This window comes from Lactuca sativa, chromosome 4 (assembly GCF_002870075.4).
Source record: "Lactuca sativa cultivar Salinas chromosome 4, Lsat_Salinas_v11, whole genome shotgun sequence".
NCBI classification, from domain to species: Eukaryota; Viridiplantae; Streptophyta; class Magnoliopsida; order Asterales; family Asteraceae; genus Lactuca; species Lactuca sativa.
In genome coordinates, this window is record NC_056626.2 from 167,850,607 (window position 1) to 167,922,695 (window position 72,089).

Genomic DNA, 72,089 nt, shown 5'->3' on the forward strand with positions numbered 1-72,089 from the left:
GAAGGCTAACTAAGCTTGTAATCTTGCATATGCACTATTATTTAAAACCACTAGAATTAGTTTTGGTATCAACAACCATCAAGGTGGTCTAACAATAATCACTCGAAATTTAAAAAAAGAGTAATCTTATGTTCGAATCCCAAAAGATTTAACTTTGGACGGTATGTAGTTCAAATATAAAAATGAGCCATATTCATGACCATAACAATAGGAAATATTATTGTGTTGTGTTGGTGCATGTTGAAGGATTAGTTTGTCTTATACTCGTTTCCTAATGAATCATATTCTCCAGTCATGCTTTTACTTAATTATATGATCGGTTGAAGAAATCATCATTTGTGTGTGCCTTAATTTTCTCGAATCATATAAGTGTTTTAATTTTCTGATTATCTGATGACTATAACGATTTTCACAAAAAACATATTTCAATATTTACAACCAATGAAATTACAATTCAGATAAAGATCTCCCTCAAATACATCGATTTACATAGGTTCGATTACTAATTTGAGTATTTGGAGGGAATATAAAAATTTGCTTTTCAAAGGGAATCAATGATCTATGGAAGCATTAGCTAAAAAATATATATACCTTGCATGAAAATATAAAACTATTTTTATTCAAATAAGTATATCTCAAGTCTCAACACATTAAAATATATAAAAAATAAAAAATTAAAATCACAATCTCAACATCATGGGTTCATCGAAGCTAGTCCAACACTCTTGAGACCTGTCTTCACAAACGGACCCAGCTCAAATGTAGTTCTACTTCTAGCCCAACATCTTGGTGTCCAACTTTGCGAATCTCACTAAAGTCCACGCGCCATCAACTGCGCGTGAAACTCAACTCAATCCCCACCTCAAGACTATATAAACCCTAGAACTGTATTAGGTCACGATGCGAGACTACTAAACGCAGAACAAACCGCCCACTCGCCTCCCAAACCTCTCTTCAATCTCCCATCTATCTTTTCCATCTATCCCTATCTTTCACTTTCCCTCCCTTTCTCTTCAATTTCGTGTGTACTTTCTAGGGTTTTCAGTTTCAACCACACAATCGTCGGCCACAATCATGGGAAACAACAAGAAAGAACAGTTTGATGTGTCCGATCTCGGCGCCTCCTTACCGGCCGCCGCTGCAGGTACCGTCTTCATCTCTTATCCTAAAATCGTCAATCGTTGTTTATCCCAAATTAGTTTGAACTTTGTTGGTTTGATTCGGTCAATCTTTCTTGCAGCTCTTAGTGCGGAGGATCGTGCTGGGCTTGTAAACGCCTTAAAGGTTTTTTTTTTCTTCCTAATTTGTATTTTCTAATTGTTATGCAAAATCTTATTCAGGGTTGTTTTGTGTTATTTGTTCTGATTTTGTTGTTTGTTTGATGGTTTGTTTGCAGGATAAGCTTCAAAACCTTGCAGGGCAACACTCGGATATTCTCGAGAGTTTGAGTCCGACAGTTAGGAAGAGAGTCGAGGTTTTAAGAGAAATCCAGGTACAATTCGTTTTGTTGAAGTTATATATCTTATAACTGCAGTATGATTATGTGTAGTTTATCTGGTGTTTTTGATTATGGCATGTGTGGATGTCTATTGATTTTCTTCTCACCATGATACTAATTTCTATTTGATTATAGAGTCTGCCTATTTGGTAAAGTTGTATTCGTTTAGTGCAATGCTAAATACTATTTTCATATTCTTGATGTGCAGAGTGAACATGACGAGCTTGAGGCTAAGTTTTTTGAAGAAAGAGCTGCTCTTGAAGCAAAATATCAGAAACTATACGCACCATTATATTCAAAGGTCTTGAATGAGTTTATCCTTTTAATCATGTTGATATGTTTTTATTTGTACAATAAATGTGTTAATGCTTAACCTTGATCTGAAACTGCAGAGATACGATATAGTAAATGGTGTTGTTGAAGTTGATGGAGTTAACGATGAAGCTGCAATGGACGTGGCAGATGATAAAGCTAAAGAAGGTATCTTTTTTTTTCTTGTTTATGTCAACTAAAGTTTTAAAAGTATTTAAGAAAAAAACAATCACTTTAGAAAAAGGAAGGAAAAGTGAATGAGGCCAAGTTTGTAAAAAGAGAAAGACATTGCACTTTAAGTTCTTTTCTTACTAAATAAACAAGAAACATGCACATATAGCTCACTAGATTAAGTCTATTTCTAATTAATCTAAAAAGGTCAAAAAGAAACTACACTTAAATGACAAGTTTGTGCCAAATTCTATTTTGCAGAAAAGGGTGTGCCGAATTTTTGGTTAAATGCAATGAAGACCAATGAAATATTGGCTGAAGAGGTATATGTTCTGTTAATTACATATGTTTTTTTTCATTAGTTGTAAGAAAAATTGTTGCTTATTGTTGGAGTTACTGTTTTTTACCTCAGATTTCTGAACGAGATGAAGAAGCTCTTAAATATATTAAGGATATTAAATGGTGTCGCATTGATGATCCCAAGGGTTTTAAGCTCGAGTTCTTCTTTGACACCAATCCATTTTTCAAGAACTCTGTTTTGACCAAAATTTATCATATGATTGATGATGATGAACCTATTTTAGAGAAGGCAATAGGGTAAATCTTTTTACATCATCTCATTGTACACTTTTTCATTATCTTTTCCTCTTTGAGTTCAATTTATGTTTTTTTTTGCAGGACTGAAATTGAATGGTTACCTGGGAAATGTTTAACACAAAAGATCTTGAAGAAAAAGCCAAAAAAGGGTTCAAAGAATGCCAAACCAATAACCAAGACAGAAAATTGTGAAAGTTTTTTCAACTTTTTTAACCCTCCACAAGTCCCTGAGGATGAAGATGAAATTGATGAAGAGATGGTAAAGTTTTATAAATATTTAGTGTTTTTTTTTTTTAAGTTTAAATGCAAGAAATGATAACTTACTCTCATTGATTTGTTTATTATAGTATTCTACTTTCATTTCATCCTATTACAAAAATACCTAATTCTAGCAAGTTTCATTTAAATACAAAGTATTTTTTTTGCAAGTATAATGCCATAAATGGGTTAATTCTTTGATGTGTAATGTTTCCAGGCTGAAGAACTTCAGAATCAAATGGAACAAGACTATGACATTGGGTGAGTTTTTATTTACTTGCCTTTGATGTGCAAAAGATGTAAATACCCTTGTTTAAATTAACCCTAAAAAGTTTGTGCAGTTGTAGTCGACTTGCTTTGGCAATGTGTCTATTTATTTAAAATGACATGAATGCCCCTCCTCATACCATGTTTACTTTTTCAGATCAACCATTCGTGACAAAATTATCCCTCATGCGGTCTCTTGGTTTACGGGTGAAGCTGTACAAGAAGACGAGTTTGAAGGTATTGAAGATGATGATGACGAGGATGACGACGAGGATGAAATTGATGACGAGGATGATGAAGAGGACGAAGAAGATGATGAGGATGATGACGAGGATGAAGAAGACGAGCCTAAGGCCAAAAGCAAAAAGAAGGTAAAATTTTCATTTTTAATTTTTTTAGAATTTTCTTATAACAATATTCAATATGGATTTTACGCCAACATACTAATGAACTATTCTCTATTTTCTTTCATGTAATCTTGCAGTCTTCTGGAACGAAGGTGATCTAATTAACATGGTTTGGTTTAATATTTTATTGATTTGTTTTTGTGATTGTTAAATTAATATTGAGGGGTGTTTGCAGAAGGGTGGCATTGTGCATGCTGGTGGTGAACAGGGTGAGAGACCTCCTGAATGCAAGCAACAGTAGATTTTTCTGGTTGGCTGCTTGTGGTGTTGGTGTCTTGGATCATTTTTTTGTCAAGTTCGGTTGTGTATGATGAGAATTTTATTTGCTAAAATATATTTATGGTCTAGTTTTGTATGTTATTATGTTATGTCTATTGTCATGGCATTTGTTATTTGTTACCAAATTGGTGCGTCTTTTACCCTCTATGAATTGAATACTAGTGTAGCGTTTTATAATGTATTGAAAAAACTTGCTATTTTGTCCTCGGTTGATTCCAAATCTCTATGTACGTGATTGATTTTTGGAATTTAAGATTTTGTTGTCCTAATTTATGTTTTTCTTTTTGGTTGTAAAATTTGATGGAGAAACGTTAGGTAAATATGCCTAGTTTTTGTTTGTTTGTTTGTTTTGTTTTGTTTTTTTTTGATAAATCTTCTTAGAAGAAGAAAATCAGTGAGGGTAATAAAAAAGTTCATTTTTAAATTTGTATATATTCAAACTTGTAAACCAATGTACATTTAAAAGTTAAAACTAAAAGAATTGTCAAAGTAATAGAATCCAAGTCTATTTTGTTTTCTATCGAACTGAATATACTTCTTCAAATGTAGCATTAATTAATATTATTTTTCAATGATAGCTAAATCAAATTATTATTTTACAAAGAAATCAAATAAAAATCAGTTTGAATTTCATTGTTATAATGAAAACTAGAAAGGTTATCCCAAGCGGGGTCAGAAACTTTCAATATTGTTTTCGAATCGATAAATATGACAGACGTAGAAAGTGCAAGGGTGAAAAGCCCGGAGTTTGCCCTTGACTGTTTTTTTCAATACGAAAAAATGTAAAAGTTTTGACTGCAAGGATCAGAAGCTTCGGTTAAAGAATTAAAGGGGTAGAAATTAGCAAATTTTTAGAAAAGGGATCAAAGTTGTCAAACCGTTAAAGTTTTGTGGTCAAACTTTAAATATTAAAAGGTTTCTAAAAAGTGTAAAAATATTAATTGCAAGTACCAAAAATGTCAAACTAGTTAAATAATTAAAGGGGTAGGAATTAGCAAATTTTTAGAAAAGGGATCAAAGTTGTCAAACCATTAAAGTTTTGTGGTCAAACTTTAAATATTAAAAGATTTCTAAAAAGTGTAAAAATATTGATTGCAAGGACCAAAAATGTCAAAATGGGTAAAGAATGAGGAGCAAAGTTTAGGGACCATTTCTGCCAAAAAAATGTCCAGTTTACTATTCCTATGCTTCATATATATATATATATATATATATATATATATATATATATATATATATATATATATATATATATATATATATATATAATCATCTAAAGTAAATGATTATTTTCAAATATACTGTGATATGATTTCATAACTAGTTTGGTCGTGTAACATCCGGATATCCAGACATGAAAATTTGAGTATTTTATTATGGGATATGAAGAGACTTGGCGAGTTGATGCCTCAACTCGTCGAGTAGGATCGCGACTTGGTGACCTGTTTAATGAAGGGACTCGACGAGTCGGGTATATGGACTCGCCGAGTCAGTGCTGTTAAGGAAAACCCTAATTGTCCGGGTTTAAGACCTATTTAAAGGACCTTATAGCCCTCTTGTGCGGCTACCAGTCCAGAGAGAGGTACCCTAGAGAGCTGGAGCGAAGAGTGAGAGAGATAAAGCCATTTTAAGCATTCTTGGTGTGATTTTTGCAAGGGAGAAGTCATTTCCAGCAAAGGGAGGTCAAGGGAGTTGTTGATTCAGAGTTCCTGAGCTCGTATCTTCATTGTAGAGGTATCAAATCGAATTCCCTTTTCTGTTTTGGGTGAGATTGGTGATTTTAGGGTTTTTACACCTTCCTATGGCTTGTAGTGATGAGTATAGGGTCCCTTTGTGTGAGAGATCCCAGATCTGGACCCATAGAGGTCCATAGGGTCTTATTTTGTATGCTTTATGTTGGTTCATTGAGAGAATGAGACTTTGATGTCATTCTTGGAACCATTTCTCTAAGGAAAGCCTTGTGAGCTTTGCATGTATGTCAAGCCTCGACCTTTACGTGGTTATTGGTCGTAGGGAAGCCAGATCTATGGATTAGAGGAACAGATCTAACCTCAGAAGGTCAAATGAGTGTTGACATGGGAGCAACTCGCCGAGTCCATGGGGTGACTCGACGAGTCGAGTCGGGTTGCCTCGCGATACGAATCCAATGGAAATCCGTCGAGTGGAAGGTTCACTTGATGAGTCGAGTGAGGCTGTGGAAGAGTCAGAAGAAACGCATGGACTCGCCGAGTCTGGCCAGAGTTGACCATTGACTTGAGTTGACTTTTAGGGTTTGGTCAACAATTGGTCATGTGGACCATTTGAAGGGTAAAAATGGTCTTTTAGCCTTCTTAGAGGACATGGAAGGGATTAGTCTAGCCTGGAGATTCGTTATTGATTGGGATAATTGTTTATGTGTTTAGGCAGAGGCTAGATCAGTGTATACGCGTGCGAGATTACCAGAGACATCCGAGGTGAGTCTTCTCACTATACTTTACCTTGAGTAGGTAACCAGAGTTATGTGACAAAGTATCTTGTATGCTATGTATGTTATGGGTTGCACTGCATTATTTCTATGTGATTTATGTTGTGCATGTTCCTGAGTTTACAGAGTTAGGACTGGAAGGTCCACAGAGTTAGGACCAGAGGGTCCACAGAGTTAGGGCCAGAGGGCCCACCGAGTTATAGCCTCGAGTGGCTAATATGTGTTATATGTGGTATTTTGGGGAACTCACTAAGCTTCGTGCTTACTGTGTTATGTGTTATGTGTTTCAGGTTTTCTCAGGATCACGGGACGACACCGACTCGATTGTACACACTAGAGGAAGAGTTATGTTTTAGAGGATCCTGGATTATTATTTATTTGATTTTGGAGTTATGTTTTGTAATTTAAACAACATGAGATGTTTATGAAAAGTGTTTTAAGAATTAAGCGAATTTAAATGAAAATTTTAGTCTTAAAAAAATTATGGTGTTACAAGTTGGTATTAGAGCCTTGGTTTGCGAGATTCGGACGCACCTTCGGGTAAATCTGGACTCAAACTGAGGAATTGAGAAAATTTTTCAGAGAAATGATTTTTTCTAAAGCGAATAAGAGTTCAAAGAGAAAGCGAGAAAGAGCAGTGTGTATAATCAGCCAGAGCCCAAACGGTGATTTCCCAAAATACCCTTACTTTTGTTATGAGATATTTATGATACATTTTATGAGATATTGTGCATGCTAGAGACAGGATAGGTATTTCATATCTTAGGACTAGAGTGGCCTGATTTGTGATGCCTTAGCCTATGAGTTGTTGTTGTATGTGATGTGCTTTTGAGTATGAGATGAGTGAGAGTATTCAGCAGGAATCCTTTAGGGGATTTGAGTAGAGGAGTAATCTAGAAGAGGTATCTATATGAGCATATGAGGAGTCTGTCGAGAGGGTAGCCAGAGGCCATGTGGGGCGAAGATGTTAGAGTTTAGTGATATCCTTCGAGTATGAGGATAGCGAGTGGATAATAACCTAGGGAGGTTTTACGTGCTGAAGGAGATGCTTCGATGCCTGAATGCTGCTTGCTTTGTGCTTTGTGGAACTCTCGACGATGGGAGTTAGCTACTAAGTGAGTATGACGATATTCAGGAGGTAGACGGCTGACATCATCAGGAGTTCTTCAGCAGCTGATGGCGGAGAAGTGTGAGAACCTAGGAAGAGCCTAGGGAGTAGCCTTAGTCAGATGAGTACGCTGGTAGCGTAGAGCATTTCGCTGAGGAGCGAGCACGCGTGACGGGATTGGTGAACGAGAAGGTTGAGCTGCTACTTAGGAGCTCTGGGATGGTCCGTGTGGAAAGTATGGTGTAACGCCCGTAGATCCGGGCAAGTCAATTTAGAGACGATAGGGGTCGAAAACGACTTTTCAACAAAATATTATTTAGAATAAATAATTTGAACCAAGTTGTAGTATATGTCACAAGGTTTCCGTACATATAAAGAACGCCGAAATCCGAGTTATAACGAAGAAGTTATGACCCGTTGAAGTTTCGCGACGGAACCGTCACGGCACCGGGAAGCGTAAATAGCGAATTTACGATAGAGCGAGATTTAGCCTTAGCGATCTAAACGAAAGTCGTAGAATATGTTAAACTAAGAACATCGATAAAAAGAACGCTCAAATCTGACTTCGTATGAAAAAGTTATGATTTTTCGAAGTTTCGGACTAGCAGTGTACAACCCGAAATTCGAATATTAGATCGAGCGATTTTTAGCCGACACGACCTAAACGAGAATCGAAGATCTCGTTAAAAGTAGCGTAACGAGAAAAAGATGGGTGAAAATGGACGTCGGATGAAGAAGTTATGAGGATTTGACGGACCAATCCTGTCCCGGCCTGTTAATAATATAAAATTAAAAATCGAGTCAAAATTAGCCGACGAAGTCTAAACGAAAGTTGTAGAGTACGTTCCCGCCTTTGCGTGGATATAAAGAACGTCGAAAACGAAGCTCGTATGCGAAAGTTACGAATTTTTAAAGTTGAGTGTGCAAATTGCGAAATCTGATGCGAGATGGATGACGTGGCTGCATCTGGGACGTCGCTTGTTGACCAAGGCTTCGCTTCGGATTGTGACACGCCACCCTCGCAGTACGCCCCGCGTCCGAAGAGGTTACGCCCCGCGTAGGTCCGATATGATCCATCCGATGGGTGCAAGACAGCTGGGTCCGAGCTGGTGGTCTTATCCGAGGAGTACGCCCAGCGTACCCTCGGTACGCCCAGTGTAAATACGAACTTCGGTCCCTATATATTCCATGCGAATTCTTCCGGATTTTTCACACATTTTCACTTCTCTCTCTAAACTACTTTCTCTCTCTAACCCCTTTTGAGTCCCCTAAACCCTAGATAAACCCCTAGCTCCCGAGGGAAGCCCCGAGGCTCCCGGAGTCCCGAGAAAAAGAGCCTTTCGGTTTCGAAACGCTGCTCCAATTAAGTTCCGGTTTTCGATAAAATTCGCTGTAAGTATGCTACGCTTACGCAATTTTTAATATAGCATTCAAATAATTATAGGAATGTTATTAGGTCCTTAAAATAATTATTTGGGCTATTATTATGAGTTATATTGAGTGTTATTAACGCTTATATAATAATAATAATAATAGTCAGACTATTAATTTGTCGCGGTTATCGTTAGACTAAACCCTAGTGGTATTGATACTAGGTTTTATCGAAGGAAATTGTTTTGAGAGCAGCGAAGCGCTGTCCGAGTACTGAGTCACCACCTTTCAAATGAGTGCATTGTCCCCTTCAACTACACATAGTTATGAAGTATTTACTACGTGCTATGTGTGCATATTGTCTGTTTACTTGCTGTCTATGCTCGGTGAAAGATTTTATATATGTTTTAAATGATTTAAACTATATATGTATTTTATATCTACGAAAATGTTGGGATAAAACATGGGTAGATATAATGGATAAAATATGAGTTGGACGATGAGTTGAGAGGTGATATAGACTATGAGTATGGGTGAGAGGTGTACGATGTGAGAAGCCTTTTTCCCAAACGATGTCCCCGTCATTCAACAGAGTATGGATGACAACCACAAACTATTCTAGATAGTCCAGTGGAACTCTAGCAGGCTCGCAACCTGTAGGTGTTGTGAACGATGTGTTCACTCGGTGTACTCTAAACCTTGGTGATCATGCAGACTTGATACCTAGACCCTGGTGATCATGCAGACTTGGTGCCAAAACCCTGGCGACTATGCAGACTTAGTGCCTAAACCCCGGTGACGATGGACTTCGTGCCGATTCCTTAGGATGATCCTTAGGAATGTATGAACGAGGAATGGTTGATTCTTAGGGTAGATCTAAGAATAAAGAAGATAATGGGGATGGGTAATTGGGTTGATTGTTTGATTGTTTGAACATAATAATTATATTATTATGAGTTGAAAACCCTATGTACTCACCAGGTTTCCTAACCTGACCCACTTAGTTTATTTATATCACAAGTGTTGATATGAAGTCACATTACACTGAGAGATTTAAAGAGATGTAGATCACTAGTGTAAATAAATGTAAGTTCTGTTTATGCTTATGTTTCTGTATTAACGATGACATCCCAAACGTTTTAAAATGAATAAAATACGTTTCTTCGAAAATGTTTTAATAACGTATTTATCGTGTTTTTCTGGGAACAAATTCCGCAACATTTTTTAAAAGAAGAACTCTAATTTTTATAAAGCATAAAAAAATCGGTCTTTTCTGGCCGTGAAAATGGGGATGTCACATATGGGTAGATGTGGCAGGTAGTATGGGCCCGTACTACCGAAAGCAGAGGACCCATACTCGATACAGGGAGTATTCTGAAGGTTCTAAGTAGCAGATTGAGGAGTGATGTTATGGTTCGAGTACCATACATCGTAGCAGATTGAGGAGTGATGTTATGGTTCAAGTACCATACTTCGTAGCAGATTCAGGAGTGATGTTATGGTTCGAGTACCATACATCGTAGCAGATTGAGGAGTGATGTTATGGTTCGAGTACCATACATCGTAGCAGATTGAGGAGTGATGTTATGGTTCGAGTACCATACACCGTAGCAGATTGAGGAGTGATGTCATGGTTCGGATACCATGCATCATAGCGGATTGAGAAGTGACGCCATGGGCTGAGTACCATGGTTCGTAGCAAATGATGCTCGTGGTTCTCCGGTTCTCCGGTCATGATTGATTAGGTGGAGATTGGACGCAATAGGGTTTTAGGCCTGAGGGCCATGATTGAGTCCGAAGAGGCATCCCTTGAGAGGGAGGTCGAGAGCATTTCAAAGTATTCTTGGTAAGGTGTCATATGTAGTCGCAAGACTCAAGGATGAGTAGAGATGGCAGTTATGGAGGATCGTGGCATGAGTTGAGCACTCAGTCGATGATGGAGATGTCCTTTTCTATGACCTGAGTAGTGTTATTTCTGTTCCTGTGGGAAACAGGAGAGGTATTGAGATTTTTGGTTTCCAAGGATGGGGGTGAGCCCTGTGGGGTGGCTTTGGTTACAATCCTTCATTAGAGTATTTGGGCAGTATGTCTGCCGAGAGGTAGTGTTAGAGCCTGAGCAGGTTGTCAGCGGAGACTGAGATGGTTAAGGACAAGGATACACCCTATCTGAGCATAGTAGGGCATGTATTAGCTGCAGCGACAGACGATCAAGGAGAGGATATTGGGGCGGTGGCTCTTATTGTCTATGATGAGTATCGTGTGTGGTAACGAGGAATCCACTCTTATTACAACCCACGTGATGGAACGTTGGTTGAAGAGTCGAGGATGAGGAATATGTAGTTTGTTATTTTCAGACTGAGAGTCAGGGTTACGAATGGACAGTTGAGATGTCCGGTAGTGGGATGGTACGAGATTCTGAATGACTAGAGGTAGTCATGATGAGAAGTTTTTGAGGATTTCATCGGAGATTCGTAGAATTTGGAATTACTTGAGCTCCATCCGGGAGATCATCGAGCATTGCGTATCACCTTCCAAGAGTAGGTGTGATGTTATTGGTAAAAACAGTCTGTGGGTTAGATTGTTGGCGAACCAATTGGTGATGCATCAAACCCTAAGTGGGGGAGAACCGAGTACTTTTGAGAAGATCTGAGAATTGTTCAAGAGCGATTAGAGAACTGGATAGAGAGGCCTGCGGTGCGAATTCCTGAGACTAGAGTTATTGGTGGTCAAGGAGAGGTGCAGAGCGAGATAGTGCATGTGGTACGTGTTTGAGAAAGGATGAGTGTCTCCACGGCAAGTGGCTGTTGGTCGGGGACCTTGTGCTGATTAGAAATCCTTCAAGGTTAAAATGGTGAAATCGAGGTGGTCGGCTTGCGAGGTTAGACCGGTGGTTGCGAATTTCTAGTTCAGAGTATGGGCTATTATATGCAGTATGGGAAGGAAAGAAGTTGATTGGGCGACCAACCTCAGGGTCGGTCAGTGTATTCTTGCATGTGTTTTGAGCAATAAAGGAGGGAGTTTCGGATGGTTGTCATCATGTTTCGAGTCATTGTCGATTCATCAGTGTTTTGATTGAGAGTTGGGATACTACGATGTTGCGCGTTGTGTGAAATGAAGGATAGTTATGATATCCTGAGGGAATGCATGGAGGTATCCGTGTATGATGTCGTAAGTATGGGATTGGTGGTTAAAGCAGGACATTGCGATGTTTTGCGATGGTGTTCCGGGGTGTCCGAGTATGATGTCCTGAATTCCAAATTATATGAGAGTCGTGAATTTGAGGCGGCAAGTGGTGAATTGAGTATCTACGGTTCCAGTGGGAGCCCTTCGGGTATTGCCATCAAGAGGGATTATTTAAGAATATGGATCTCAGCAGGGGAAGGTATTTTGTTATGGCGGTCGCCATCAGAGTCTGTGATGCATATTTGGGTCAAGTGTGTGTAGCTATCTATAATAGTCTGCGGAGCATGAGTTAGTGGACATAGTGTGGTGTTGTAGTGAGAATGAGATTATGGGATGAAGAGAGAGGGATTTGTGATACTACGGGGAGTCGTAGTATTCACTAGTCATAGGGTGTTGTGATGCTACGGGGAGCCGTAGTACTCACAAGTCAGAGAGAGGGAGTTGTGATACTACGGGGAGCCGTAGTATTCACTAGTCAGAGGGTGTTGTGATGCTACGGGGAGCCGTAGTACTCATAAGTCAAAGGGAGGGAGTTCTGATACTACGAGGAGCCGTAGTATTCACTAATCATCGAGAGGTCATCATGATGCTGCAGGGAGCAATAGTACTCACTAGACGATAAGAGAGGGTGATGATGAAGTGATCTCCAATCAGAGTATGATGCAGAAGAGTTTTAGGCTTGAGTAGCCCTAGTGTTGAGTTTTTGGAGCCTAGTGGTTGTACCAGGGGAGAGACTGGGGTCTCCGTCTTGTCGGAAATCGCTATATTCCGAATTGAGTGGTGGTTTGCGTGCAGGTTGCGAGTCATGAGTTATGAGGTGAGTGTTTCATTGGGATGAGTAGTTCTAACTTTGGGGAAGACCAAACTCTCAAGTTGAGTTTGGCTCTGGTGATGCGTCAGGTAGGCGGGTTGAGATTCGGATTTAGAGATGGATTCCGTGTTAAGAGGGGGGTTATTGTTGTCACCAATATCTTAGACCTGAGCAGGGTCAGTTCGAGAGCACAGGAAATACCATGGGGTACATGAGACGAATCCAGTTGAGAGTAAAGTATCCGTTTGGGGTAAAGAGGAATTTGTGACTTGTGTGTCACTGGGCCGAGATAGTTGATGCTAGAAGGAACTTAGTGAGACATTTTGGATCATGTTATGGGTAACCATGGAGGTTCAACTATTGGGTTGAGGTCAGACCTCGTGTGATGTTAAAAGAGATATGGAATTTGGAGCTGAGGTTTATGAATGCGATGTTTGAGGACACTTCTGAGCGAGCATGGTTATGCTTTTGTGTCTAAGGGCAGAGTGTTGGGGATTCTTTGTTCGGATGGTTTCTGATAGCAGTCTAGTAGATGTGCCACGGTGGAGTGTGAACCCTTTTAGTCGTGGGGCGTAATTCGTATGATTTAGCATGATCGGTTTGGAGGAGCGATAGCCGGTTGTTGGATGTGGTCTTATGAGAATCAGAGAGCCAGTGAGTAAACATGGTTGATATTCGAGGAGCGAATATCATGGTGATCGCTCGAGTAGGCGGTTGGGCGGCGGGCCAAGCCACTAGAGTTTTTGGGTATTGGGAAAGAGTATCTTAGCGATGAAAAAGTTGGTTTAAATTTTGGGTTTTGGAAGTTTTATGTGGTTTCGTGTGTCCATAGAGAAAGATATCGGTGTAGTATGAAGATCATTTCAGTAGTGCCTTTCGGGTTGATAATTTCAATCTATAAGTGGTTAAAGAGTGATTTCAAGGGCGAAATCTAATTCAAGTGGAGGAGAATTGTAACATCCGGATATCCAGGCATGGAAATTTGAGTATTTTATTATGGGATATGAAGAGACTCGGTGAGTTGATGCCTCAACTCGTCGAGTAGGATCGCGACTTGGTGACCTGTTTAATGAAGGGACTCGACGAGTCGGGTATCCGGACTCGCTGAGTCAGCATTAGAAGAGAAAACACCGCGGATCAACACTGTTAAAATGGAGTATCCTTGGTGTAATTTAAATAGTGATGCGAAAGGACTGTAGGGATTATAATTCTCGACTTGTAACCTAATACAAATATAAACAGGTTTGGGTTGAGATTTTAGACCCGTCAACCTGCTTATTTCATAGGTTGGTTGTGTTATGTGTTTGAGTTCATGTGTCAACCCGTCAATATATATTATATTTAAAAAAAAGATTAATATTTATTTATGAATTATGACTTACGAATGCGGTTTGCCGTACTAAATCAAACCCAATCCTTGACTCATTGTTACTCAAAAGGCCGCATACTACTCCTCGCCCTTACCTTACTACCTTACCTCCTCCCACCCACCAGTACCGCCTTCCTTCGTCATCACAAACCACCTACCCACTAACACAAAGCCGCAAGCTACTGGTACACATAGTGCTCCACCGGCCCACCACCGCTCATCACTTTATCCCTAAACCACCACTGTTGGTGAAACCTAACCGCAAACTTGTATAATTAAACAAGTTATGTGGGTTGGGTTGGGTTGATGTATTTTGACCAACCAACCCGCCAACCTGAATCCGACCAAATTGTCACCCATATAAAGGAGAGCTTCAAGTGTTTGAGTTCTGTGATCCATAAGGGAAAGTATAGAGGTAGATGTCATCCATCACATTAAGGTTGGTTGGTGAAACTAAATTTGACTTACTTTCCTTTTGTTTGCCTCCTTACAAGTTATCGTTTGACACATGTCGGATGTCATCTATATAACATAGTCGCTCTGACCCTTATAGATGCATGGTTTTTAAACTCTATCCAATATCTCTCCCTATCCCATTTTAATGAGATTCTTTGTTGTTATTCTCTAGTAAATATAATATTTAATACTAAAGAGCTTGTAGCCCAATGATATTAAAGGCGTGTTTGGCAAAAATAGTTGTTAGCTGAAAGCGGGTAGCTGGTAGCGTGTAGCGGGTAGCTGTAACTTTTAATTGTTTAATGAGTGTTTGGTAAAAGTAGCTGGTAGCTTTTGAAATATATAAAATTACATAAAAGGACAATTGATTAAAAATAAATAAATATATAAATATATTTTTAAAGGTAATTATGAAAATTGATTTCAAAAACTCAGTAGCGTTTTGTTAAACGCTACATGAATTAACTTTTAGATTTGTAGCGTTTTGTTTAAACTAAAAGTTAAACGTTCGTACTGCCAAACGAAACTTTTTGTTTAAACTATAGCGTTTTGTCAAAAGTTAAAAGCTAGAAGCTCTCAAATGTTTTTAAAAGCTCCGGGCCAAACACACCCTAAGTGTTGCCTTTATTCTTGAGGTTGATGGTTCAAATCTTGTTTGAGACATACGTGGAATTCAAAATTAGTTGAAGATTAAATTAAATTTGCCGTTAAAAATAATAATAAAAAAATAAAACATTTAATAACTTTTCATTTAGCAAAACCAACGAAAAGTTTAAAAGTTAGTGATATCAACTATAAATATATATAGTTGAAGGACTATTTTATAACTTATCTCAACGGAATAATAAAGACCGCGTGTGAGCTTCTATATACATCGGCCTTCTTTGATACTCGCCGTCGCTTCTCGAGAGAAAAAGAAAGAGGGAGACAGAGATGTCGTACTTGCTACCGCACTTGCATTCCGGCTGGGCCGTCGATCAGGCGATCCTCGCCGAGGAAGAACGTCTCGTGGTTATTCGGTTCGGCCATGATTGGGACGAAACTTGTATGCAGGTAAAACCCTAGTTTCACCTATCTCTATCGCTAATTCAAATACTGTTTTCTCTGTTTATTACATCTTCCTATCATTCCATCGGATTACGATTCAATTCAATCGAAATTTTAACTGGTTACATATAAATTTCAATATCCCAAGTTCCAAATTTTGAAATTGGGGATATTTGTCACTTAGGTTAATATTTACTCAATCTGTATATAATACTGAATCATCTTGTTGTGGGATCTGTAGATGGATGAAGTGCTTGCTTCAGTTGCAGAGACAATAAAGAACTTTGCTGTGATCTACTTGGTGGACATCACTGAGGTACCTGACTTCAATACAATGTATGAGCTATACGATCCATCTACTGTGATGTTCTTCTTCAGGAACAAGCATATTATGATTGATCTTGGAACTGGTAACAACAATAAGATCAATTGGGCCATGAAAGACAAGCAAGAGTTCATAGACATTGTTGAAACTGTGTATCGTGGGGCTAGGAAGGGACGCGGTTTGGTGATTGCTCCTAAAGATTACTCCACCAAGTATCGTTACTAGAGTGGTGATGATTTTAACCATGTTTGTATGGATAACATTAAAGTTTAAACTGGTTGATTTCATGTGGTTGTGAACTTATTTGAAATTATGTTTGAAGTCTAATAAATTTGTATATCTAGTTGCTTAATTTATGTTGTTGGGATGATTATGATTTGTGTGGGTGATGGGTTATTTTCTTTTTTACAAAACGTTATTGGTTCTAAAAAAAATTACTATCAAAAGGTAACTTTGTGTTTATAAAATACTTTTATTTTAATGGTATTTTGTGTAAAATAGTATATTGTGAATGACAATAAATAGTTCAGTACTCAGTATTGATACTTGTAGAAAAACAAATTGTTTGCTTATTCATCTATAATCACGTCCCATTTAGAGGCGGATAAAAACCCAATCAAACGCTCTGTGAATCTGCTTGATTCAAAGCCAACTTTTTAATGGAACCATTAAGAGGTGAAACAAATACCCTTTAAATTGATGAAATGGAAAATTATTAGATAAAATTATTTTAGTAACAGTTTTTAAAATAATGTTTACTACACCAACATCCAATGCAATTTCTAAGGAAATCTTTCTTTATAGGATTTTAACGTGTTCAAAATTCAAATCATCCATCTCTGTTTCAAGTTTCAACACTAGTAGTATCCATAATAAGGCTTGGATTTGGAGCTTTTACATAAGCTCAGGGGTGAAACTGAAAATTTGCATAAACAGAAAATATCTTTGACCTTTTAGTAATAACCGAAGGTTTTTCTTGGGCAAAGGGTTCTACGATCTACAGAACAAGAGCGTTTTCGGGTCCCAATGATCTTAATGCAAGGAGCAGTTCGTCCTTCTCCTTCTTCTCTGACCCGTTTCGCTCGTTTGACCCGACATCTATCTTCCTCAAACACTAAACGTTCCTCAATTCCAGTTTACAGCTATGGGAGCTCTCGCTCTCGTCTTCAATCTAATCGCATTTATTCAGATGCTTCCCTGCAGTCGAATTCAAGTAAGATATTGATAAGCTTTCGTTTCCGTTGATTTCCATTTACTTGTAGTGATCCCCGAATTGGTTACATGTGTTTGATTTCTCGCTTTTCACCATTGGTTAGATTAAAAACTTGAAATGATTTCTACCAATATAATGTTTACGTGTATATATGTGTGAAATGTTATTATATCTATATATAGCGGATGACGATGGAATTGAGATGCCATAAATTCGAAAAGAATCATGGATGGGATGCTTTAGAACTTCAATTTTAATATCATTTGAACTTGTTTTCCAGTTTCATCTTGTAATTCATCTCTCTAAAACCTACGCTAGGGTTTTGTTTTGAGTAGTAGGACCTAAAACTATTCAAATTATTGCAGGTGTACAGAAAGGAGAGAAGATAACTCTTGAGCAACCAGAAATCATATTCATGGGGACAGGAACCAGTGAAGGAGTCCCACGAGTGAGCTGCCTTACTCACCCCTTAAAGAAATGCCCGGTAACCATCAAACTGAGTCAACTCATTTTGTAACAACAAGCAAATATTTGAAGCTTGTAGATGTGTTTTTGTAGCTTTTCTTTCCAATGTGCATATCTCAATGGCTTTTTTCAGGTTTGCTCAAAAGCTGTAGTACGTGGAAATAAGAATAAGAGACTCAATACAAGCCTCCTTATTCGTTATCCTAAACCCTCTGGCATATCTAACATTCTTATAGATGCTGGCAAGTATGTAAAACATGCTTTCATCACTGATTTCATCTATATGCTCTTTTCAGATAATTTGAAAAAAGAAAAAAAAATTTCAATCAAGTTATAGGTAAAATATCGAATCTTTGGTCCTAAAATGAAATGTAGTTGCATATTTTGTATAAAAGATCAGTTTGTTGTATAGATTGGAAAATTGGCAAAACTTTGTTGCATAAACACACATTTAACTTGATTGTTTTTGGTCTGATTCATAATGAATCAAAATCAGATATCAGTTAACTAGGTTCTAAAAGTTAGGGATCGATAGTAATTTTATATAATTATTTGAATAATCAGTTTTATTTCATGTTTCTTCAAATGTGATTATTTAGACCCTAAATAATCAAAATCATTGGAAGTATCAATCACTGGGAGAATCAAATAATAATTTTTATTTTTCATCTCACAGATTTTTCTACCAAAGTGCTCTTCGATGGTTCCCTACTTATGGGTAAGATTTATTTTTCTCATTTTCTCTTATATATTTCTACCACAAAAATAACAAACCCTGTGTTTATTTTGTCAGAATAAGATCACTAGATGCTGTTATTATTACTCATTCTCATGCTGATGCAATTGGAGGTCTCTAGTCTTTAATTTCCCATTTCATTTCAATCATAATAGTAACAATTACTCAATTATTCATTTATTATTTTTTTTCTTTAGGTTTAGACGATCTTCGTGACTGGACAAACAATGTCCAGCCATATATTCCAATTTATGTAGCCAAGCGTGATTTTGAGGTTCAAAAATGTTTAAATTTCAGCGAACCAATTTTTTTTTAATTTTATGTTATGATATCGCTAACTGAATTTGTAGATTTTTTAAATTGATTTCAGGTGATGAAAAAAACACATTACTATTTATTAGACAAAAGCGTGATCATACCAGGAGCTGCTGTCTCTGAGTTGCAATTTGATATTATAGATGAAAACCCTTTCACTGTACATGACATTAAGGTTAGAATTTGTGTTTTTGATATATTTTTTTAAAGGGTTAAATTCGTATTTATTCAAAAATATTTTATCTCGTTTCACAATTTGTGTATTGTGCTATCAGTTCACTCCTCTTCCAGTGTGGCATGGTAGTAATTATCGTTCTTTAGGTTTCCGCTTTGGCAACATTTGTTACATTAGGTAATAATCTTAAATTATTTCTCTATAACATATACTATATATATACAAAATTTTATATATAACATTTGAGGTAAATAGTTTGTGACTGTGACTGTGATTGTGACTGATGCAATATTTCATTTGTGACAGTGATGTCAGTGCAATACCCGATGCGACTTACCCCCTTTTAAAAGATTGTGAAATACTTATAATGGTAATCATTCACATACATAAAACATCAAATCTCACTTTTAAAATTTTGATTTCTAATAATATATATATATTATGTCCATGTGTTTTCACTTTTCAGGATGCATTGAGGCCAGATCGATCTTCTTCAACACATTTTGGACTTCCACAGGTTAAATTTCAAGAAATCACAACTTATTAAAGGCCAATAACCAGAGAGAGTTTTTATAGGGACAAAATGAATATATGAGTTTTTCCGGACTTTGGTTATTGGCCTATAATAGGTTGTGTTTTTTTTATGCTATCGAAGAATATTTTCATTAATATTTTTTTATTGTGTTGATGCTCATGCATTTTTTAAACCCTTAGGCTTTGGAAGAAGTTCGAAAAATCCAGCCAAAAAGAACCCTCTTTACAGGTATGAACAAACGTTATTTCTTTCTTGGACCAATTGAATGACAGTGAATGACTATTCTACCCTTATGTGATTGATGAAGGTATGATGCATTTGATGGATCATGAAGAAGTCAATGAAAGGCTCTTGAAGTTGAGAGAAACCGAAGGTTTAGATGTACAACTCAGTTATGATGGGCTTCGTGTTCCTATAAACCTATAATCTGATTTTTTTTTTCTTTTGTGTTTATTTATGGCAAATTTTACAGTAATTTGACCTGAATGAATTTAGGTCCGAATAATTTGACTAATTTTGATTCTTCCATTTAAAAAATTGATTCATTCATATTAGCTATTGGACAAGAAGTATTAGACAAGAGTGAAGCATATATTTTATATAAACTAGTTGTGAAACCCGTATATTATACGGGTTGGATAAAAAAAATGAAGGTTTAAACAAAAGTTTATTTAAATTTAAAATTTGAATTTAAAATGAAACATATTAAATACTATATGAGTTGTAATATTATAATTTATTGGTTATTTTTAATTAAGACAATTATTAATTAAGGTGTAAATATGATATGTTAATTAAGAAAGATAAAAAAAATGAGAAAATGACAAATAGAAAAAATATTTATTCAAAAATACCACAAAATGACAAGTGTCAAAACTCATGAGAGATTGACATGGGACAAAAAACCTTTATTTATTAAGGAGGATGAATCACATCCGTTTTAGATGATATTTGATAGAATTTAAATAGATCTACATGTAAAAATCAAAGTTTCAATGATTCATTCACGTGTTATTTGGGATATCTTTCAAAGGATATGATAATGCCTTTTTATGTTAAGACAAAGTAAATGTAATAGAAATGTGCTTTTAGCTATGAGAATATACTTTTACAATCAACATGACATGTGATAAAAATTATCGTCAAATAAAAGATCCAATTATTACAAGTTAGTTTTTATTTTATGTAAGTGGATAACTTATTTTATTATAAACTATTGTTATATAAAGTATTAGTGTTTGAACACTTAACAGATTCTTGATGTTTAAAAGAATTACTAGAGTATTTTATAAATAAATTCTAGTGTGAAATGGAGTAAAGTTCCAAATCATGTTAAAGAAAGACTAAACAAGTGATATTATTTCATTTTCTAATAATAAATTATGAAACGCATTATTCGATTCCTAATATTACAGATAATTAAATGTAAAATTTGTTTATTTAATCATTAAAAACTAATTATTAGTAGTACAACTTTAAATCACAATAGTCCCAAACACAGTAGGGGTCGACATATTTCATTAAGACTATCATTTTCACATTATTACAGAAGACTGATGATACTTAAATTTACGATTTCTATCATTATTTCAAATAATATTTAAACTAAGATATTTCTGAAAAACTTATAATTTTCCACAGCCAGCTCACATAAAATTAGAAATGATCGAGTGTAGGCCCATCCACTTTTGGAAATTTAGGTTAGGCTACCCGTGAACTCCATGATGTTGTTGCATAGTGCACACATATTTACATAAAGCCTATAAAAATATCTTAAACTATTTATAATTTATTTTTCTAAAAAACAATGCAAATTCAATTAATAAAAATATCTTAAAAGTCAAAATAAGATGTCTATATGGAAAAATAAAAATCTCGTTTTAGCCAACCTTTATAAAAATTATACAAAAAATAGTATTAATAAAACGTAATTTGGAATTGATTTTCTTGATATTGTATGTCATTTTTGACAGTTTATGGGTTTAGACTTTAGATAAATGATCAATTTTATACTCAACTAAAACGATTGCGACACCAATTTCTTTGATATATATATATATATATATATATATATATATATATATATATATATATATATATATATATATATATATATATATATATATATATATATATATATATATATATATATATATATATATATATATATATATATATATATGTTCAAGTTCATTTGAGACCATGCTAATTTTGTGAGACCGTGAAACCAAATCTAAAAATGATTTTAAAATGCAAAATAAAAGGAAAAATCCAAAAATTCTTTTTTTAATTATTATTTTCGGAACTTTAATTGCCTAATAAAATAAAATAAAATAAAAAAAGTTACCGTTTTTTGAAAAACATGTGAAATATTCTAATAGAATATTACACTGTAAATTTTCTAATGTGATTTTTAGAATGTTAGAATATTATACTAGATTTATCAGATATGTAGAATATTCTATTATTCTATTAAAATATATAAAAAAGTATTTTTTTATATTTTTTTGGTATTTTTTTTTTATTTTTTTTGGAAAATATAAATTCCGAAAATAATATTTGAATTTTTTTTTCTAAAAATTTCAATTATTTTGCATTTTAAAAATGTTTTTTTGTTTTATCTACCAAATGAGTGGCTAGGATTGCGTCTCACGGTCTCACAAAGTTAAGCTTTTTTTGGTATTTTTATATATATATTTTTAATTTTTTTGGAAAATATAAATTCCGAAAATAATATTTGAATTTTTTTTTCGAAAAATTTCAATTATTTTGCATTTTAAAAATGGTTTTTGTTTTATCTACCAAATGAGTGGCTAGGATTGCGTCTCACAGTCTCACAAAGTTAAGCCGTCTCACATAAACCTAATCCTATATATATATATATATATATATATATATATATATATATATATATATATATATATATATATATATATATATATATATATATATATATATATATATATATATATATATATATTACTCTATTTTAAAATTATTATTAGTGAGAAGATAAAATACCGAATACTCTACTAAATTACTTTAGTTCTTGCTATATGAAAGTTGATTTTTATTGGTAGGATTTTTAGGTATGAGAGTACATTGTCTTTATAAACATCATATTGCGATCATATATCATTAGGGTACGATATTTATAGGGACGATGGTATTTTTGTCTTTAAAAAGGTATAAAAATTGTTTGAATATTCTTTGAGTTTAGCGATAACATGTTGTCGTTATTAGGTAGAAGGGAACTTTTACCTCTCAATTCTCATTGTCCGAGAAGTTTAGAATAGGTGCAACGACATTGAGTCGCTAAAAACCAACTTATATTACAAATAAATTAATTTTAATTTAATATTTTTGATGTATAACTATTTTTTGTTCTATAAATGGAACGTCATCAATTGGTTGTTTATTATCCTAAGTGATATAAATGAAGTTCTTAGTAATCGTAATTCTGAGAGAGTGCATATAAAGAGAGCCTAAATTTGATTTCGTATAAAGAAATTATGATTAACAGTGTGCGGTACAGAAATCAAAATTAAAATCGATTGATTATTAGCCAAAACGATGTAAATGAGAGTCGAAGATCTCATAAAGACGAATCCGTCGATATAAAGACAGTCAAGGACGGAGCTCGTATGAAAAAGTTATGAATTTTGCACGGTCTTTTGCCATGTAATCTTCATAAACTGCTAAATTTAAAATAAGATGAGAATTAGCTATGAAGTCTAAATGAAAGTTGTAGTATGTGTTGATACCTACATGTGGATATAAAGAACGACAATAACGGAGCTTGTATGCAAAAGATATGGTTTTTAGAAGATTTGAGATTTTTACCTAACATTTGTGACATCGAACCAACCATTTTCCACCATGTGTCACGACGAGAGTGAAGGTCTTGCTGCCCAAGTCAGGGCACCTCATACCTCTGCAAAGGGCACAACGCGCCTCCCCTGCAGAAGCACTATAAATAGCAGCTAAGCCTCCCTCATTTTCCTACACATCTACACTTTGAGTTATCTCTTTAAAACTCTTCCTCCCCTCTATATAGAATTCATAATTTCTTGAGTTGTAACCACTTTGGCGAAGCTCTGAGTCGCCAGGAAGTATTTGGAGTTGAAGTTCTGCCTACAAACTTTCCAACTTTTCGCAAGAAACTTTGCAAGTTAAGATGCTATCTATAACAACGTAAATTTCAAACCAAAATTTTTTCATTTTTCATTTCAAACACAATAAGCACATGTCTCATCTCCCAAACATCTCAAGTATCGACATTAACAAATTTTATATCAAAAGTTGTTTATCACAAAATCCAGGATCCTCCAAAATCATGTCTTCAATACGAGTGGGTGTATAATCAAGTCGGGGCCTTCCCGCGATAATCGAAAGTACCTGAAACACATAACACATAACACATAACACGGTAAGCACGAAGCTTAGTGAGTTCCCCAAAATACCATACACAACTCAGTAGCCACTCTAGGCTATAACTCAATAAGACCCACTGGTCTATGTGTCTCAGTAGGACCCTCCGGTTCCAACTCAGTAAGCTCATAATAACGATACTCAACATAAATCACAAAGACATAATGTAGAATATCAAATACATAGATAAGCACAATAAACATCTCAATCACACAAAGGTACCATTCATGGTAAGTATAGTGAGAAGACTCACCTTGCAAGAAATTAGCAAATCTCGAACTCAAATCACCGGTCTAGCCTCCGCCTAACATACACGACAATTATCCCTAATTAATCACGGCTCTCAAGAGGCTACACTAACTCACAGAAGGGAAAAATACCATTTTACCCCTCAATGGCCGTAAATGTCCATAAATTGACCAAACCCTAAAAGTCAACCAAAAGTCAACGGCAGGGAGTACGCTACGCGTACCAGCTCACTACGCTGGGCGTACTCGACTGCCATGCAGGCATCGGGGATGTGCGACCCCTACGCTGCACGTACTGGAGTTACGCCCTGCGTACGCTCTAGTTTATCCCTTCTCACTCGTTTGGTCTTAATCAGTTAAGACCTTGGCTCATATTGCGGATCTAGTCTCCCTAACAAATCTTAACCCATAAAGTCAGTGACTTTAAGCCTTTGCATGGCTGATATGGTCACATGCACACAAATATTCACTCTTTTATCTCAAGAAGCTCATAACTCATGCATGGATTGATTCCAACAATCATGATTGGATTTTTATGACATTATACCACTAATACACTCAAAAGGGGTTGGTCCTAGTCTCTGGAGCTCAAGATCTCATCAAGTCTCCACCTTTTTGGGACAAAACCCTAAAATACTCTACTATGATGCTTATAACAAAAGAGTGGTAAAGTTTGAAGCTTTATACCTCTATATGAAGCTCCCAACTCAGATATGCTCAGATCCAAGAGCTTGGACTCCCACTCCTTCTTCTCCAAAGCTTTCTCTTCCCTTCAAGAATACACAAGAACTCTCAAAGGCTCATAAATGCACTCACAAGCTCTAAAACGAGGGTTAGGGCACACTTAGGGTTTGTTGTCTGAGAATGGTGGCCAGAAATGAGGCCATCATATCCTTTATATAGGGGACTCACCCTAAATTAGGGTATTCACTCTGGGCCTAGTATGCCCAACGTACCCTCTAGTACGCCCAGCGTACTAGGTGGCTTCCGCGTCAAATGCACGCTTATGAGTACGCTGAGCATACTCTTTGTACGCCCCACGTACTCATTCACCACCTTTTCTCAATAAAGGGCTAAAATAGACAAGTGCTAAAAGATCAAGGGTTACAAGATATACCTGGACCTGGGATGTTACAGATGCACTTATTATGCTTTAAGTGTAACTTATATTTATATTCATAACCGTTATTATGAATTTATAAATAAGATTTATCGGTGATTCTAAGTCATACTACTAATTGATTTACTTCCGGGAGTGATGTCTAGGCCATATATATATATATATATATATATATATATATATATATATATATATATATATATATATATATATATATATATATCAAACAGATCCTACATTCAATATGATCTTACCTGGTTGTTCCTTGTTTAACAGATCTTGAAGTATTTCTTGGAATTATTGAAGAATCCAAAAATAATTTATAAGCTTATAAATACAAATGAATACTGAAGCATAATAATATTCGTATTTAGGTTGTTTAAAAGAGATAAACTGAAGTGTTAGGCGAGAAGTTGGCCTAACCAGGGATCTTCCACCTCAATCATGTGAGTGCATAATTAATTTCATGAACATGATTTTATTACAAGTATTAACAAAAGTATTAAATATCTGTTGAAGGTTTATATGTGAATTATATGTATAGTGATTGAAATATCTATTAGAGGTATATTTGATGATATATATTGTGCGAAGCAGATATGGTTCTATATGTGTTAAGATGTGTATATATATATATATATATATATATATATATATATATATATATATATATATATATATAATCATTATAACCGAGAAGATAAAATACATAATTCTCTATGTTAAATATATACACTAAATTAGAATAGTGTTGCCTAAATAGAGTTAGTATTAGAAGTTGATTATAAGCATTATAGTCTTGCCTAGTGATGATATATGATTAATAAGGGATGCTTAGTCCGAGTTGAGTTAAAAAGTGTTAGTTATACCCTATATTGTAAGGATATTACACAGGCAGGAAATTGGTGTTGATTACATGAATGGAAATCTTGTTATAGCTCAACAGACTTAAAGTGGATGCTTAGTTCAACTAAGTTTGGATATTGGATAACATCATATTAAGGGTATGTGTGAAATGGGAATGAAGAGTAGAACTTTGTTCGATGACATTGATGACCAATGGGGTACGTTTTACGTACTTGAGTACTATATTAGTATTGCCCCTTATTTTCCTTTTTGGATGAACTTCGTGAGTTATTTTTTCCTTTACTAAGTGATCAGAAGAGCTTCGTGAGTCATCTTTTAGACTGCCAGATAGGGTGTCTATATCAGACCACTGCTAGGTATGCCTGAGTCTTCTTTTTGTACTACCGGGATATGGTGTGTTTGAGGGTAGAACCCTATTCAATAATACTTGGGACCAGACCACTGTTAGGCATGTCTAAGTCATCTAGCAGAGTATAGATGACCACCCTCGACTTAATTGTGTTGTGGTGTTAATGAATCAGATTGATCCGAGAGTATGGATTGTATATATTCATTCGAGTACTCCATTCCCCTCATTTGTCGTCTTTATTGATCCTCATCTGATGCTAAGGAATCCACGAAGAAATATAGTCAATTCGTTGTTTATAGTGATCCGTCTGAATGGATCTCATAAGATTAGTGTATAGGATCAGTATGTGAGGATCAAAGGGGTGGGGTAGATTGTCTTATAGATATGATATATCTGTTTTGTTGATAACAGTTGGTTTTGCATGTTTGAGATATACGATTTATTATCATAATAACATTGTGGGATTGAAAACCCTATGTATCTCACTAGGTTTTTCCCAACCCGACCCACTCATTTTATATGCATCACAGGTAACAGTGTTAAGACTGCCGAAAGCTTGAGTTAGATGAAGAGTGATTGTTGGGAATTAGAGTTGTGTCATTGTGTCTTATTTAATAGTTCATTTATGTAAACGGGTTTGGGCTTGTCCACCCGTCATTTATTAGGGTTAGAGTATTTAAGGTGCATGCATGCACCGTGTTTTGATAACTTTGACAATAATCTTGTAACCCTATGTGACATCCCCATTTTCACGGCCAGAAAAGACCGATTTTGTTTATGCTTTATAAAAATCAGAGTACCTATTTTAATAAAAATGTTGCGGAATTTGTTCCCAATAAAACATGATAAATACGTTATCAAAGCATTCCCGAAGAAAAGTATTTTTATACATTTTAAAACATTTGGGATGTCATCGCCAATACAGAAACATAAGCATAAACAGAACTTACATTCATTATCACTAGTGATTTATATCTTCTTAATCTCTCAGTGTAATGTGACTTCATATCAACACCTGTGATATAAATAAACCGAGTGGTTCAGGTTGGGAAACCTGGTGAGTACATAGGGTTTTCAACCCATAATAAATAAGTTTATTAACTTTATCAAACCAAACAAACCTGATTATCCGTTCCTGTTATCCTCACTTTATGTCCCTAAAACATCTAACACAAGGGATCTAGTCTAAGGGACTTTCATCGGGGTGACAACACATGCTTCGGGGGTTCCTCAACAATTCATGTCAAATAAGGCAACCATGTGGGGGATGGAGTACTGTTCGTGAGCACACAGTTCAAATAAACACCTACAGGTTGCGGGCCTGCTAGCGTTCCACTGGACTGTCTAGAATAGTCCGTGGTCGTCATATATACTCCGCTAGATGACTGGATCATCAATAACATCTATATTGAGGCCCCTCATTATTTTATTTAGTCACACACCAACTATTACATCTACCCATGTTTCACCCAACACGTTTTGTAGATACAAAATACATATACAATTTAAATCATTTAAAACGTGTATAAAAACATTTCACCAAGCATAGACAGCAAGTATTCAGACAATATGTACACATAATACATAATTATATTAAATAATTCATATCTATGTGTAAGATGAAAGTAACTATGCACTCACTTGAAAATGTGGTGAATCCGAACTCAGACAACGCTTCGTTTCTTAAAAATAATTTCCTTAGACGAAACCTAGTATTATTACCACTAGAGTTTAGTCTATTATTCGCCGAAACTAATTAATAGTCTAGCTATTATTACTATTATATAAGAGTTAAAAAATACTTATATAACTCATAATAATAGCCCAAGTACTTATTATAAGTTCCTAATAATGTTACTATAATTAAATAAACGATATATTAAAAATAGTGTAGGCGTAGCTCACTTACAGCGGGTTTTAGAGAAAACTGGGCTTTTCTTGGAGCAGCGTCCCTAGCCGAAAAGCTCTTCTTCTCGGAGCTGACTAGCACTCCGGGGCTTCCGCATCGTGCTAGGGAGGTTCCCTAGGCTTTTCGGGGGGTTTTGGGGCTAGAGAGAGGTTCTAGAGAGAGAGAGAGAGAGAGAGTAAAGAGAAGAAAAAATGGGAAATGTGTGAAGAAAATGAGGATGGGAGAGGTTCTATTTATAAGGTGAAAAATGGCTGAACTTGGTGCCACATGTCACCATCTAGTGGCAAGACTTGTGGAGAAAGCAATGGCCAAGATTGTGCCACATCACCCATTTTCGCACAACACATTTCCGACTTCTAAAATTTGTAACTTTCACATACGACCTCTGTTTTTGACGTTATTTATATCCACGCATAATGAAAATAAGATCTAGAACTTTCATTTTGACTCCGTCGGCTAATTCTCGACTGATCTTAAATTTAACAGTACGAGGAGATTATACTGTTAAATGTCCGTATAAAAATCATAACTTCTACATACTGACTCTGTTTTTGTCTGTATTTTTACCGTTGAGTTCCTATTAATGAGATCTTCAATTCTAATTTAGGTTGCGTAGGCCAAAAACCGCTCGATCTAAAATTCGAGTTTCGGGCTGTGCACTGTTAAGCTAAATCTTAGAAAATTCATAACTTCTTCATACGAAGTCAGATTTGGGCGTTCGTTTTTTGTATGTTCTCGGTTTAATGTATAATACAACTTTTTTCTTTTTATATTTCTAAGGCTAAAAATCCCCCCATCATAAATTCACTATTTACGTCTCCCGGTGTCGTGCCGGTTTTGCCGTAAAACTTCTACGGACCATAATTTCTTCGTTATAACTCGGATTTCAACGTTCTTTATATGTACGGAACCCTTGAGACGTATTCTACAACTTGGTTACTATTATTTATTCTAAATAATCTTTTTCAAAAAGTCGTTTTCGACCCCTATTATCTCTAAATTGACTAGCCTGGATCTACGGGCGTTACAATTATCTCCCCCTTAGGATGATTACGTCCCGGAACCATCGACGAAACATGGCTCACATGATGACTCCATACGTTATCTCTTCATCCTAAGTAATAACCGTAACTTTGATGTTTCTTCGAATGAATATCTAACTCTAAGACTTACTGATTGCAGGCGGTGCTCAATCTTGCACTTGCTCCCTATTTCACATTAGACTCCAAATTATGACCTTCAAGTCACAATCTCGATCCTTACTGGAGACTGCTTCTTCTTCTTCTTAACAAACTTAAGATAAGTTATTTTATTACTAAAATAGACCGATGTGTCATATTCTAATGACTTATCATCGTATGTTCCCACGCTTAGACTCAGGTCTCTTAGAGTCTTCCAGAACAGACTATACATTTCTTCATGTTCTAATCACATCTTAAAAGGTAGCATTTCTAGCTACAAGAAACTATCGTGATACCTCTACCGATTGCTTTGATTATCTTTTATTTTAATCTTCCGACTTAAGTCAGATGCTACATCAAACTTGGTTCTCTGAACCACGTAACATACTTATCGTAGTCAGACTCAATTCGATATGACCACTAGGGTCGGAATAACAATCATCCTCTTAGTCATTACCAAAATGATAGTTACGACATATTTGAATAAAACAGTATCAATTACTAGCTTCTTGGTAACCTTGTGACTTTCCCTGATCCAAGCGTGAGTCATGTGCTTCCGGTAGTATAGGCCTCTACTACGTTTCACACCTACTCATACTCGTCCCAAGTATTGTCTTGCAGTTTACCTAAGTCACCATACAAGAAAATCACATAACAACTTGACACATTAGATAACAAAACGAAAGTTTTATATTATTCCTTGATACGATTACATAGGTGTTCAAGCTCAACCTATAATATGCCTCTAATAGGCTACACCACGTGGTACTATTTACACGACTACTTCATAGATCCTCATTCCTGATCCCTTTCATTTCCATCTTCTTTGTCAAGGATCATATGGAACGGTCTTGCCTTTGGTTTCGGAGGAATGTTTGGTCTTGCCGCCTCTTTCTTCTTCGGGCAATCCTTAGCAACGTGCCCTTCTTCACGACATTCATAACAACACTTTTTTCTGGCGGTGCACTCGTTGGCGTAATGTCCGGTCTTCCCACACTTGTAGCAAGTTACTTCCTTGCTACATTTCCCGAAGTGCTTCTTCTTGCACTTCCTGCACCATTTCACTTTGTTTCCTCCTCCGCTAAACTCCTTTTAACCATACTTGATCTTCTTATTGGGCCTCGTAGACCCCGCAAACTTCCTCTTTTCGCCAACCTCAATCTTGTTGGCAGCTCGTCCCTTAATCATATCCTCCACAGCCTTGGCAGCCCAGATAGCTGCCTCCGGAGTAGGTTCCTGACGCACTGGCACCGCGTACTCCCATGGAAGTCCCTTTGCGTACTTGTCGATTTTTGTCAGCTCATCCAGAACAAGACGCAAAGCGAACTCCATCTTCTCTGTGAAGTTGTTGGTGTATTCATCAATTGACATGCTTCCTTTCTTCAAGGTCAGGAACTGGTTCTTTAGCTCGAGCAGGTTTTGGGCTGAGCAGTACTTGCGTTTAAACTACACCAAAAACTCTGCCCATGTCAGTTGTAGGGGCTCATTGGGGCTCAGAGTCTTCCCCAGGGTATTCCACCAGCGCACAACACCTCCTCGGAATTGACGTACTACAAAGGTGGTCTATAACTTGCCTCTGCAACCGCACGTCATGAGAGCTAACTCCATCTCCGAGATCCAATCCATGATTCCGATCGGATCTTCCTTTCCAGTGAAATTCGATGGCTCGCAAGTCAAAAAATCCTTGTACTTGCATCCGTTCCTCTCGACTCCGTCATACTGGTTGTTTTGTCGAACTATTGGTGGGTTGGCTTGACCAACGGTCCCACTGTAGTTCCCTCCTTCTAACTGCCCATCGTTCAATTCAGGCTGTTCAACTGGCATTTTAGGTTCATCCCTATTTTCATGCAACATTTGCCTCATCTCTTCCCGTTGTTCAGCCAACATAGCCCGCATCATGGCTTGTACTCCGGCCATTGTAATTGGCTCAGGAGCATCTGCTATAACAGGTATTTGTTCAATCACTGGTGGTTGATTCTTGTTCCCATTTGCATTCCCAGCTCCACTACAGGTTCTTGCCATTTCGATCTATATACCAAATCAGACGTTCGGTGTGCAATGACGAGAATTAAGATAGGAAAGATTTTATTTACGATCAACGTGTAATTCTCCCTATTTCTCCGAAAAGTTATATGCCAGTTCTAATAACATAATTAAACGTTTAGAAATCTGAACACATTGAGTTTCTAGATCCGATCGGCAACAGACCATAGATCCGATCATACAATGCATATCATAAATCATTTAGCACATAAAAGCATGTTAGGCATTTTTCCTAAATTAGCTAGTGCTTGTGTCTATTCAGGAGATTTACCTAAATTTTATTAGACACACTCCTCACAATCATTGCTTAGCATTCTAAGTTGAAGTCTAGAAATAAATCCACATTCCTAATTTTATTAGACACACTCCGATTTTGTTTATGCTTTATAAAAATCAGAGTACCTCTTTTAATAAAAATGTTGCGGAATTTGTTCCCAATAAAACATGATAAATACGTTATCAAAGCATTTCCGAAGAAAAGTATTTTTATTCATTTTAAAACATTTGGGATGTGATCACCAATACAGAAACATAAGCATAAACAGAACTTACATTCATTATCACTAGTGATTTATATCTCCTTAATCTCTCAGTGTAATGTGACTTCATATCGACACCTGTGATATAAATAAACCGAGTGGGTTAGGTTGGGAAACCTGGTGAGTACATAGGGTTTTCAACCCACAATAAATAAGTTTATTAACTTTATCAAACCAAACAAACTTGATTACCCGTTCCTGTTGTCCTCACTTTACGTCCCTAAAACATCTAACACAAGGGACCTAGTCTAAGGGACTTTCATCGGGGTGACAACACATGCTTCGGGGGTTCCTCAACAATTCATGTAAAATAAGGCAACCATGTGGGGGATGGAGTACTACTGGTGAGCACACAGTTCAAATAAACACCTACAAGTTGCGAGCCTGCTAGCGTGCTACTGGACTGTCTAAAATAGTCCGTGGTCGTCATCTATAATCCGCTAGATGACTAGATCATCAATAACATCTATATCGAGGCCCCTCATTATTTTATTTGGTCACACAACAACTAATACATCTATCCATGTTTTACCCAACACGTTTTGTAGATATAAAATACATGTACAATTTAAATCATTTACAACGTGTATAAAAATATTTCACCCATCATAGACAACAAGTATTCAGACAATATGTACACATAATACATAATTATATTAAATAATTCATATCTATGTGTAAGATGAAAGTAACTATGCACTCACTTGAAAATGTGGTGAATCCGAACTCAGACAGCGCTTCGCTTCTTAAAAATAATTTCCTTAGACGAAACCTAGTATTATTACCACTAGAGTTTAGTCTATTATTCGCCGAAACTAATTAATAGTCTAGCTATTATTACTATTATATAAGAGTTAAAAAATACTTATACAACCCATAATAATAGCCCAAGTACTTATTATAAGATCCTAATAATGTTACTATAATTAAATAAACGATATATTAAAAATAGTGTAGGCGTAGCTCACTTACAACAGATTTTTATAGAAAACTGGGCTTTTCTTGGAGCAGCGTCCCTAGCCGAAAGCTCTTCTTCTTGGAGCCGATTAGCACTCCGGGGCTTCCGCCTCGTGCTAGGGAGGTTCCCTAGGCTTTTCGGGGGGTTTTGGGGCTAGAGAGAGGTTCTAGAGAGAGAGAGAGAGAGAGAGAGAGAGAGTAAAGAGAAGAAAGAATGGGAAATATGTGAAGAAAATGAGGGTGGGAGAGGTTCTATTTATAAGGTGAAAAATGGCTGAACTTGGTGCCACATGTCACCATCTAGTGGCAAGACTTGTGGAGAAAGCAATGGCCAAGATTGTGCCACATCACCCATTTTCGCACAACACACTTCCGACTTTTAAAATTCATAACTTTCACATACGACCTCTGTTTTTGACGTTGTTTATATCCATGCGTAGGTAAAAATAAGATCTACTACTTTCATTTTGAATCCGTCGGCTAATTCTCTACCGATCGTAAATTTAACAGTACGAGGATATTATACTGTTAAATGTTCGCGTAAAATTCATAACTTCTACATACGGACTCTATTTTCGTCTGTCTTTTTACCGTTGAGTTTCTATTAATGAGATCTTCAATTCTCATTTAGGTCGCGTAGGCCAAAAACCGCTCGATCTAAAATTCGAGTTTCGGGCTGTGCACTGTTAAGCCAAATCTTAGAAAATTCATAACTTCTTCATACGAGGTCAGATTTGGGCGTTCGTTTTTTGTATGTTCTTGGTTTAACGTATATTAAAACTTTTGTTTAGATTTATAAGGCTAAAAAGTCCTCCATCTTAAATTCACTATTTACGTCTCCCGGTGTCGTGCCGGTTTTGCCGTAAAACTTCGACGGATGATAACTTCTTCGTTATAACTCGAATTTCAACGTTCTTTATATGTACGGAACCCTTGAGACGTATTCTACAAATTGATTAAGATTATTTATTCTAAATAATCCTTTGTCAAAAATTCGTTTTCGACCACTGTTATCTCTAAATTGACTAGCCCGGATCTACGGGCGTTACACCCTAATCACGCCTCTACACTAGCAATTCTTAATCGAGTTCTTCTGAGGCTGCGACTTATAATCATTAAGCATATTTTGAATCATTGTCTTGTTCTTGTTGTCATTTATAATCTGTTTTGAATCTAATCGATCTTTCAAGGATTATTATTCTAACAATTGGTATCAGAGCAGGAGACTGTGTAATCTATACACAACTCTTATGTTTATAAAGTCATTAGGGTTTCCGTTAATATTGGATCTGGTTTATCCGTCATCATAGTTTTCTTGACGATATTCTGTGATTCTAATATTACCCTAAAACCGCATTAGTTTACATGTCTGATTCTTAACAAGTCTCAATAAGTATATCATCATGCAACACGACGATTCTCATATCAACTCCATAAACCTTTCTAGCAACATTGGATTGAGCACTAGGATCCCGATTCTTTTCCCCAATGAATATGAAGTGTGGGCGCTTCACTTCAAATATTACTTTCTTGGGCTAGAAAACAACGGATATCTAATATGGGAAGCCATCACTCTTGGAGCATTTGTTCACATTGGAACCAGAAGAGTCATTAAAACTCAATCTGACTACAACAAACTTGTTCTTGATGTCAAAGATGTCCCTCAAGATGAGAAAGACAAATTGATTAGCAATGTTAAGACAATGAGAATCATTTGATTTGCTTTTCCGACTAACACTTTTCGTCTGGTTAGTTCGTGTGACACAACCAAAGCCATCTGGGATAGGCTTAAGGAACTCTACTCTACATATGCAGATCTTGAGCACTCTACAAAAACACTCTTGCTTTCAGAGTTTGGTGCCTTTACACAGAAGCTTGAAGACAGTTTGAGTCAAACTTTCAATCTTTACAATCATCTTTTAAGTAGGATGATGAAACATGACATTGGACATGAAGTTATTGAACAAAAGGTCATGTTCATGAATGGGCTTAGATCTGAGTGGATAACGGTGGTGTCAACAGTTAAGGCACATGAGCATTTCAAGAATTATACTTTAGTAAAGCTTGTTGGAATCCTGAAGTCACATGACAATGAGGTGACAAAAGAAGAGAAAGTTGTATCTGGGATGGGATATTTGGCTCTCGTTGCGAAGGGCAAGAAAGTAGCAGAGGATGGTTCAGAATCTGATCTTTCTGATTGTGAGCTTACAAATGAAGAGTTTGCATTGATGGTGTCAAATCTGAAGTGATTCGCAAAGAAGAAGTTTCCTTCCAACAAGAACCGAAACTAGCAGGGAAGCTACAACTATGAGAAGGTAAAAGAGGAGAGTGCGAATAACTCTCAAAAGGAAGAGGAAAAGAAGGAAAAGAAGCTAACTGGTGACTCTGGCTATGATTGTAACTACTGTCATGTAAAAAATCACTTGGCCAAAGAGTGCATGCTGCGAAGGTTTAATGAAAAGAAGGAAGGAGAAGACGATGAGACTTACCATCTCTGAAAGCTTGAGGAGATAAAGAAGAACAAGAAGTCTGATAATTCAGTGTCTGATTTAATTGTACAGGAAAAAGAAGCTGATGATGAGTTTTCCAGGGTGGAAGTTTGGTCCACCGATTCTGAAGATGAGGAGGTTTGCAGGCCTACTCATTGGAGAAGTTTCATTGCGAAAGAAGAGGATTCACATTTTGGAAGGCGAAGGTGTGATCGCGGGAAGGAGAAGGTGTGATCGTACACCTACTTATATTTTTATGATTTGATTTTGGGATACTCTGACACAAAGCCATTTTGAAAACAAATTTGTAATAATTATTGGTTTTTTTGAATGATTTAAAAAGTTTTAAATTGGATTGATTTTTATGGGTGTTACAAGTTGGTATCAGAGCCTTGGTTTGAGTGAATTGGAGGAAACACTCGTGTGTCTCCAGTCTCAAACTAAGGACAAGATTTTAAAATGAAATTTTTTCAAATGGTTCTCAAAATACTAAAGGAGGATGCAAGTGTACGATCAGCTGGAGCCAGTAAATAGACCCAAAAATGCCTTACAGATTATTTGATTATGTGATATGTTAGAACAACATGCTAGTACTAGGCTAGGGATCTTCAAGAATTGCATGATAGAATTGCTTGATTATATGATGCCTGATAGCCTAGGGTTTTTCCTCATATGAAATTGACATCATTACTGTAGTTGCTTAGTGTATGCATCACGACTGTACATAATTAAGATCTTATAGCCTGAGAATGTTTTTTTTGGCCTTATTTTCTGTTCTTGTCTGATGAAGGGCTTAGGGTAGGATCTGGTATTCGAAAGTCTATAAGGTCCAATGTTATATATGGCTATCATATACGAGTGCTGCAAGGTTGGTGGAAGTTTCATGGGTGGGTTGTGCAGGGTCAGTAGGCCAGTTATGAGATATTTAGCCTTCCTCTAGGAGTGAGGATTGAGCATTAGCCATGCATATGTATATTGTTAGGGCGTTGTGATGATACTTGAGACAAATATGGATAGGTGTGATAGGTAGTATGGGCCCGTACTACTGAAAACACAAGACCCGTACGCGTAGAAAGGAAGTCACAACCCCTAGGGCTTTGTTGTGAGTTGGTTCCCAGATTATTATATGGGAATATCTGATATCTTCCTGGTATATTTTTCAGCATGGTGGTTACTAGACGATTTGTGACTGGATCTAGATAAGGATCAGGAGATGGCGGTCAGGAGGGACCGACAGTGCCTGAGGTCATTGGTCAGATGAGGTCGGAAGAGCAGGACGCCAGGATTCAAGAGATCCTGCATGATGAGGTTGCTACTCTATTTCGGGTACAACTGCCGGAGATGTTTGGGTCTATTAAGACCGCCATGGTTGAGTACTTTGACGAGTGCTATGCAACCATTGCTGAGACGGCTGCCGCAGCAGCTATATCAGCTGTAATGGAAACAGGGGGAGGAGCTAGTCGGGATTTTCAGTACCAGTACTTCGATAACACGAAGCCCCGACTTTTGATGGGGTACATGACCCGATTGTAGCCAGGAGGTGGATGTCCGATGTGGAGGGATGTTTCTTCACATGCTCATGTCATGCTGACCAAAAGGTCAAATGTGCCCTGAACTTGCTAAGGTCTAGGGAAAAGGACTGGTGGAGGTTGATGACAGGGTCATACACTGATGATCAGAGAGCTGTGGTCTCTTGGGAGCGGTTCAGGGATATGTTCCGTGCTCGCTACATTCCGCGGGTCGAGAGGGAGTTGTTGGCTCAAGAGTTTCTGGATTTGAGGCAGGGTGTGGAGAAGGTGACAGAGATCACCCTTATGTTCACAAAGAGGGCAATATTCTGCCTGGAGTTTGCTTCTGATCAAGCTCAGATGACACGTAATCGGAGCATGCTCAAGGCTGACATTCGTCAGTTTGTTGCCACCCGACGTTGTGATACATTGCTGGAGTTGCAGGAGGCCGCTAGGCGGCGTAAGCTTGAGATTGAGTTACAGTTACGGGAGCAGAGGCAGTCCTCGGTGCAGTCGCAGCTAGCGCCAAAGCGGTCTAAGACCGCTGATTCTAGGTCGGGAGGCCAGTAGGGCAGCACTTGTGGCAACTCCGGGAAGGGTCACTCAGGGGTTTGTAGATCGAGCAGTGCGTTCCACAGATGCGGCAAGGAAGAGCATTTTGTGAGGGATTGTCGCCAGCCAGCCCTGGTTCAGGATATGAGGATCTGCTACCACTGCCATTAGGTTGGTCACGCGAAGACCAACTGTCGACAACTCACTGCCAGGACGATGCAAGCTACAGCACTGGCTACATTAAGGATTACTAACGGGAGTCAGGGTAGACTAGTGCCCCCAAGGGCTCAGGGACACGCCTTCCAGGTTATGACAGAGGAGGCCAGGGCAGCACCAGACGTGGTTGCTGGTATGTTTCTATCTGTTATCTTACTAATTATATTTGTTTTATGCTTATATGTGCTGTACCATGTTAGGTATATTCTTAGTGACTCCTTACTTGCTTTGGTATTATTCGACTCGGAGGGCGAGTCAGTTGTTTGTCTCTCAGTCATTTAGTAGGGAGTTTGGTTTGCCAGTAGGAGAGCTAGAGTGTCTGTTGTGAGTCTCTATCGCGAACGAACACATGATTTTAGCTTCTTCAGTCTATCGGGGTTGCGTGTTGCAGATCTTCGAGGTATCTTTCCCGATAAACTTGATTTCGATTTCCACTGGGGATGTATGTGTGATTGTAGGTATGGATTGACTTAGTCACTTCGGTGCTATAATCGACTGCGAGGGTCAACGAGTGGTAGTTCGAACCCCAAGTGGAGGAGAACTGGTTGTCTACAGCGAGGGCACCAGAGTGGGATTAGGTTTTTGTTCAACTGCTAGGGATCGGTAGTACATTCAGCACGGGTGTACATGTTATCTAGTGCACGTGGTGGATACGCGGGTCATGGATCAGACCACGATTTCAGAGGTTCCAGTAGTCAAGGAGTTCGCTGACGTGTTTCCAAAGGAGTTACCCGGAGTGCCTACGGAGAGTCAGGTTGAGTTTAGGAGCCCTATCGCCAAGGCACCGTACCGGTTGGCACCACCAGAGATGCAGGAGCTGTCATAATAGTTGTAGGAACTGCTGGGCAAGCAGTTCATTCGTCCGAGCAGTTATTCGTGGGTAGCGCCGATTCTCTTCGTCAGGAAGAAGGATGGTTCACACCGGATGTGCATCGACTACCGGGAGTTGAACAAGTTGACGGTGAAGAACTGTTATCCACTCCTGAGGATATATGATCTTTTCGATCAGTTGCAGGGGGCATCTTGGTTCTCTAAGATAGACCTGAGGTTCGGGTACCATCAGGTCAGGGTTAGGGAGGAGGACGTGGAGAACACTGTGTTCCGGACTTGTTATGGACATTACGAGTTCGTGGTGATGCCGTTTGGGCTCACCAATGCGCCGACGGTGTTTATGGACCCGATGAATCAGTTCTGCAGACCCAATGCTCGATCGCTCGGTCATCGTGTTCATAGAAGATATCTTGATGTACTCCAAGACCCGAGAGCAACATGAGGAGCATCTTCGGGAGCTATTGGGAGTTTTGAGGCGAGAAAGACTTTATGACAAGTTCTTGAAGTGCAAGTTTTGGTTACAAGAGGTTCAGTTCCTTAGACATCTTGTTAACCAAGAGGGGATTTTGGCCGATCTGGCCAAAATCGAGGCTGTTATGCAGTGGGAGGTTCTGAAATCTCCCTCGGATATCAGGAGCTTCTTAGGATTGCCAGCGTACTACTGGAGATTCATACATGATTTCTTCAAGATTGCAGTACCCCTCACTCGTCTGACGAGGAAGGGGGTGGATTTCCATTGGGGCCCGGAGCAGTAGAGGGCATTTGAGACCTTCAGACAATGACTTTGTGAGGCTCCACTCTTGACTCTCCCGGAGGGAGTTGAGGATTTTGTAGTGTTCCGTGATGCATCCATCATGACACTGGGAGCGGTCCTCATGCATAGAGGATGGGTGATATCCTACGCGTCGCGGTAGTTGAAGCTGCGTGAGACGAGATACCCTACTCATGATCTGGAGTTAGGAGCGGTGGTATTCGCTCTCAAGATTCGGAGACATTACCTCTACCTCTACGGGGTCTACTGTACCATATACACGGACCACAAGAGTCCGAGGCACATCATAGATCAGCCAAACCTGAACATGAGACAACGCAGGTGGCTTGACGTGGTCAATGATTATGACTGCGAGGTCCTTTACCATCCTGGTAAAGCGAACGTGGTTGCAGACGCTTCGAGCCACAATTCAACTGGATCTTCTACTCCAGCGACATGTATAAGGATATCAGTGGATTCTCTACTAGTGAGTTTGATTAAGGAAGCTCAGGCTGAGGGTATGCGACATGAAATTGGAAGCTTGAGAGGATTAGGGGTGAGAACACCCGGTTTGTTTAGGAGAGCCTGGGATTATTGACCTGTTTCAGTCAAATCTCGGTTCTGATGTCTGGTGGGGTCAGACAGATGGTTATGGAGGAGGCTCATAAGTCTCGCTTCTCTATTCACTCTGGGGCCACCAAGATGTACTGGGATTTGCGACTGAGTTACTGGTGGCCATGCATGAAGAGGGAGATCACATGGTACGTTGAGAAGTTCTTGACCTGCCGGATGGTCAAGGCTGAGCATCAGAGGCCGCACGACCAGCTGCAGCCTCTGGAGATTCCCATGTGGAAGTGAGAACAAATCACGATGGATTTCATCACCAAACTACTGAGGACGCTAGGGGATTCGATGCTATTTGGGTCATCACGGATCGATTGACCAAGAGCGCCCACTTTTTAGCAATACGGGAGAGTTCATCGGCCGAGAAGTTGGCCGACTTGTATATCCGCGAGATCGTTTCTCGCCATGGGGTGATGGTCTCTATTGTCTCAGACCGCGATGTTCAGTTCACCTCCCGTTTCTAAAAGAAGTTCCATGAGGAACTAGGCACGTGGCTGCACTTTAGTACAACCTATCATCTGCAGACAGACGACCAAAGTGAACGGACCATACAGACTCTCGAGGATATGTTGAGGGCCTGCGTTATTGACTTCGGTGGGAGCTGGGACTCCAACCTACCCCTTGCAAAATTCTCCTACAACAACAAATTTCATTCAGTATTGGTGCTCCACCATATGAGCTGTTGTTTTGAAAACTACTGAGAGGATTCAACAGATCAGACAGCGGCTGCAGACCGCTCAGAGTCAACATAAGAGTTACGCCAACAAACACCGATCTGAGCTGGAGTTCTAGGTGGGAGACATGGTATTACTGAAGGTCTCACCCTGGAAGGGTGTGATTCACTTTAGGAAGAGGGGGAAGTTGGGTACCCGATACATCGGTCCATTCAGGATCATTGCTAGGGTTGGAAAAGTGGCATATAGACTGGACCTCCTGGAGGAGCTCAGTCAGATTCATAGTACTTTTCACGTTTTGCAATTGCGAAAGTACATACTGGATGAGGAGGCAGTAGTGTCGTTAGATAATATTCAGGTCGATGAGCGTCTGAATTACGTGGAGAGGCCAATGGCCGTTCTTGAGAGGAAGGAGAAGGTTCTACGGAACAAGGAAGTACCTTTGGTAAAGGTACAGTGGTCGCACCGGAGGGGATCCGAGTGGACTTGGGAGCCGGAGGCAGAGATGCGGGAACATTACCCCGAGTTATTTACCCTAGCCGACTTCGAGGACGAAGTCTAGTTCAAGTGGGGGAGAATTGTAACACCCTAACTCCCATGTATATTTTTAAAAGCTTTATATTCATTTTATTGAAGGGACTCGATGAGTTGGAGGCCCCAACTCGTCGTGTTGAACCTAGTCAGCCCGCATGATTTATGACTTCTACTCGACGAGTCGGAGGACCCCGACTCGACGAGTAGAGGCTGTGTATGGAAACCCTAAATTTTAGGGTTTGCACCATATTTAAAGAGCTTATGGGCCATTTCTAGCCTCCCTCATCGTCGTTACAGCCATAGGAAACCCTAAATCGAGTCCTAAACCCCCCATTGTGTGTTGAGAGCTTGAAAGGGTTATTTGTTGATTTTGGAAGGGAAACTTGAAGAGTGAGAAGCTTGGAACGGGAAGGAGCTTGTAGATCCAACATCTACAATGTTTTGGCTACCATTTGAAGGTAACAAGCTGTTACCTTGATCATTCTAGTGTTAGATCTCCTTATGTTTGGGTTTAAGGCCATTTTTAGCATATTTGTGGATCATTTCGGGTATTGGGCATGATATGAAGTTGTAACTTCAGACCTGGACTCCTCTAAGTCCTTATAGTCATAAATTTATTGAATTTATCAAGCTTTGGCTCTTCTCTTTGGCTTAAACCTCTCCCTTAGCTTGGTTTTGGCATTTAGGACCTTGCATGCACGTAAAGTTTGCAACTTTACATGGAAACCATGCCCTAGGAGGCTAGATCTACAATTTGGAGCCTTGGTCTTGCTTAAAATCATCTGAATGAGAAATATACTGAAGGGACTCGATGAGTTGCATGGTCAACTCGACGAGTTAGATGAAGATTGTCTGTATTGGTTCTACATGAACTCGGCGAGTCAGCAAGATGACTTGATGAGTTAGGATTTTTCCTGACATTTGGACAGCGCATGGACTCGACGAGTTGCCTAGAAACTCGGCGAGTCAACTAGGGTTTTCACGATTTCTCGAGTTCTGGAAGGACTCGACGAGTCAGTGGGCTACACTCGACGAGTTGGGTCAACATGGTCTGTTGACCTTGACCGTTGACTTTGAGTTTGACTAAGGGTTGACTGGTTTGACTTCTTGGGGGTATTTTAGTAATTTGGGAATTTATGGAAATGGATAATTGGTGGATGTAGGTGTAGGAGTAGGAGCTGTATTTGGAGGAGTTTGACATTATCATCCCGGGCTACTTGTGAGGTGAGTTGTCCTTACTATACTAACAGGGTCAAAGGCACCAATGTCAGCCGTTTTCGGATTTGTATCAGGTTTTATTGCATGATATGCTTATTGATTTTCATCCTGGTAGTTAGGATGGTGATATGCTTAGTGACCTGATTAGGTCGGTATCCTGGTATATAGGATAATACTATGTCAGTGACTAGTTAGGTCGGTATCCTGGTTATAGGATGTTGCTATGATTAGTGATCTGTTAGATCGGTTTGACTGTTATATATGCTAGCGTATGATATTTATGTGCACATGATTGTTTGATTCGGGGGTTGAGTTGAGGCGGACCTGCTTTGTGCTGAAGGCCAACATACCCAGGGCAGACCGGATAGACTGCAGGCACAGGAGGGCATACTAGTCAGACCGAAGGCCCAACAAGCAATCTGGATAGGGCGAAGGCCCTGATAGGCGGTCTAGACGTGCCGATGGCTCGGAGTGCGGTCTAGATAGAATGATGGCCCTGCGAGGTGGTCTAGTCAGGCTGATGGCTAATTATGCACGCTGTTTGTTTATATGATATTGATATGGTTTATATGATGTTGGTATTTTGGGGGAACTCACTAAGCTTCGGGCTTACAGTTGTTGATTATGTTTCAGGTACTTTTGATGATTGCGGGAAGGCGAAGGTGTGATCGTACACCTCCTTATGTTTTTATGATTTGATTTTGGGATACTTTGATACGAAACCATTTTGAAAACAAATTTGTAATAATTATTGGTTTTTGAATGATTTAAAAAGTTTTAAATTGGTTTGATTTTTATGGGTGTTACAACCAACGACTCGTATTTGGAATTGAAATCTGGGCTTCCACTCCTCTTTCACGAACATTATTTTGATAGAGATTCGCACTGAGACTGAATGTTTTTGACTCAAAGTGAACCACAAATGGATTCAGAATCGGCATGTAATGCTTTACATTCGGAACTAAGGGTTGTTTCTTGGTCTCACAAAGGCTTAATGTGTCTTGCAAGTTGATTCAGATTTCACATCTGATTTTGATTTCATATATGAAGGCACATTGAAGCAATCATTTCTAGTGTCGCAAGTTGTTGTTGACGTTCGTCTTTTATTAGGGGCAATTGGGGAAGAACAATACTGATTTACACATTTGGTCCCTATTTCTTTCACAGCTTGGCAGTTTTGGTCCATTTCCAGAAATTGTTACAAATAAAAGGGAGTATGATGCAAAATTATTAATTAGTCCCCTGTCTTTCTACAAAGTGACAATTTCAGTCCTCATTTCGAAAAGTTTACAAATTTAAGGGCTGGTGAACATTTTTGGATTTTTAATGCACATATTTTTTTTATGAACACAAAATTACGGATTCCAACAAGTCTTAGTGGTTAGGAAAGTCGTTTTCCCGATAACATCAAATTTTTTCGACTATTTCAGATTTTAAACTTCATTATTTATATCATTTTGTTGCGGGGGAGCACAGTAATTATTTATCCATTCAAGATCATTCTCATGACCATTTAAAGGTTTTATAACCACGTTTTTGATTATGAATCGGGGGAGAGTTTGGTATGGCCATTTGAAATTGGATTTGTGACTTTTCAAATTTGATGATTTTTTATGAAGCTTGTGGTAGACTTATGAAGGTAGCTTTTTCAGTAGTAGTTCTTAATCGAGCTCTTCTAAAGCTTTTACAGAGAAGTAGCCTTTATAGTAGAAGTTCTTCGTCGAGCTCTTCTAAGGCCTTGATATATCTCCGTCTTCTAGTATTTTCTCGATCAAGTGGCGTTACGAATCTTACATTTGGGTTGTTACATGATATTTTTTAGTGGCTTATATCATTAGCTTATTTGTAGATCATTGTGACTTGGAGAGGGAGTTCTTCAAAGACAAGAAGTGATTTTGTTTCTTAATTCTAAAATGGGGTTTTATGGCAGGTTTGAATTTATTGAAGATCTTTGGGATTACATTAGAAAATGAAGTTTGAAGACATTACTTCAGTGCTATATATATATATATATATATATATATATATATATATATATATATATATATATATATATATATATATCCTAGAAACCATTTTTGAAGACTATTGAAGAATCAAGATTCGTGGATTGCTTTTAATATTCCTCGTCGCGATATCTTTTCTTTTTTGCTAGATGTTTTTTTTGGAAGTTGAAGCCTTGTCATCCATTCCATACTTTTAGGGGGGAGATTATAGGGTTCAAAGTACTCCGTGGATTATGGGAATGGCCCCCTTGATGAAGTGTAGGTTAAAATCCCAAGACTTGTCTTTTCCCTATAAATAGTCATGTATTATTCATAATTAGGGATAAGAGTGAGGAAAAATATTGCCGCCAAACATTGTGAGGTTTCTTATGTAGAGTTAGATTCTTTAGTCTATTCTGAAAGTGTAATTTATTCCTCATGTTTTGAATAAATCGAGTGATCATTCGACATATCTTATTAATTGTGTGTGTTTTTATTTTCCACATATTGTTCATCAAATCACACTTAGGGTTTTTATCCCAATTGAGGCCAACCCTAGGGACTTAAGATCTTTATATAGGGTGCAACACACTTAAATTAGAGTTTCTTAAACTGCTCGTATGCCAAGCGTAACCCTCGTACGGCCAGCGTATGAGGCCTCGCATCAACGACCAAGTCTACTTAGTACGTTCAGCATACGCTAGTGTACGCCCTGCATACTTGACCTTGCACTAGTACGCCGTGTGTACTCCTTATGTACGCCCCACGTACTAGGGTTTTCATTAAAGCCTAAATTCATCCAAAGGCCATAACGTTTTCATTATAAATCTTATTTTGACGATCCTTATATCCATGAAAAGGTAATGAGAAACTCTACGCTTTTATTAACTAATACCTGCCATAAAATTTCCCGAACAAAATCTAATTTCCATAAAAGCCTGAGCTATGACTTTACCGAAATACCCTTTGGCTCCAAAACATAAACCGAACACCCGAATCATCTAAATTATGTCACCCACACCCAAATGGGTAACGATTCAGGCAGGGCATTGCACATTGATCCCACTTGGTTTTGGGGAGTTGATGAAGATAGAAAAAACTCATGAAATAGTTTCTTTATTATGTATCCACCATTAAGAGTAAACCACCAAAATATGCTAGCAATCACTTGTAGAATAAATTAATTTTAAGCTATTAAGACATATCTAAATATGCCTTAATAGAAAGCAACTTATCAACACTCAAAACTAGCAACTAAATTGCAAGGCATGGAGACTCTTAAGGGCTTAAGAACCCACAATTTTGAGAGATAAGTGGAGAAGCAAGAACACCAAAAAATAGCTAGTTTTATGTCTTATGCTTCCTTATATCTTAATACTTAAAGTCTTAGTCAAAAGGAAAAAAGCATGGTGCTTCTTACAAGTATGGATTTTATGATTAAAGAAAGCAAAACTCCATCCCTCCCACATGCCAAACATGTTACATTTTTGAGACACCAAAGGAAGGGAAGTAAAGTTTTTTCACTTAATCATTTAACTAGCTTTATATATATATATATATATATATATATATATATATATATATATATATATATATATATATATATATATATATATATATATATATATATATATATATATATATATATATATATATCCTTCTTCCTTTATCACTGAGTGATCATTTAGGGGCCTTAGCTGGTGATCCGGGCTGTTTCCCTCTCGATGATGAAGCTTATCCCCCATCGTCTCACTGGCCGACTTTGACCCCTATTATTTTGAGGTCGTATCTAGTATTCAGAGTTTGCCTCGATTTAGTACCACTCTCGTATCCTGCACCGAAACAGTGCTTTACCCATAGATGTCCAGTCAACTGCTGCGCCTCAACGCATTTCTGGGAGAACCAGCTAGCTCTAGATTCGAGTGGCATTTCACCCCTAACCATAACTCATCCGCTGATTCTTCAACATCAGTCGGTTCGAACATCCACTTAGTTTCACCCAAGCTTAATCCTGGTCATGGATAGATCACCCAAGTTCGGGTCCATAAGTAGTGACAATTGCCCTATGAAGACTCACTTTCGCTACGGCTCTGGTGGGTTCCCTTAACCAAGCCACTGCCTATGAGTCGCCGACTCATTCTTCAACAGGCACACGGTCAGAGCCCCAGGCTCCTCCCACTGCTTGGGAGCTTACGGTTTCATGTTCTATTTCACTATATATATATATATATATATATATATATATATACACACACACAAACTCCAACAAGTTTGTGAAGATATATATTACTTATAAAATGATACTTTATGACTTTATTTATAAGTTGTTGTTTCTCCAAAAACATATTATTTCTAGAAATAATAATTTCCTTATTAGTGGAATATTATTTTCATAAAATAACAATTCTCTAATTAATTATAAGTCTTGATTATATTTATTAATAATCAAGTTAATAATAAATTATCTGTAACATCCATAAAATTTAGACCAAGTTAAAACTTTTTCAAAAACATTTAAAACCAATAGCTATTACAAATTTGTTTCCAAAATAGTCTATATCAGAGTTTTCCCAAAAACAATAGCAAAATATGAGGAACTGTACGATCACGCTTTTGCTTTGCCGCGATCGCCTGATGTACCTGAGACAATAAACTGAAACTGTAAGCCCGAAAGCTTAGTGAGTTCCCCCAAAATACCCATACACAAAACAATACACATATAATCCTAAACAACATACTATAGGTCCAATCAACCATCGGGTTGGAGTACCCCAGGCTCACAACCAATAGGTTGGAATGCCAACATACTTTGGGTCCAATCATCCTCGGGATGGAATACCCTAGGCCCACAACCAACATGTTGGAATGCCCACATACTATGAGTACAATCATCCTTGAGACGGAATACTCACGGCCCACAACCAACAGGTTGGAATGCCCGGGTCTATTGGCTTTCGCACAAAGCAGATAAGGCTCAACAACCAAACAAACATGTGCACATATAACAGGTAATTACATAACATTCTACAAAAAGACAAACCGATCTAACAGATCATAACAACATAACAACATCCTATCAACCAGGATACTGATCCAACGGATCATAGCAACAAATAACTGATGGGTTTTAGCCATAAGAACTTTCCTATGTGCGCATGCAAAACCTTAATGCTTGGATCTAGGCTTTCTAATTAAACATACTTTGAATCCAAGACTTCTAATGACTATTTAGGTGTAATAACAATATTGAAACAGATCTAGAATCATACCTTTGAATTCCTTATTGATCTTGTTGTCTTGGAGCTTCTAGAGTCACAATTGTCACTCCTCTAATGGCTTACAAACACCAAATAGCAAGGAGGATGATTTGGGAGAGAGGAGAGGGGAGGAAATCGGCCAGGGTTTTCTTACTTTAGATGAAGTACCGATTTCCTTATGCCATAGGGTCTATTTATACTTGTAGACTCCTTAAGGGTTACAACCTAAACCCTAATTGGATAATCTTCTCTTAAGGCTATCCAAATCCATTCCTTAGATAACTCTTGGACGATTTGAAGCAATCCTTAGCTTCTAGAATCCGTCCAATCCATATCTATATGGATTTACAGTCTAAAGTTTAACTATCAAACAATTGACAGTTTATACCCTCTTATTTAATTAATCTCTTTAAGTCACCAAATTAATTCCAATTAATTCTATGACTTATATTAATCAAATAACAATATATTATTCTTTATATTATTCTAATTAAACATGCTTTGTCCAAGACGACACCTGCGAAAGATGGCTTGATCTTTCCTTCCTTGATGTCTTGCAGGTATTCTGGGCAGCTTCTCTTCCAATGTCCTATCTTGTGGCAGTGGTGGCACTCTGCCTCCTTCGGGTTAGTGCAGGGCTTAGCGGGATCAACTTTGGTCCCACTAGAAGAGGCACCATCTCGGGCTTTAACCTTGCGATAGTTCTTAGACGAAGCCTTCCTCTTCTTTCCCTTTCCTTGACTAATAGCCAAGACAGGAGCAACGGGTGGATTGGGAGTTGGTGCAATAGACTTGTCTTTGAAGTTGCTCTCAGCGACCCTCAAGAGACCTTGGAGTTTGCTTAGGGTGACCTCCTCTTTGTTCATGTGGTAGGTCATCCTAAATTGATTGTACATCGGAGGCAAAGAGTGAAGCACCATGTCGATCGCCAAGTCTTTCCCAAAGTCAACATTTAACTTGCGAAGGCGGTCGACATACCTTTGCATCTTTTGCAGGTGCACGGTAAGAGATTCTCCATGACCCATCTTAGCGGAAATCATATTAGTGAAAATCTCATACCGCTCTTGTCTCGCGTTTTGGTGGTATCTATCCAATAAGTCTTGATGCATCTCGTACGGGTACATGTCCTCGTAGGACTTTTGGAATTCGGAGGTCATGGTGGCTATCATGATGCAATGTACCTTCGTTGCATCTCGCTCATGAGTTTCAAAAGCGGTAATTTCAGCCGGAGTAGCAATTTCAGGGTTTATCTTCTCGAGCTTCTCATCGAGGACATACTCCTTATCCTCATAGCGAGCAATGGTGCGAATGTATCTTATCCATTCGCTAAAGTTAGTTCCATCGAAGGTGACCTTTTGGCAAAGGCTCATCAACGTGAAAAAACTAGCAGCAGCGTTGTTTGCGTTCGACATCTACAAATAGAAAGGACAAAGATAGATTAGAATATGAATCCCTAATTATCACCCAATAAGAAAAATTAGGGCTAGGATCCAACAACAACATTTACATATTAGAAAAGGGATGCCGTAATCTAACATGCAAATAAATTGAAGGTAAGTGAATGACGATTCACTAATTCTCCACCATAAAACCTAACTAGTAGTCCTAAATGTATTGAGAATTCCTAGGATCGGATGAGATTCATTGAAACTATTCAATGGCATGTTTAAATCTCGATATGCCCCTCTAGTTTGTGACTGGGATACCGATGATCACAAAGCGGGTGTGAATTACCATGCAAATTCACATGGTGCCTTCATTGTAACGATCACCTATTCGATGTGCCCGTAAACCACACACGCTCCATCGAACTATGATAAACAATGAATCACCCTTTGCCACCTTTGCTTGGAACCAATTAGTGTGCCGGTAAACCACACACGCTCCACTAACTTCTTAGCAAGGGTGCAAAGTGTAATTTCATGGGATTGCATCAATTCACTTTTCCTAAAGTAACTATGATTGGGAAATTTTAAAATATGTGTAGTTACTTTGTATTACTTATTACACTTTTAATGAGAGGATGAGGTTGCCCTATCCTACCCGTTCGGCTAACGACCCTCCACCGATCACGCAAGCGGTGGGTGTGAGTGTACACCCATTAAGCGCCATTTTATAGGCCGCAACCTTATACCCATCTTATAGATCGGCTTCGTGAATGAGGCCTACTAACGGTAAGACTAGCATTTTAGTTATACATATATATATATATATATATATATATATATATATATATATATATATATATATTAATCTTGTAATATTATATTAGTATAGGGTTGTATTTTAAACCTTTTTAAAATCTAGGGTTTGAAATTTAAATTGTCTAAATTAAAACTTTTAATCACAAAATATAAATTTCAAAACTTGAGGACAAGTTTTAAACATTTAAAACATGAAGGATCAAATAACAAATAATTTTAATTAACAATTAATTTCCTAATTATCTATATTTGATTTATTCAAGATTTCTTTCAAGATAATTACCAAAATAATCAAAATAATTAATTAATTATCATATAAGGAAATTAAATATTTTATTAGTTGATAAATATCTTTAATTAGATCAAGATAATAGTCATATATATATATATATATATATATATATATATATATATATCAAAAAATCGGATTACGGTTGATCTAATATGATTAAGGTAAGTTTCCATAAGATAATCATGAAGAAATCCCGAATCTGGCCATTCCTGACGCTTGGACTCGCTGAGTGCACCAAGGGACTCGCCGAGTCAGGCCAACTCGCCGAGTCCATGACTCAGAAACACAAAAATTGAATTTTTTCAGTTTAGGTTCAAACAAATAAGTATCAATTTAATGAAAACCAAGCTAGGCTCTGATACCACTGATGGGTTTTAGCCATAAGAACTTTCCTATGTGCGCATGCAAAACCCTAATGATTGGATCTAGGCTTTCTAATTAAACATGCTTTGAATCCAAGACTTCTAATGACTATTTAGGTGGAATAACAATATTGAAACAGATCTAGAATCATACCTTTGAATTCCTTGTTGATCTTGTTGTCTTGGAGCTTCTTGAGTCACAATTGTCACTCCTCTAATGGCTTACAAACACCAAATAGCAAGGAGGATGATTTGGGAGAGAGGAGAGGGGAGGAAATCGGCCAGGGTTTTCTTACTTTAGATGAAGTACCGATTTCCTTATGCCATAGGGTCTATTTATACTTGTAGACTCCTTAAGGGTTACAACCTAAACCCTAATTGGATAATCTTCTCTTAAGGCTATCCAAATCCATTCCTTAGATAACTCTTGGACGATTTGAAGCAATCCTTAGCTTCTAGAATCCGTCCAATCCATATCTATATGGATTTACAGTCTAAAGTTTAACTATCAAACAATTGACAGTTTATACCCTCTTATTTAATTAATCTCTTTAAGTCACCAAATTAATTCCAATTAATTCTATGACTTATATTAATCAAATAACAATATATTATTCTTTATATTATTCTCATAATATACTAATAATATTTACTCTCTCTTAATAAATCATCCTATCAAGCTGCTATGGTGAAGGCAATCCAAAAGGACCATGCACAACCGGGTCAAATACTTGCCTAATATAGTTGCAGCCTTAGACACTATTCCAACAATAACATCTTATCTACCAGGATACTTATCTAACAGATCATAGCAACATATAACATCCTATCTACCAGGATACTGATCTTAACAGATCATAACAACATATAACATCCCATCTACCAAGATACTGATCTAACGGATCATACTAGCATAGCATATCAGGATAGTAATCCAAAAAGGGCTAGCCTTGGTGCCTTAGACCCTTGATTATAGTGAGGAAAACTCACCTCGCAAATGCCGACTGAAAATAGAAAGCTCAACTCCCGGATCAACTCCACAAACTCCACCACCTATATCCAACACATCATAAGGCTCATAAATTCCCAAGACACCCCCAGAAGTCACATAGTCAATCCTAGGTCATATCCAGGGCCAATGGTCAAGGTCAACAGTCCATGTTGACCAGACTCATCGAGTGCATCCAGCCACTCGCCGAGTCCCTACATAGCTTGTCAACTCGCCGAGTCACCTGAGCGACTCGTCGAGTTCCTAGTGTCTACGGCCGATAACTCTCTAGCTAACCCATCGAGTTTCCTTGCAACTCCCGAGTTCATGCATGTCTAAGGATCGGGAAGACCCTAGCTGACTCGCCGAGCCCAAGGAAATCTTCATCGGACTCGCCGAGCCCATGACCATCTTCATCGGACTCGCCGAGTTGACCATGCCACTCGCTGAGTCCCTTAAGACCTTCATCCATACTGATGCTTTTTAAGCCATGCAAAGGCTCCATATTGTAGATCCAACTTCCCAAGGCATGCTTATCACGTAAGGTTGCAAACTTTACGTGCATGCAAAGCTCTAAAGCCTTAAATTGACAAAACTAAAATTTCAATGAAGTCTAAAACTTGAGGGGAGGTTCATACTTGTCAAAGCTAGCAACTTTATGGCCCTAGAGACCAAAGAGAGTTCAGATCCGAAGTTGCAACTTCAGATCTTAGCTCAAATACAAGAAAAGCTCCCTAAAAACCATCCAAGAGAGATCTAAGAGGAAATGAGCCAAAGTAAAAGCTTAATACCTTCAAAAGAGGGCCCACTGAAGTAGATCTTTGATTCCCCATGAGTTACTTGCTTTAATTCACTTGTTTTCCCCAAGCTTTTCCCACCAAAATCCTTCTTAAAAGCTTAACACACCAATAAAGCACACACACATACGAATTTAGGGTTTGGAATGACAAGAGGCTGTAAAGGGGAGGCTGAGGAGGTCAATGACCCCTTAAATAGGGTATAAAACCCTGGAAATTAGGGTTTCATCCTCCACTCTTACTCGTCGAGTCCCTCTTTGGACTCGGTGAGTAGGTCACTTAAACACGTGGACCAACCTACTGCTACTTGACGAGTCGAGCAACCAACTCGTCGAGTAGACCTTGAAACCACAAAGATCTTATAACAACAGAAATCAATACATGGGAATCGGAGCGTTACATTATCATTTAGTGCTAACTTGATAAAGATATGACCCAATAGGATCACATGTTATTAGGAAATTCCATTCAATGATGTTTGTTGAGCATATAGATCTAACAATCTCTCACTTGAAAAAGATTCATTACGGATTGACATAGACTGTAGCTGGCGTCTAGCAATGAGCTACTGCCCCTAACAACACATGAAGGGTGCCATATTATCAACAACCAATTCTAGGAGATCAAATCTATAGTTGTTACTAAAGGCGTGGTATCGGTTATTCCTTTGTCTTAGAGATCATGTTGAACATGAGATATGGATCGCGATCAATCTCATGTGGCGTTCAACTTTTAATAAGGCCTTATATTTCTAACTCTTAATGAATAAGGGGAAACAAATCCCATCTTGACTACATACGCATATCATGTACTGTCATGTTGTACCTAATGATCGCCCTTATAACTACCTTCTACCTAACATCGTTAAACCATGTCAGAGCATAACAATTTATACACTCAAGTCCCAAATATGTATATCAGGTTGAAGAATACAAAAATACTACCTTTTATTAAACACCACTTTTAACTATGATCCACAAAGTGATTTTGATGTGGGTCATGCCCAATACTTGTTCTCCAATCAAGTACCTATGAAGTTGGTAGCAACTCTTTCTATTTTCATCTCCTTGAAAATTAGCCAATCCATTAATATTAGTCTTACCTCATAGATGCTTCCACAACTATGAAGATTATGGATATTTAGAATAACCAAGTTATTCAAGGTTTAAGCATGCTAATGTAGAACACAACAATTATTTAATGAAATACTATATCCAATATATCAAATCATTAAAATATATGTTTCTTGCACTGTTCCAATATCCAAATACTAAATTTAAATCACGTACATCCACTTAGTACAACAAGGGCCTATAGCACCAGAGTGAATTTCATGCTTAAGCTAATGGAGGAATTTAGTTAAGTAGATTCGACAATCTTGATGTGTATAAACTTTGTGAATACCAACATTTTCAGTTATATATATAACTCGTATATAGAGAAAACTATTGAGAATGTATCATATGCTTAAATATGACTTAGATACTAATACTTGTTGAATGGGATTACTCACAGTCATAAATGAACTAAACATTAAGCATCTTCATATGTTGTTACCCGAACAACAATGTATTTTAACTATGATGTGTAACTGTAATTAAAGTAACATGAAACCACTATCCACATAACTTTCTCCTTCATCTAGAATGAGGACACCCAATTTGTGATTGAGAATCCTCTCAATTTATTTAGAAGTTTGAGTATGTATAACAATTTAGACATAACTTTCGTGCAAATACTCAGTAGATTTGGAATATTCCTCTAGTTCTCGCAAATACTTTAAAATGTTATTATAAATCATACCAATGACTTATTCTCCAATTTATACTAGTATTTATTCGACATGCTCTATGCATACGACATATCTGGCCTTCATGCATAATCATAACATATATGATTAATCCAATTGCAATAACATATGGTTTTCAAAACAAGATGTGTTCTATTGGCTTTGACTTTAAACAAAAAGCAAGAAGACCCAAAGGTTGAGCGATCATAGACGTGAGCTAGCTTGGATAGACCGATCTTGAGATCCATGGACTGATTCAACCGTTCAATCCAGAAAGGGATCCTCCAGATCACATGCATGGTCTAAATGTGGGAAATTTTAGTGACTATAAAGAACTCAGAGATGACACCAAAGAAAGGGTAAGTCAGGCCCAAGGAGAAAGGATACTCGAGGAAAGAGACCCAAGTGGGAGAGACGGAATATAGTTGGACCTTAACATAAAAGACTTGAAGATGGTGCCAACGGGGAAAGCCTCATTTTCTTTCAAAGATCCATTATCATCATCGTTAAAGGAACAAGCCTCCTCGTAAGCTAGGAGTTTCTATTCTATGAAATCCTCCTTAGAGGGAGCAAGGATGCTGGTGCAAGAACGTAGAATATTTTTGCCCATAGTCGATGAAGAGAAAACAAGAAAAATAAGATAAAATGAGACAGTAGATTTACCTTAAGGTGAATGATAAACACTTGAGGGGAAGCTGAGAGAAGTAAAGGATGATCGATAACTCCTATACCCTATTTATTCGGGATCAAAGAGGAGAGATAATTGATTGGACGAATAATCATGCCTAATTAAACGGATAAAATTCTATCCGATAGAGTTTGAATTTCAAATTCTTTATTTCAATTTAATTAAATTATACAGTTTAAATACTTGAAATTAATTCAATTATTTTGCAGGTATAATCGGGGTAATTGTTAGGGGTTAAGATCCTTAAACCTATCCAGGGTGCCAAATATTAAAGGAGTCTCAGGATACCGAAACATGCATCAGGATCTTGATCATCACCATTATTATTTTTTCCTAAAAATATTAAAAAATATACTCCCTCCATCCCATATTAATAGTCCATGTCTCCTTTTTGGTTTGTCCCAAAATAATTGCCTACTTCTAAAAATAAATATGTCTTTTACCATAATACCCCTCATTATTTGTTAAATTACCATAAAATTAAATACAACTATCATAGAATTAAATGCAACATAAGGGTAAGATTGTCATTTCATTTAATAAAGTTAATGGTAATTAATGTTTTCTTAAACTGTGTGTTTTTTGTCTGTGGACTATTATTTTGGGACGGAGGGAGTATTTCTTATTTATTCTTCACGTGTGCAAAATTAGTCAACAAAAAACTCATCAACTATGAAGAATCGTTTCAATCAAGCTTAAGACCTAGAAATACCAAGTCAAGGAAACGTGCAAATACTTTTTCAACAAGATCCTTAGAATATCAAACTTTTGGTTATTCGACCGAGGCTATAAATAAACTTGTAAAAATTACACTACACACATAACTTAGACTCACTAAAACACTTATACTCGTACTTTCAATCTCGTTTGTGTAACTTGATTTTCCGTTAATAAAATTAAACAAGGCAGGTGATCATTTCACTTCCCAAGGCTGTGTGCCTGAGATCCTAGCAAGGATCAGTGGTTTTCCTTGTAAATCACTTGTGTCATTTTGAAATTTCATCTTCATGTCCACATTAGCCACAACACTACAACCTCTCATACAATTTGGTTGACATATTCTAAATCAAATTTTGACCAAGACAGGGATATTCAACATCCGCCATGATAAGTCCAGTCACAACGAAGGAACTCATGTAATTAAGAGACATGATCTCACCTGTTAGCTGTAGGGTTTAAAGATTTGCACCTCAATATGCGACATTGGAGTTCCAAAGAGATTTTAGGCACCAAACATGAAGATGTATGATAGGACCATAGATCTTGAGGAACACGTCGCCCAATATAGAGAACACATGGAGATAGTACTGATTTCACAACATGTTTAGGAAGCTTACCTATGCAAGGGTTTTGGTTCAACCCTTATAGGATCCTCACTAAAGTGGCTCCTAAATGTTCCTCCTTACTCTTTCATTTATTTTTCACATCTGGTTAACTTGTTTAATAATAAATTTTCTTGGAGTAGAACTTTTGAAAAGCCAACAAGTGATCTTTATAGAGTAAATCAAGGTACTGATGAACCCTAGAGGGATTTAGTTAATGGATTTGGGAAAGAAGTCCTAGATATCCCACATCTAGATGTAGCAACAACCATGGAAGGTTTCAAGATAGGATTAAAGAAAGATTCTGTATTCTACGAGGATATTGTCATGACCCCATGCAAGAAATTGGACGAAGTCAGAAATAGAGCCTTAAGATTTATCAGGGTAAAAGAGAAAAAACACGTCCTAAGATCATCCTAACAGAAAGAATGAATCTTCCTCCCAAAAATCCTATAGAGTTAAACCTTACTCAAGATCCGAGAACCATATGGTCAACCCTCATGAGGAGGAAGAGGAAGATGAAAATTATCCTGCGATATCTTATTACTATTTTTTTGTTAATATATCAGGTCTACTCTATGCCATGTAGAATCATGGGGACAAGGAAAGATGTCCTAAGAAAAGAGAAAAGACCAGTCCAAGTAGTGTGCCTACCACGAATACTTCACACATTTTACCGAAGACTACTTCGCTCTCTAAAAAGAGATTAGCTATCTATTAAGCAATGGACATTTGAAAGAAATATTAGGAAGAAAAAAGGACAAGACTGTAGAAAGATCCTAAGATCCTAAAATTCTACTACAAGAAATAGCATCTCCTCCTCGGACGACAAGGTAATTAACTTTATCTTTGGTGGATCTGACATTTGTAGAACTTCCTATTCTACAGTTAAGAGACACACAAGATGTACTATGATGGAAAAGTAAGATATGCCAAAAAAGAATGCATTCTTGACCAACAAGAAGGAGATCTCTTTCTATGAATATGACATGGAGAATGTCTTTGATCCACACCATGATGGTCTAGTCAAAACATTGTATGTGGCTAACCACTTTGTTCGAAGGATCTTGATAAATGGTGGCAGCTCGGTTAACATCATCCTATTAGAGACACCAAACAAGATCAACATCCCAAAAATATAAGATAGTCCGAAGGTCCTTAGTCCTAGTAGGATTCAGTGGCGAAACCAAGAATACCATCGGAGAGATCAATATGCCAATATACATAGAGGGAATTAACTCTATCTAACGTTTTTATGTTGTTGATTCCTTGTCTTGATATAATATTATCTTAGGCAGGACTTGTATACATGGCATGAAAGTTCTCTCCTAGACTTACCACCAATGTGTAAAGATGCCTACACGATGGGGAGTGGTCAAAATTAACATCGACCAATAAGAAGCTAAAGATTACTATACCGCTTCAATAAAAAAATCAACCAATGCTAGGCAAGCTTAGTAATTAAAGAAAAAGGAACGGGACGTTCTGGTAGCCAGTGCAAGTGAAGTCAAAGAAGTTTCAATGAATCCTGAGGATCATCACATCAAAGTGCTAGTGGGCCTAGTTCTTGACCATGATCTTGAGCAAGATCTTACCAAGTTCCTACAAGACAGAAAATCAACCTTATCATGGAAACATGAAGATATGATAGTTATATCTAAAGATGTAATAACCCAAAAGCTTATTGTTGATCTTAGTTTTAGGACAATTCATTAAAAAACAAGAAAAATTTACACATGAGAGGAACTTGATTATCCAAGAAGAGGTCGAAAGATTCCTCAATGACAAGATGATTGAAGAAGTAAAATTCATAAGATGAGTGGCCAATGTGGTGGTAGTAAAAAAAAAGAATGGAAAGTACAAAGTATATATAGATTTTACGGATCTTAATAAAGAATGTCCTAAAGATCCATTTTCCCTACCACACATAGATTCTTTGGTAGATGCAACTGCATGTCATGAAATGTTTACCTTCATGGATGGTTCAATCGGATTTCAAGAATTCCAACTAGAGCCTTCAGACCAAGAAGATACAACCTTCATAACCCCAAAATGTATATATCGTTATATACCAATGATATTTGGTTTAAAAAATACAAGTGTAATAAACCAAAGAGTAGTTAACAAGATGTTCGAAGACCAACTTGGAAAAATCATGGAAGTCTATATAGATGACGTGGTAATAAAATCCAAGAAATCCGAAAATCATCTCTAGGATATTGAGGAAGTGTTCAATATCCTGGATCAACTCAACATGAACCTCAACCGTTCGAAATGCCATCTTGGTGTCAAAGAGGGGAAACTCATGGGCTACATGGTAAAAAAGAGGGGAATTGAAGCTAGCCCATAACAAATAAAGGCTATCTTTAATTTACAATCCTTATCTTCTACCAAAGATTGACAGTGTAACATCCTGAAACATCAAGAGTAGAGTTGAAGGGCTAAAAGAGTAAGTTGTGAAAGAGTGACTCGGCGAGTCCATGGATGGACTCGGCGAGTACAGTCGCGACTGGGTCGCGTGCTAAGTAGCCGACTCGGCGAGTCAGTGAGGAGGACTCGGCGAGTAGGCACTGATTGGAGAAAACCCTAATTCTCGGGGTTGAGCCCTATATAAAGAACATTATGTTTTCCTCCCAGCCACTTTATCACCCCTAAAGCCCCAGAAAACCCTAAATCGCGGTGAAGCACCATTGTTGAGTGGATTGGAGCTTGGAGAAGTAATTGCTGAAGGAATTTTGGGAGATTGAAGGCTTGGAGCAAGGGGCTTTGCTTGGATCCGAATTGCATTGTAGTTGGGGCATCTCTTGGAGGTAATATCTCGTTCTTGGGCTGTTGTTATGTTGTTTCTTCATTTTGGGGTTTGTGGGAACTTGTCTATGGATGAAATGGGAAGTCTAGAGGTTAGATCTGAGGTTGCTACCTCAGATCTGGAAGGGAGAAGAATCAGAGAGCATGAAAGTCCCTGTGTTGGAGTGTTTAGTGAAGCTTTCATGTCCCAAACCCTAGCCCAATGTGCAAATGGCCTAGATCTCTTTGGATTCACATAAAGTTTGCCACTTTACGTGATGGATGAGTGGTAGGAGGCTAGATCTATGTTTTGGAGCAATTGCATGGCCTGGAATGCTTCTGAATGGATTCAGACCGGTGGTACTCGGCGAGTCACATGAGTGTACTCGACGAGTTGCTTGAAGATGAGCTGGGACTCGGCGAGTTGGAAGAACAACTCGGTGAGTTGGATGAAGATGGCCTGGAACTCGGCAAGTTGTATGAACAACTCGGCGAGTAGGTTGATGATAGTCTTGGACTCGACGAGTCTGTTCTTGGACTCGGCGAGTCTTGTCGAAGAGTCCCGATATTCCTGGTTGAATCGAGAATCGGTGAGTCAAGGGATGACTCGGTGAGTTGTGTGCGAGTGGACTCAGAGTTGTTGGACTCGGCGAGTCTCGGAGTGACTCGGCGAGTTAGGTTGCGGATTGAGTGAAGTTCTGATTATAGGAACTCGGCGAGTGATAGGGTTGACTCGGCGAGTAGGGTCAGTCAGGGGTTGACTTTGACTGAGGACTTTGATTTTGACCAAGGGTTGACCATTGACTTTTAGGGTTTGGTCAACAATGTGGCCTTTGGGCCAAGAGAGGGGTAAAATAGTCTTTTACCCTTAAGAGGGTGCATTGAGAGGATTGATTCTAGTCTCGAGAGTTATGGTCATGAGAGTTTTGCCTTACGTGTTAGGTGGTGGCGAGTTCGAGATTCAAATATGGAGATATCTGCTTTCTGCTTGTCAGGTGAGTCTTCTCACTATACTTTACCTTGAGTAGGTAACCAGATTTATGTGACAGAGTATTTGTATGCTATGTATGTTATGTGTTGTACTGCATTATTTCTATGTGATTTATGCTGTGCATGTTTGCAGAGTTGGAACCGAAGGGTTCCTAGAGTTAGAACCGGAAGGTTCACAGAGTTAGAACCTGAGGGTTCACAGAGTTTGGGTGCACGGACCCATAGAGTTATAGCCTCGAGTGGCTTATATGTGTTATGTGTGTGGTATTTTGGGGAACTCACTAAGCTTCGTGCTTACAGTGTTTTGTGTTATGTTGTTTTCAGGTTTCTTTCAGTATCACGGGACGGCACCGGCTTGATTGTACACACCAGAGAAAGAGTCATATTTTGGAGGATCCTGGTTTTTTTTCTATGCAAGTGAAAATGGAGCTATGTTTTGTAATTCAATTATGAATGAGATTTTAAACAAGTGTTCTAAGAATAAAATGATTATTTTAAATGAAAATTTTGTCTTGAAATTTACGGTGTTACAAGTTGGTATCAGAGCCTTGGTTTGAGGGATTCGGATGTGCCTTCGGGTAATTCTGGACTCAAACTGAGGAAGTAAGAAAAGTTTTCAAAGAAATAATTTTCTAAAGCGAATAAGAGTTCAAAGAGAAAACGAGAAAGAGCAGTGTGTACAATCAGCCAGAGCCCGAACGGTGATTTCCCAAAATACCCTTACTTTTGTGTTATGAGATATTTATGATGCACTTTATGAGATATTATTGCATGCTAGAGACAGGCTAGGTATTCCATATATTAGGACTAGAGTGGCCTGATTTGTGATGCCTTAGCCTAGGAATTTCTGTGATATGAGATGTGCTTTTGAGTATGTGATGAGAGAGAATATTTGATTGGAAACCTTTAAGGGATTTGAGTAGAGGAGTAATCTAGGGGAGATACCTAGATGAGTACTGTGGTACTTGGAGAAGGAATAGTTAGAGCCCGCGAGGGGAAGTGTTGCAGAGTTCGGTGGTACTTCTGAGGAGGAGCAGAGCAAGCGGAGTTATCACCCAGAGTGAGTCATATATATTCTTCGATGCTCGAATGCTGCTTGCTTCGTGCTTTGTGGAACTCTCGATGATGGGAGTCAGCTACCAAGCGAATATGACGATATTCAGGAGGTAGATGGCTGGCATCATTAGGAGCTCTTCAGCAGCTGATGGCAGAGAAGTGTGGGAATCTGGGAAGAGCCTAGGGAGTAACCTTAGCCAGATGAGTGCACTGGCAGGGTAGAGAATTTCGCTGGGGAGCGAGCGCGCGACGGAATTAGTGAACTAGAAGGTCAAGCAGCTACTTAGGAGCTCCGGGATAGTCCGTGTGGAAGGTATGGGTAGATGTGGCAGGTAGTATGGGCCCGTACTACTGAAAGCAGAGGACCCATACTTGATACAGGGAGTATTCTGAAGATTCTAATGAGCGTATTGAGGAGTGATGTTATGGTTCGAGTACCATACATCGGAGCAGATTGAGGAGTGATGTTATGGTTCGAGTACCATACATCGGAGCAGATTGAGGAGTGATGTTATGGTTTGAGTACCATACATTGGAGCGGATTGAGGAGTGATGTTATGGTTGAGTACCATACATCGGAGCAGATTGAGGAATGATGTTATGGTTCGAGTATCATACATCGGAGCAGATGGAGGAGTGATGCTATGGTTCGGGTACCATACACCGGAGCATATTGAGAAGAGATGTCATGGGATGAGTACCATGGTTCGTAGTGGATGATGCTTGTGATTCTCTGGTTATCCGGTCACGATTGATGAGGTAGAGATTGGACGCTATGGGTTTTAGGCCTGTAGGCCATGATTGAGTTTGGAGAGGCGTCCCTCGAGAGGGAAGTCGAGAGCCTATCCGAGTATTTTGGTAAGGAGTTAGAGAGAGAGGAGAATTTCGGTCTGAGTTGAGCAATCAGTCGATAGAGGAGAGGTCACCTTCTATGTGAGTGGTGCTATTTATGTTCGTGTGCGAAACATGAGAGGCCTGATGTTTTAGTTTTGGGTTTGGGGGTAAACCCTGCAGGTCGTTATTGGTGATGATTTCTCCCAGAGTATCAGGTAGCATGTGTGCCGCGAGGCAGTGATTTATCATGAGCAGATAGTCAGTTGGGACTGAGATAGTCAAGGACCACACTACACCTATTTGAGTATAGTAGGATGTATTGTAGTGGTATCAGTGGGGAGTTCAGTCGAGTTTAGCAGTGCAGAGAGTTTTCTATCTATGTTGGGTGTTGAATATGGGAGTGGGTCCCTGTTCTTGGGATGATCCCGGTGTTGGAGCGATGTTTGATGAGTTGAGGTGAGAGGTACAATGATTTTGTGGTTCGGTCTATGAGCCAGGGATGTTATTGAGCAGTTGAGTTGTTTGGTGCTAGATTGGTACGAGATTTGGAATGACTAGAGACAGTCGTGGCGAGAAGTTCTTAAAGAGTTCATCTGAGGATCAGAGTTATGAGATCGAATAATTTCCTTAAAGGGGATTATCGGGTGTTGCGTAGCACTTTCCAGGGGCATGTGCGTTATTGCTGGTGGAAATAGTTCGTGAGGTTGTTGATGTGTCAGATAGTGATGGTTCGAACCCTAAGTGGGGGAGAACCGGGTGGTTTATTGAGAGAACCAGAGATTTGTGCAAGAGCGGTTAAGGGTTGGATGCAGAACCTGCGGCTTGAATTCATGAGATCAGGGTCATTGGTGATTAAGGAAAGGTGCAGGGCGAGATAGTGCATGTGATATATGCCTAAGAGAAGGATGGGTGTCTCCACGGCGGGTGGTCAATGATCAGGAATCTGATGGTGGTCAGAGTCGTCTCGAGTGGAAGGCTCGTAATGATGGTATGGGCAGTTGAGAACTTCTGGGTTGAGATATGGGTAGCCGATTATCGAGTAGCCAATTCCCGGGCTAGGATGTGTATTCTTGCTTGAATTTTGGAGCAGTAGTGGAAAGGGTTTCGGAGGATCATCAGTGTGTTCTAAAAGGTTAGCGCCTTCCTTGTATTCCAATTGAGTGTTTGGATGCACTGAAGTTGCGCATTGTGTGATATCAGAAATTAGTATGGGATTCAGAGGAAATGTATTGTTGTGAGTGTATGGTATTGAGAGTAAGGGAATCAGTGGTTGTGGCAGGATCTTGTGATGTTCTGTTGGGATATTCCGAGGTATCTGGGTATGATACCTTATTTCGGAGTTACTCGTAAATCTTGAGTTGAACGATTTGTGGTGTATCAGGTATCTACGGATCTAGTGGGAGCCCTTCGAGTATGGGCATCCAGGGAGATTATTAAGAGAGTGGATCTTCGCAAGGGTGGGCATTATGATATGTCGATTGTTTCCAGAGTCTGGAATGTGTATTCGAGTCGAGTATGGGTAGCTGCCTGTGATAGTCTGCGGAGCATGAGCTAGTGGAGTTAAAGGGTGTTGTGATACTGCGGGGAGCCGTAGTACTCACTAGTCAGGAGGTATTGTGATACTACGGGGAGCCGTAGTACTCACTAGTCAGAGGGTGTTGTGATACTGCGGGGAGCCGTAGTACTCACTAGTCAGAGGGTGTTGTGATACTGCGGGGAGCCGTAGTACTCACTAGTCAGAAGGTGTTGTGATACTGCGGGGAGCCGTAGTACTCACTAGTCAGAGGGTGTTGTGATACTGCGAGGAGCCGTAGTACTCACTAGTCAGAGGGTGTTGTGATACTGCGGGGAGCCGTAGTACTCACTAGTTAGAGGGTGTTGTGATACTGCGGGGGGCCGTAGTACTCACTAGATGGCAAGAGAATGTGATGATGGATTGATCTCCGATCAGTTTATGATGTGGAAGAGTTTTGGCTTGAGTATCCCTAGTATTGAGTTCTGGAGCCTGGGTGTTGAACCGGGGGCGAGACTGGGGTCACCGTCTCTGTCGGGAGATGCGGTAAGATGCGCAAGGGATATGCACAACAGAAACCAGAGATCAGAGTTGAGGCGACCCTCGGTTGGATCGTATTTTCTCGCATGAGGAAAAGAGAATTTTGTGACTTGCGCGTCCCTGGGTCGGGATAGTGGTCACGGGGAGGAGGTTAGTGGGTTATTTGGATCATGATATGGGTGACCTTTGGAGGCTCAGCTGTGGAGTCAAAAGCTGACCTGGTGCTCAGTCTCGAAGAGAGATATGAGAAATGAGCTAGAGCTTATCATGATGATGTCTGAGGACACTTCAGAGCGAGCGAGCGATTCAGACGCTCGAAGACATGCTTCGGGCATGTGTATTAGACCTCGGAGGGAGTTGCGACACGTATTTATCTTTGGTTGAGTTATCCTATATCAACAGCCATCGTTAGTGCATCGGTATGCCACCCTTTGAGCTGTTGTGTGGGAGGAGGTGTCGGACCCTCATTTGCTGGAGAGAGGTAGCGCATGGACCCGAGGGCCCTTGCGAGCAGATCCCGAGCATGTGTGATACATGGATTAGTGGCAAGGTTAGCTAGTGGTTTCCCTGGGTAAGGGAAAAGAAAGGTATGTAACCCCCCCGGGGGGGGGGGTGTTGGTTCACGGAAGTGAAAGTAGTAGTGAGAGTGGATGATTTGGAGTATGGTGGATGAACACTGTGTCTGTGACAGTGGTATGGAATGACATCATGTTGGGATGTCTGCTGAGGATGCGGAAGGGGTTCCGTGGGTGTAGAGCCAAGAGTCTCAGGATGAATGCAGGGAGGGAGTCTGGGACTCCCAGCTTGATTCTGATCAGGGTATTGGATATGTACTAGTGGTTCATCCTGGGGGGGGGGATGTTGGAGGATATCATCAGTGCATCGGGTTTTTCCCAACCCGAGGGTACTGGGCAAGTTCAGCATGCGTATGTGATTGCAAGAGGAGAACTCGTGGGAGTTGCTATGAGATTGAAGAGTGGATCTTTATGTCAGCACGGAATGGATAGAGTGGGATTCGGATTGGGGATCCAATGGTTCATGGCTTTCTAGCCCTTATGGGTCGAGCGATTGTTGAGATTTGGAGTAGTGATACATCTCGGGTAATTCTCGATTGTTTAGTGTGATTATCAGAGGGTACAGCCGGTGCCCGGTTTGAGACGGTGGTCAGGACACCGCAAGGAAAGGGGAAGTGACTTCGAGTTCGATGGTTATGCTTGGAGGAACCTGGTCCAGTTAGGGCCAGGTGGCGCGTCATGGGAATATTTTGGAGTCGAGTTGCCATAGGCTTCGAGGACGAAGCCTAATTTAAGTGGGGGAGAATTGTAACATCCCGAAACATCAAGAGTAGAGTTGAAAGGGCTAAAAGAGTAAGTTGTGAAAGAGTGACTCGGCGAGTCCATGGATGGACTCGGCGAGTACAGTCGCGATTGGGTCGCGTGCTAAGTAGCCGACTCGGCGAGTCAGTGAGGAGGACTCGGCGAGTAGGCGCTGATTGGAGAAAACCCTAATTCTCGGGGTTGAGCCCTATATAAAGAACATCATGTTTTCCTCCCAGCCTCTTTATCACCCCTAAAGCCCCAGAAAACCCTAAATCGCGGTGAAGCACCATTGTTGAGTGGATTGGAGCTTGGAGAAGTAATTGTTGAAAGAATTTTGGGAGATTGAAGGCTTGGAGCAAGGGGCTTTGCTTGGATCCGAATTGCATTGCAGTTGGGGCATCTCTTGGAGGTAATATCTCGTTCTTGGGCTGTTGTTATGTTGTTTCTTCATTTTGGGGTTTGTGGGAACTTGTCTATGGATGAAATGGGAAGTCTATAGGTTAGATTTGAGGTTGCTACCTCAGATCTGGAAGGGAGAAGGATCAGAGAGCATGAAAGTCCCTGTGTTGGAGTGTTTAGTGAAGCTTTCATGTCCCAAACCCTAGCCCAATGTGAAAATGGCCTAGATCTCTTTGGATTCACGTAAAGTTTGCCACTTTACGTGATGGATGAGTAGTAGGAGGCTAGATCTATGTTTTGGAGCAATTGCATGGCCTGGAATGCTTCTGAATGGATTCAGACCGGTGGTACTCGGCGAGTCACATGAGTGTACTCGACGAGTTGCTTGAAGATGAGCTGGGACTCGGCGAGTTGGAAGAACAACTCGGCGAGTTGGATGAAGATGGCCTGGAACTCGGCGAGTTGTATGAACAACTCGACGAGTAGGTTGATGATAGTCTTGGACTCGACGAGTCTGTTCTTGGACTCGGCGAGTCTTGTCGAAGAGTCCCGATATTCCTGGTTGAGTCGAGAATCAGTGAGTCAAAGGATGACTCGGTGAGATGTGTGCGAGTGGACTCAGAGTTGTTGGACTCGGCGAGTCTCGGAGGGACTCGGCGAGTCTCGGAGTGACTCGGCGAGTTAGGTTGCGGATTGAGTGAAGTTCTGATTATAGGAACTCGGCGAGTCATAGGGTTGACTCAGCGAGTAGGGTCAGTCAGGGGTTGACTTTGACTGAGGACTTTGATTTTGACCAAGGGTTGACCATTGACTTTTAGGGTTTGGTCAGCAATGTGGCCTTTGGGCCAAGAGAGGGGTAAAATAGTCTTTTACCCTTAAGAGGGTGCATCGAGAGGATTGATTCTAGTCTCGAGAGTTATGGTCATGAGAGTTTTGCCTTACGTGTTAGGCGGTGGCGAGTTCGAGATTCAAGTATGGAGATATCTGCTTTCTGCTTGTCAGGTGAGTCTTCTCACTATACTTTACCTTGAGTAGGTAACCAGAGTTATGTGACAGAGTATTTGTATGCTATGTATGTTATGTGTTGTACTGCATTATTTCTATGTGATTTATGCTGTGCATGTTTGCAGAGTTGGAACCGAAGGGTTCCTAGAGTTAGAACCGGAAGGTTCACAGAGTTAGAACCTGAGGGTTCACAGAGTTTGGGTGCACAGACCCATAGAGTTATAGCCTCGAGTGGCTTATATGTGTTATGTGTGTGGTATTTTGGGGAACTCACTAAGCTTCGTGCTTACAGTGTTTTGTGTTATGTTGTTTTCAGGTTTCTTTCAGTATCACGGGACGGCACCGGCTTGATTGTACACACCAGAGAAAGAGTCATATTTTGGAGGATCCTGGTTTTTTTTTCTATGCAAGTGAAAATGGAGCTATGTTTTGTAATTCGATTATGAATGAGATTTTAAACAAGTGTTCTAAGAATAAAATGATTATTTTAAATGAAAATTTTGTCTTGAAATTTACGGTGTTACAGACAGGTAGAGTGGCAGCCTTAAACATGTTTATATCTAAGGCATTTGAAAGATGCTAGCCCTTTTATGATGTTTTGAGGAAGAACAAAATTTTTGAGTGGACATCAGATCATGAAAAGGCATTCCAAGAACTGAAGAGTTATCTATCTTTGGATCATTTACTTACTAAGCCTGAAGATGGAGAACCCTTGTTCTTGTAGTTAGCCATATCCAAGAATTCAACAAACACAATCTTGATTAAGGTGCAAGATGGTACTCAACATCTTATGTATTACGTAAGTAAGAGTTTATTAGATGCTGAAACCAGGTACTTGTTGGATTAATTTCTAAGTCCATAACTATAATTGGTAAGACTTGACCCGACCCGACATGGTCCATTTGGGTTGCATGGCATCAGAACAATTGGATAGACAAGATGAGGAAAAAAGGATACTAGTGATTTTATATTAATATATTATAAGTTCTAATATATTAATATATAATCGTATTATTTAATTAGTATTGATCAAGAATTAATTTATAATTAATTAAATATGGACTCTTAGATATATATGTGTGATGGGCCAAGTTCATTTAGGTTGGGCTAAGTTTTTATGGATAGTCCATGGAGTGCTTAACCCATGGATCATATGAAATGAAGGGTCATGGATTTAACCCTAATCTCCACACTATATAAAGATGTCCTTGGTTGGTGAAATTGGCACTAGTGTGGGTACACTAAGAGGGCTAGCCGATTTCACTAGAGAGAATCAAAGTATCCTTATTCTCAAGGTTATTCCAAGAGTTCATGGTGTTGTGTGAACCATTTGAGGTGTCACACTTAGGGCACTAGGCACTCAAGCTTCATGAAGACAAGCTACATCAAACAACGGTATGTATTCTAATTTGATTACCCAAATATCAATTATTGTATGCTAGATAGGGTAATACCTTGGAAAGTTCATAATTGCATGTATAATAGAGAAAACATTGATCCAAGGTATTTAGGGTTGCATGTACACTTAGGAGTGTTAGAATGCTCAAAACCAATCAGTACTCACATCTTGAAAAACTAATATTATCTCTTGTTTGTGCTTAAACTAAACTACATCATTATTTTGAAACTCATCATATTCGTATGAAAACTAACTATCTAATTAAGAATGTGATGAGAAAACATGAGATCTCAGGAAGAATGGCTAAGTGGTGTGTACAAATAAGTATATACGACTTAAGATATGATCCAAGATATACCATTAAATCACAAGCATTAGCAGTTTTTATGACTGATTTTAGTTCATGCCTTCAAACTGAAGTCCAAAAATAAGTTCAATGGCTTCAAGAAAAGAACCAAAAAAGCGGACCCTCTTCATAGATGGAGCTTCTAATTCAAAGGGATCAAGTCTTGGAGTTGTACTAAAATTGCCACAAGGGGACATTATACCCAATGCAGTGAGTTGTGATTTTCAAACAACCATCAATAATGCAGAATATGAAGTACTAATCTCGGGTTTACAAATCGATCAAGATCTTGGGATAAATAACTTCAGGTACATGTGATTGATTAATAGTTACTAACCGATTTAATGGAGAATATGTAGAATAAAACAAAAAGCTCGCTTCATATTGGGTTTACAAATCGCTCAAGCTCATGTCCAAGTTCCAAGATTTTATCATAAAACAAGTACCTAGAGAGGATGACACAAAAGTAGATGCATTAGCCAATCTTGGTTTTGCTTTCATGATTCATCATGACATTAAGATTTCAGTATCTTATGTCATCATGCCCATAATAGAAAACATAGAAGAAGAGGCGACACATGTCCAAGATCTTGGGTCCAAGGATCTCAATCCCAAAGAATGTTGGACCAGACCTATCTTTCAATATCTCCATGATGGATCCATTCTTGAAAATGAAGCATGAAGAAGAACCTTCATAATCAAAGCATCCAAATTAAACATTATTGAAGATATATTATTTCAAAAATCAGAAGTAGGCTCCTATCTTATAAGGAAAGACCGTCATGAAAGAAACCCACAAAGGAGAATGTGGAAACCACACAGGGTTACGACACTCTTTTCCAAGATATTAAGGACATGATATTGTTGGGAAACTATGAAGAAAGACACAATCGAGTATGCTCAAAGATGTGATGCAAAGACATAGCAATATCTTGCACCAGCTAGCCAAACCTCTACATTGAATTATATCCCAATGGCCGTTCAAGAAATGGGGCATGGATATCATTGGAAAACTTCCTATAACAGGAGGAAAAGTATTCGTGTTGGAAATAACTGATTACTTTTCCAAATGGATAGAAGCTAAAGCCTTTATCAAATTTAGGTAAAAGAAGTGATATCCTTAATCAAACAGAACATCTTGACTAGGTTTGGCATCCCATCTGAAATTATATGTTATAATGGATCTCAATTTGTAGGTAAAAGAACACAAAACTTCTATGTATGTTGGGGAATCAAGATGATGACTTCTATACCTATTCATCCTAAATAAATGGACAAGTTGAATCAAGCAACAAGATCAAAGTTAATAACCTAAAGAAAAGACTCACAAAAAAGAGAGGAGATAGGTTGAAGAATTACCCTTGGTCCATTGGGTAGATAGGACCACAACTAAAAATTCCACAGGGAAAATACCATATTCTTTGGTATTTGGGACTGAGGCTTTGGTTCCCTCAGAAGTTATGATCCTTACAACTAGAACAAGATTTCGCAACCAAGAGGAAAATAACAGCCTGTCTGAATATCTTGACACATTGGACGAACTCAAGGATCTTGAAAAAATAAGGATAACAACATATCAGTAAAGAATTGCAAAATCTTACAACAAGAATATTAGAATAAGAAGATTCCAAGTAGGAGATATTGTCTTAAGAGAAGTTAGTTCAGGGAAACTCTCCCCAAAATGGGAATGTCCTTACCTTATAGACTCGGAAGATGGAAAGGGGGAATACTAGCTATCTACTTTAGATGGTCAAGAATTACCAAGATTTTGGAACATAATACATATTAAGAGCTATTTTGCCAAAACTCATGATTTTGGTCTGAGATATTCAGGTATGTTTTCCTTTCTGATTTTAATTACCAAGACTTTTGGGAAAGAGTGTACAAGGTCATTAACAATTGGTAATATTTCTAATAATAGCAGGTTCCTTTTGGGTTGCCCTCAAGACTCAAATTATGTAGAATACATAAACGAGGAATTAGTTTACTAATTATTATGGTCTAATAATTAGTTATAAATTAATTAGAAAACAATATGGGAATTAATTAATAGTTTAATTAACTAAAGGTTTGAATACCAATTAATCAATAGTAGATTAATGAAGAATATTTCAGAACCCTATGGGGGATAGGGTGTACAAAATCTCTTTATGGGATAAGGAGGATTTTAAAAATCTCATCCCATCCCACATGGGTTGGAGGATGAAACCTATTGGAGGATGAAACCTAGGAAGATATCCAAGGCTATAAATATGGCCTTAGGGATTACATTCTTCCTTGCTAATTTTCTTGAAGTTTTCGCTATCTTCTCCCTCCCATTTTTGTAGGCAAAATCTCTTATAGTTTGACCCTTACTAGATGTTTTTTATTCTACTCTTTTGAGTTTATTGGGTGTGAAAAAAGAGAGGGATTTTGGTTTGGATCCTTTTCATCCAAACAAGGTGACACGCACAAGGGCGCAATCTAGAAGTTCATTGGCGGAAAGAGAGGTATGTGATTCTTCTTTTTTATTTTTGTTTTTCATAGGTTAGTTGTAGTTAGTATGAAACTTAGATCTTAGGTTGCATGTACACTATGTATATCATAGATTGATTTTTCTGCTACCTAGTTTAAAGTGTCTTTGATACATTACCAACCTAAAATTAGTAGCAAAGCCATAGGTTCATAATTACTAGCACCCTATTAATCTATTTGATTTGTTAAAATTGTTTGAAATTGGAAAAAGCAGCTAAAATCCGAAACTGAAAGAAACCTGCTAATCGCAGGTGTGACAAGCCTCTTTCTGGGCACGACGTGCCCCACCAGATTAGGGTTTCTTGTTTCCTTTTTAAATTTCAAACTGGAAGATTTTCAAATATGGATAATTTACCTAATTTGTATTGATTTGAATCTAGTATGAGAAAAATATCATTTGAATATGATTATTTGTAGGGGTGTTCGTTTGGATGGATCGGTTCGATTCGATCCAATTATGTAAATCCAAATTGATTTCGGTTTTCAAAATATGGATCCGAATTGTCCAAACTAAATTCAAATCCGATCCGATCCAATCCAATTACAATTCGGCTGGATCGGTTTTTATAATTTGGTTTTCAAAAGGCGTAACATTTGAAAACGATATATGATTATAATATTATCGAATTTTTATAGAAGAAGAAAAAACAAATAATTTAGTTGTAATTTATAATTTATAAACAACTACTAAGATGATATATTATAATTTAATATTTAATAGATAAAACACTTTTGAGAGAAAATGCATATTAATTTTTTTATTAGGTGAAACCTTTTGAACTTTTTTGAAAAAAATAATTTATAAAATTAATAAATAGTGATAGATATATTAAAAATAAATAAATAATAAATTGTTATTCAGTTTTTTTTGGACTATACGGTTCGTATTTTATAACCAAAACCAATCCGAAATCCAAAATAATAATTCGGTCTTGGTGAAATCTAATCCAAAAATCCGTATATCCGAACCAAATAGTCCAATTGGATAATTCAGTTTTATCCAAATAGTGAACAGTCCTAATTATTTGAATTTAAATACTTACATTATTTAAATGGTGATTTAAATATTTAATATTATTTATAATAGAGATTTATAAATTTGAATATAACCCCCTCATGAATTGTTAATTATTATATTGCATCCTTGCAATTAATTAGAATTAATAATTGAGAACTAAATTTAATGTGTTTTAAATTTAACCCTTATATATATATATATATATATATATATATATATATATATATATATATATATATATATATATGTTAGAACTGTATCTACTATATGTGTAAGAAAGTT

The 72,089-nt window shown here is 38.3% G+C and overlaps 3 protein-coding genes across 4 annotated transcripts; all 3 read left to right on the forward strand.

Annotated features, from left to right (window-relative positions):
• The first annotated feature begins 889 nt into the window (after positions 1–889).
• LOC111889050 (nucleosome assembly protein 1;4) lies at positions 890–4,002 on the forward strand. 2 transcript variants are annotated; one of them, XM_023885184.3, is made up of 12 exons: positions 890–1,144; positions 1,241–1,284; positions 1,397–1,492; positions 1,707–1,799; positions 1,891–1,978; positions 2,243–2,304; positions 2,394–2,578; positions 2,660–2,837; positions 3,054–3,097; positions 3,261–3,474; positions 3,588–3,619; positions 3,686–4,002. In XM_023885184.3, the coding sequence occupies exons 1-11, from the start codon at positions 1,075–1,077 to the stop codon at positions 3,609–3,611; spliced, it is 1,098 nt and encodes a 365-aa protein (XP_023740952.1). In that variant the 5' UTR covers positions 890–1,074; the 3' UTR covers positions 3,612–3,619; positions 3,686–4,002. The 2 variants fall into 2 exon arrangements, with proteins under 2 accessions (XP_023740952.1, XP_023740951.1); XM_023885183.3 differs by having other exon boundaries at positions 3,588–3,602.
• Positions 4,003–15,405: 11,403 nt separating this feature from the next.
• On the forward strand, positions 15,406–16,275 carry LOC111889063 (thioredoxin-like protein YLS8). The gene is made up of 2 exons (XM_023885199.3): positions 15,406–15,604; positions 15,840–16,275. Exons 1-2 carry the CDS (start codon positions 15,485–15,487, stop codon positions 16,146–16,148), a joined length of 429 nt encoding a protein of 142 aa, XP_023740967.1. The 5' UTR covers positions 15,406–15,484; the 3' UTR covers positions 16,149–16,275.
• A 614-nt stretch (positions 16,276–16,889) lies between these two features.
• On the forward strand, positions 16,890–19,916 carry LOC111889065 (putative hydrolase C777.06c). The gene is made up of 12 exons (XM_023885200.3): positions 16,890–17,136; positions 17,502–17,620; positions 17,735–17,847; positions 18,278–18,319; positions 18,395–18,450; positions 18,535–18,611; positions 18,708–18,827; positions 18,928–19,004; positions 19,134–19,197; positions 19,294–19,344; positions 19,542–19,590; positions 19,670–19,916. Exons 1-12 carry the CDS (start codon positions 16,950–16,952, stop codon positions 19,786–19,788), a joined length of 1,074 nt encoding a protein of 357 aa, XP_023740968.1. The 5' UTR covers positions 16,890–16,949; the 3' UTR covers positions 19,789–19,916.
• The last annotated feature ends 52,173 nt before the right edge of the window (positions 19,917–72,089 follow it).

What these genes read in the sequence shown, in the direction of transcription:
- LOC111889050 (XM_023885183.3), top strand. Translation starts at nt 1,075, where the DNA reads ATGGGAAACAACAAGAAAGAACAGTTTGATGTGTCCGATCTCGGCGCC. An exon ending in ACGCACCATTATATTCAAAG is followed by an intron (nt 1,800 to 1,890) that starts GTCTTGAATGAG and finishes CTGAAACTGCAG; the next exon opens with AGATACGATATAGTAAATGG. An exon ending in ATTTTAGAGAAGGCAATAGG is followed by an intron (nt 2,579 to 2,659) that starts GTAAATCTTTTT and finishes TTTTTTTTGCAG; the next exon opens with GACTGAAATTGAATGGTTAC.
- LOC111889065 (XM_023885200.3), top strand. Translation starts at nt 16,950, where the DNA reads ATGATCTTAATGCAAGGAGCAGTTCGTCCTTCTCCTTCTTCTCTGACC. An exon ending in ACCCCTTAAAGAAATGCCCG is followed by an intron (nt 17,621 to 17,734) that starts GTAACCATCAAA and finishes GGCTTTTTTCAG; the next exon opens with GTTTGCTCAAAAGCTGTAGT. An exon ending in ATTGTGAAATACTTATAATG is followed by an intron (nt 19,198 to 19,293) that starts GTAATCATTCAC and finishes TTCACTTTTCAG; the next exon opens with GATGCATTGAGGCCAGATCG.
- LOC111889063 (XM_023885199.3), top strand. Translation starts at nt 15,485, where the DNA reads ATGTCGTACTTGCTACCGCACTTGCATTCCGGCTGGGCCGTCGATCAG. An exon ending in GGGACGAAACTTGTATGCAG is followed by an intron (nt 15,605 to 15,839) that starts GTAAAACCCTAG and finishes TGGGATCTGTAG; the next exon opens with ATGGATGAAGTGCTTGCTTC.